Consider the following 72,089-nt stretch of genomic DNA (forward strand, 5'->3'; position numbering starts at 1 on the left):
ATTCTAGTATAATTTCCAGACATGCAACAAAGAGTTACCTTTCCAGACGTGTAATGGAAATATCCTGGGAGTACGCATGATATGCTGATAATGAGAGATACATAGTCTGAACCTCCGTACCTGAGCGTGTGTTTCCCACGCCTCCACGCAGGGCCGGCACTAGGCATGAGCAGTGTGGGCCGCTGCCCAGGGCCTCGTACTCATCCCACCAGCATGGGGCCCGCACCAGTGCAACACACCACCGTTCCTCTTGTACTCCTGCCGATTCAACTGAAAGAAAGGTGTCTCCTTGGGATTGGGCTCATGGGAGGGTGGCCCCCTCCCTGGGCCTCTCAGGGATGGTGTGGGGAGGCCTAGGGGGGAGAGAAACCTCCTCCTGTCCCAGTTGCAAGGAGATGCATTTTGCAGGTTTGTTTTGCAATTAGGCCTCCTGCCGGATGCCCATTCAGCGACACTGCATGAGGCCCTTTGTCCAGCACTTTAGTGCCCCCACCGTTTTAACTTTCAGCCTACAAACAATCCTCACACCTTCACCTGATAGGAGCTGTAAAACAGGTGCTTGTAGGTGGCTGAAAGGAAGAGCTGCGGCACAGGAGGAGTCTCCACAAAGCAGATTTCGGAGCCCTGAATGTGTCACTTATGTAAATTAGAGGGGGCTATTTATTCCCATGGCCCCTAAAATCCTAGAACCGGCCCTGCCTCCATGCCTCCATGTTTCAAAAGCAGGAAGGTTTGCAGGCTGGGGTTAGTGTAGGGCATGCAAGCAACTAGAGAGTGGGAATGCTGGTTGCATTGAGAGCACAATGAGCACAGAAAACATTGACAGCGCTGAGAGAGCCTGGAGGAAGAGGAAGGTGGGGCATTCTGCAGGTTGGAGCATGAAGGGTTCAAGTCATTGCATCAAAGAAAGAGAAGTCATGCTGCAGGAGCTGGAAGCATCTGTCATAAAATCAGCATGCACCTCAGTTCTGTGATTGCTGGTAACTAGCATGAAGAATTGGGGGAGGCGATGTGGCCTGACAGGCAGAGCTGCTGACTCTGGACTTAGGGTATCGGGTTCCAGTACTGGAATTGGCTATCACTCCTATGATTCTAGGTAAATCATTTAATCTGTTTTAAAAGCTTTACAAAAATAATCTGACTTTGTGCAACGTAATCTGGTGCACATGTAAAGTGTTCTAATGCCCTTGGGGTAAGTTCAGCTGTATAAACTGCAAAAAAATGAACAGAACGTGACAGATGATTTAAGACTTGCAACCAATTTAAGATTGAGGAAGAGTGTGAAAACTTTAGTTTGATTTCTTATTTGGGTTAGAATGGTATTAAAGCCCAGGTAGCAATGTTGATCATGGGGATACCTAGTCCCTGAGGAACGCCATTCCATATGGGGTTAAACTGATGTCAGTTTAATTTAATTTCTTTTAAACTTTTCGTTTTGGCACTGTATGTGGAATAAATCATTGATTTAACTTTGTAGCTCTAATAATCAAACAAAACTTTGTTTGAAAAACACATTAGCTTCATTCTCGTACTGGGGTAAGTCCAGGTATGATTCAAAACTCTTCCATCAATGGCAGGCACAGGTAAGAGCGGTGGGGCCGGGGCGAGGTGAGGCGGGGCAGGAGCGAAGTTGACAGACTACGGGATAGGTAAAATAAAATGTAAAAAATAAATAAAACCACTTACCTTGTGCTCGCTGCATCGCTCAGTCGGCGAAGTGGCGAGCGCAGGGTAAGTGGATTTATTTATTTATATATATTTTTTATTTTACCTATCCAGACGTCTGTCGACTCCCCCCCCCCCGCCGCCCTGTCTCATCATTCTTACCTGTGCCGGCCGCGCCCGAACTCTTCTCTTCTGACCTTACACCACTACACAGCCTATAAAAAGTATGATGAACCTGTCTTTCATGTTTGTGATTACTAATAAATGGTTACTTTATAATCTACCTAAATAGCAGGATTTGGGCTTATATTTGCCGCTCAATAATGCTTGCTTTATATTACTCAAGGTTGAGCTGTCCTCATAGTGTACGGATGGGCATATTTTTATCTAAATCGGTATTCTGATTGGGTGAGAGGGAATTTCTCTTTCACTACATTTCATCAAAGTAACTTCAAATCCATATATTCTCCTATGACATTTAATTAATCACCTAATCAATAAAATCTAAACTATAATATGTAGTTTTCTTGACTATACAACACTTGGTCTATCTGTCATCCTTAGGATGGTCTTCCGGCAGACTTTTTACCTCCACCCTCCTAGTCTGCTGAAGTTGCTTTTGTTGGTATTAGGACTTCGTGCACTTTATCACTGCTAACCAGTGCTAAAAGGCTTGTGCTCATTCCTAAAATATGGTAAAATTGGCTTAAACCTAATTGGCATATTTAATTACTTATAATTCCCTAATAAAGTGGTATACCATATACCCAGGGCCTGTATATTAAATGCTGCTAGTGGGCCTAAAACACGTATTGTGGCACCTACTTAAGTAGCCCTAAGCATGGCCCTGTTCTGCCAATGCAGCCTGAATGCAGTTTTAAACTGCCACTTCAACTTAGCAAAATAGCCCCCTTGCCAAGCATTAAGCCCTGCTTTTATTACATATGTCACCCCTAAGGTAGGCCCTAGGTAGCCCATAGGGCGGGTTGAATTGTAATTAACATGTTGGACATGTATGTTTAAGTTTTACATGTTCTGGTAGAGAAAAACTCATAAATTTGTTTTCCACTACTATGGGGCCTACGTCTCCCATGGGATAACATTGGGTTGCCTTATTATATTCAATAAGTGCTAACTTTTGATTTGGGAACAGGTACAGACTTCTTGTTTGGTGTCTGAGAAAATGCAATTTAAAATCCTCATTAATATTAAAGTTGGATGTTAAGTTACAATTGTGAAAATGCAACCTTTAGAAAGTTGGCATTTTGAAAATCGTACAAACAACATGTATGTTAGGGGTACCAATGAAAGCAAAGCAAAATAGGATAGCAAAATTAAACAAGGTAAGGGAGCCCCCAGTGTTCCATTGATGGTGAAGTTGGACCTGACCCTGCATAGTTTTATCACATTTTTTCCTTGATTTTACATCTTCAGTTTACAAACTCCTTATAGGCTACAGAAGCTGATCGTGTGCAGAAGCCCTCACCACTCCCACATGAGGCTTTCTCTTAAGTGGACAGTCCAGGTACAATTTTCCAAATTATTTCCTTTCATGTCATATTCATGATGATGCACGCTAATGAGACATCAAAGATTCTTTCTTCGTTTTCATGATGCAGATTTTACCTGCTTTGACATTTATTAATCCAGACATCTAGACGGAGCACTCTACCCATGCGGCAGTTAATCACAGGTCTTTAGTTCATTTCCTTCTTTATATACAATATATTATTTTATTCATTGTTCTACACACAGCTTTCGATGTTTTAGTGTTCTTCACAGTCCATCTTTCAAACTCAGTGCATGTTCATGTAATTTGTGGAAATCGGCATGACTTTTTATGTGCTCGAAGTGAAGTGCAAAGCATTGGTTATTCACTCTTCATGAATGAATGTTAGTTCAAAATTGTTTCATATATTTAAACTATGGCCACAAACATTTCATTCGTGGAAACACTCTCATTTGAAAATTGACTTTAAGCAAGTTCTTCAGCATGTGCCCTTTTACCTTATGATATTGTATGCATACATGCATGTGATATTTAATTAGTACATGCCTACCCAGATGCAGTGGAGTACTGTGTAGACGCAACAACAAGCATACAGTCAGCAAGTGATAGGAGAAGAAGCTGGTTGTAGACTGTTAATGCATGGTGATCTGATGAAAGACACCTGTCAAAGTTTGGAATTTGTTCGAGTTATATAGATTTGATACATTACCAAATTACTCATTTATATGGCAAATAGAAAATGGAAACCCAAACAATTGCAATATGCAATAGAAATTCGCCATTCTTTATTGCTATCTATGCACCAACCAACTGCTGTGGGCAAGATCGGTAGCTGTGTTCTAAAATATATTGACCTGATTTTTTGAAAATGTTATTGGAATGATTTGAGGATTGCAAGTTTAGATTAAATCCCTTGGGTCAGTCTTTTATGGTAACATGAGAATTCCATTTATTTGCAAACATATTTGCGGAATGTTTGACTTCACTTCCTGCTAAGTACCATACACTAGTTTCTGAGTGATTTGTTGTACACATGCCTTAGTAAAGAAGAGAGCTGTCAGGGTCACTAATGGCGTATAGAAATGTTAAACTGATAATCCAGCTGAAACCTTTTAATAGTACTGGCATCTTGCAAGATGTATCTTGTTATGGTAACTTCAAGCAGGCCTTCGATGGGCGATTCAAAGGTATCCATGTTTTTTAGAACATAATTTAATATTTTAACTTAGATAGAGTCAATAAAGACAGTCAGCAGTGCTGATGATCGAAAGCCATGGGTGCTTCTGATCAGTTACCATTCAATTACTTACATTGTTACATATACATCCGCATATCTCCCCAGGACTGGAACATTTAAATGTGACCATTACGCTTTTTAGACAAAGGAATAGTTTTGTTCTCTTAACAGTATGCCATATGTTTACTGCTCGCTCTTCTCCCTCTCTTCCTACCAGGGGTCCCATGTGTCCCTGGCCCATGAGGTGTGTGGCAATACTGTCAATATAGCATATGAGATTTTTCAGCTAGTGTTTAACCACTTCGCTGCCAACCTTTTCCCACTAGACCACTAAGCCTTTTTTTAACATTTCGGGTAGGTCTAGCTTAAACATCAAATCGTTTTCTACAAAACATATTCTGAGCAAATATGTGACCTTTTTCTCACATATTGAGTATTCTAAAGGTAACCCAGATTAGGGTTATCCCCAGAGTAAACTGACAAAACACACAAAATGTGGCAGGAGATTTTTTGTTTAAAAAACGTGTTGTGAATGAAAGTGTCAGATATTTCCTACAAACAGCATCAACATAGTATTCGTTGTGCCAAGATCATCCACTTACCAGCTTTCAAGAAAGACAAAATTGTAAAAAACTTTTTTTTCACTGCATTATTTTTAATTTTTCCTGTTCGTTAATATTTTCTATTTTTACATTTTTAGCTACTTTTAGTTTGTGGACTAAAGACGCATGAAACCTGTGGGGGAACCCAGAAGCTATCCATTGTTGAAAGGTTGTAAAAATTAATTCTCATTTCAGCAGATCACTAATGGTTATCCCAAAGAAACTAATCACTGAAATTTAAAAGTAGCAGCAGAGGCAAGATGGCGCCTGCACTGCTGGTCGCTTAAGCTCGAGCTCCCGGAACCCTCTCCCCGCATTTGCCTTTTTAAGCTCCCCTGGATTAAAATGCAGTAAACATACTTACAGCCTTCTTGGCTCTGCATGCTTTGGAGGTCCCAGGTGATATCGCGGGTTTGGCCGCTGTGGATCCTTGGACAGGTGTGGCGCTCCTCTGGGTCTCTTCATCTCTGCTGCGTCTACAGCAGGGAAACAGTTATGCTCATGGACAGGTGGTGCCCCCTGCAGTAATGCCTCTGAAATTCTGGTAAGGGAAGCCTCGCATTCCGGTGGATGTAGCTGGAGCTGCAAAACGCAGCTCAATTCAACATTGTAATGGCACGAATGGCAGCACATGAGAATCAGCAAGAGAGAGACGAGAGAGCGCACCAGTAGAGAACATCGGTAAGCGCACTATGCCCTCTGTTTCTCTCAGGGAAAGGGAGAAAACTACATAGGCCCCAACACATCCGTCCCATCAACTATCCTTATGGACCCTTAGATATGGTCGGAAAACCTCTGAATTCCTCTACAGATCATGGAAATGTGGAGGAGGCTACGGACTGCCAGGCTGTAGACTTGCCTGGCAAACCTAATACCCTGAGTAAAGTAGGGAGAAAAGGTGTTTCTAAAAGGGATATGGGAGAGGTGAAGGCTACAGCAGTGCCATCCCTGATATGGTGGACCCCTTGAATAGCCACATAGGATTTGGTGACATTGGTAAAGGTGCTCTGGGTAAGACCACCATAGGGGAGGAGCAGAGATATGATTCCTCTAACATAGGCAACACAGGTGTAAAAGATGACAGCAGCATTCGGAGAATGGCTAAAGAAATTGATTCGGGGGACAACTTCTTCTCTCTCTCTGATCCCTCTGACTCATCAGAAGATGAGACGGAGCCAATCGTACGGCCTCACTCTCGGGGAGGATCCCCGGATAGTGGCCACAGTGAGACAAGCAGCACCTGCCCTGAAGACCTGGGAACTGATACATCAGAAACCAGCCGCGGACAGTTCACAAGAGGCGCGAACCTGGAGAAAGCGGTAAGCTTGTTGGAGGCACTGATGCCATGCTATGGGACTACTCCTTTTCAGCCGAATTTGGGGCAGGTGGCGGGTCTGCATCTAATCAGTCAAGAGAAAACATTTTGGAGAAACCAGAGGATATTTCACTGGCTGTCATCTACCAGATAATGGCCCACAGAGATGAGACACGCACTGAGAGTCAACGGACCCAAGGAGCTTGTCGTAAACTCCAGAACTCTGTTAGACGGATGGCGAAATCTTATTAAGAATTTGCAGAAAGATTTAATGAGGCAGAAGCCAGAGTCTCTAGTCTTGAAGATGAACTAGCAGCTCAAAAGATGGTAACAGAAGCATTGCGCACTTCAAAAGATGACACACAATGGAAGCTGACGGACCTTGAAAATCATCTTCAGCGAAATATTCTGAGAGTTTTGGAGATCCCAGAGGGCATGGAAGGACAGGATGCTTGTAAAATCATCATTGATCTCTTCACTGAGGCTTTTCTGGAACTTTCGCAATGGTATTGGAATCAGGAGATTCAAAGAGCACATCGATTCCCATTTATAAAACGCACAAGACCAGGACAAAAAACTCCTAGACCTAGAGCAATCCTAATCTCAATTAATAACTTCCTGCAGGCCAAGCAGTATATGAACTAGCATGCCCAGATCAAAAGAAAACTGGAAAAGTGTTTGAATTCTTTGTTAGACCTGATTTCTGCCACCAGACAGTCGAAAAAGGATGGCAGTTGTGGCAGCTCATTTCCTCATTTCAAGGCCAGGGGGCTCAAGTCTTCTTGCTTAATTCAGCTAAATTGAAGGTTATACACAATGAGCAAACTTAGTTCTTTACTTCAGAACTGCAGGCCAAAGAAAATTTGCAATCCTTGTAGATGGGGTCTTAGGCTGGGGGTGATTTGATTGTTTAGGATCTCTATGCTGCCTCACAGGTGTTCTTCTCTTTTCTTTTCTTTTTTTTTAGATTAATTCTGTGGAAATCTACGGGGGGCAACCCAGGTAGCAAGAGCTTTTTCATCTCAGAGACCACCAGTCCCAAAGCCTCATTGCAGGGTATAGGGGGGAGGAGTGGGGCTTCGGTGGAAGCCCCATGATGGGAGTTGGTTAGAACGTGTGGGTAAGGGGCACTAAGGGTACTAGGGACATGGGGGAGCACGGGTGGGGTGGGGGTGGTGAGAGGGCAAAAAGTTAAAACAATCCATGACATGTTGAAGATTTAAGAAGATAGGTGTTCACAGTTGGTGTGGGATAGGATGTTTAATTTAGGATTGCGTATCTGTTCTTTCAATGTGTGTCGGTTAAATAATAGTGGGAAGAGACAACGGGTGGGTGCAGAGCTATGAGTGATACAACCAGATTTGGTTTGTCTACAGGAAGCTCACATACCATGGGGCAAACAGAAGATCCTAGCTGAACTAGGCTACAATGTACTTGTATGTACACAGCAATTTGTGACAAACCGAGGGGTAGCTGTGTTAACTAACACAGGATTCATGGATCGGGAAGAGCATCAGCGGACAAACAAGGTCATTGGATTATTATTGAATGTATGATAGGGGCTCTTAAATGTACCGGGTGCTCATTATACGGGTCTAATTTTGATGAAGTATCAGCACTGAAGGGTCTTAATTTAGAACTAGCATCATGGCCGACCCCTTTGATCTTATGTGGCAACTTTAATATACATCTGGGTTGTTGCGATCTGCAGTTAGGCATAAAGAAGTACAAGGGTAGGAAAACCAAAGTGTTTAAACCTCTACAGCATCTTTTGGTTGATTATGGCTTAACCAATGCTTGGGCTGCCTTGCGGGACCCCGACCCAGGTTTTACATTTTACTCCCACCCAGACAACAAGCTAGTGAGGTTAGATTACTTTTTTATCTCAACAGCATTACTTGTAGGAGCTAAAATACAGGTGTTTCCTAGGATTATGGCACATCATGGCACCCTGGTGATCAACCTTCATCTAATTAGTACATTTCCTACTTTGAGATAATTTTCATTTGATAAGAAACTGCTGCTGGATGAAGTTTTTGTCGCATATATGAATAATTGGATTAGGCAGTTTCTGGTAATCAACCGTAACTCAACCACATGTGGCTATGTATGGAATGCCCTAAAGGCTGGGTTTAGGGGGAGGCTTAAAAGTTTTGGGTTGCATAAACCGAGACAATTGAAATTGGTGATACAAGAACTATATGCACAACTCAGAATAGCTGAAGAGAACCTCATGCAGGGAATGCAAGCAAGTGCTGACACCATCTCGCTGCAAACTGAGGTGGCCCATTGTAAGGCTAAAATTAATCTACATTGAAGTAGGGAAATCACCCTTAAATTTAGCCTCAACAAGGGAGAGAGCTATGAGTATGGTGAGGCTACTGGGTGATGCCTGGTGCAAAGGCTTCGATCAAGGGAAGCGGCACAAAGAATGGTCATGACAGATATACAGGACAATCGAGTAGATACTCCCATTGAGATATTGAATGTTTTTCACACTTTCTGCGAGTGATTTTATACTGGAGACAACACTGCTGGGCAGGCAAGCAAGACCAAGCTGCAAAATCTAAGCAGTGAATGACTGGACCAGGAGGAGGTAGCTTTCCTGAACACACCTATCACCATGGAGAAACTTGAGGAAGCCATAAAAATGTTAGCTAACGGTAGAGCTGTGGGGCCAGATAAATTGCCGTTGGAAGTATATAAAACCTTTTTGAAGGAATTAAAAGAACATATGCTGGCCACTTTCCAACAGGCACAGCTGGGGGCTGCACCGTTATCATGAGATTAGGTAAACATTTTTGTTTTTTAACATTATTGTTTTTTTTTTTTAAAAGGATAAGCCGTCAGATACCCCGGGATCTTATCAACCTATATCCCTGTTAAATTGTGATGGGAAAATCTATGCAAAAATGTTGGCGTCCCGGGTTGCCCAGAGCTATCTCTTCATTAGTGTCAATACGGCAACATGGGTTTATACCCGACAGGGGCACAGTCAACAACACAACCCTTTTGGCTGTAGCCAACGCTCAAGGCAACAAGTTTGGCCTGATATTATTAGATGCCGAAAAGGCGTTTGACCGGGTTTCGTAGGACTTTTTATGGGGGGCTCTACGACGGGTGGGTTTTGGCCCTGGTTTTATTAAGGCTGTTCAGGTGTTGTATCGGACCCCTACCGCTAAAATCTGTATGATGGGCCTATGGTCTGAACCGGTACACATTTCTAGAGGCACAAGGCAAGGATGCCCATGCTCACCATTGTTGTTTGCACTATATATCAATCCTTTTTCAACTATGCTGGAGCGGAGTCCTAGGATTAAGCCTGTCATCTGTAGACAAGAACAATTTTGTGTGTTTGCCTAGCCGGATGACATAGCAGTCGTAACATCTGATGCTGCTACAGCTATGCCCGAGATAGAACAACTTGCGTGCAGGTTTTGCTTAGTATCAGGTTATAAACTCAATGTATCTAAAACTCAGATTATCTGTATAAAACAAGAGCATAGTGATGATCGCAGGGTGACTAAAGAGGCAACATATCTGGGTATTAGAATAGGACTTGTCTGAAAGAACTGGTGGAGGTCAACTGGAGCTCTATTCTCACCAGTGTTACAGTAGAGAGATTTGAATATCTGCACTTGTCACTGCTGGGAAGGTGTAACGTTCTTAAAATGAATATTTTGCCCAAAGTATTATACTATTTTAGATCAGTTCCATTAGAGCTTACATGGGGCCAGCTATAACAGCTTCAATCAATATTTGCTAGATTTGTATGGGCCCAAGGGAAACCCTGTAGAGCAATGCGTTTTATGATGCTACCTCAGGAGAAAGGGGGCTGGGCAGTGCCCAATTTTACACTGTACTACTATGTCTGTATCCTGCAAAACATTTAGAACTTATTAACAGGAGAGGATGTCACCAATATCGCTTAAACCCCATCCATCTATCAGATGCAGTTGGGTGCTGAAGCCAAGAACTGTTTATTTGAGATACTGTAATTTAGTTGTTATAAAAAGACTCGGTTTAAGGTTTTAACTACTGCTTTTAAAGTTTGGAAGGTCATAAGGAGGTGTTCTCAGTTTGAAGGGGTCTCGCATTACACACCCACATCTGCATCAGTTTTACTGCTGGCTGTTGGGACAGGACTGTAGATAGATGGAGAAACAAAGGAATCTCACAAACAGGTGATTTTTTGTAATGAAGGTGGCCTTTTATCTTATGCAATATTGGCTAATAAACATTATGTGCCTAAAACAGAACTTTTTAAGTTTTTACAAATTTGCGACTTCTTATGTAGGCAGAGGGGGATAGAGCCGAATCCGCTTGTTGAGGCTATCAGATGTAAATCTTGCATTGGTGTTTTAGACAAGTGGGATAATAGATTGGGGTGTTAAGTTCTCCGTCTGGAGCAATCTATTGACATCACAGGGAGGATTATAATGTCTGCTAATTTACAGGCACAGCATTATACGACATTGTTCAATCTCTATCACACCCCGCTAAAATGTTGAAATGGGATGGGGCTAATGATGGGAAGTGTTTCCGCTGTGGAGCTGAGCTGGCAGATATTTTACATATCTTCTATACATGCGGGCACTTGATTAACTGTCTGGGGCGCATTGAGAAACAAGGGTTGGAATAAACATCGCAGTGTCCATAATATTGTTAGGAATTGAGGATGGTGTGGGGGAGGAGCGGCCTGCTCATAAGTTCTGATATCTGCTCTTTTTAGCCACGGCCATTGCTTGACTTTGTGTAGCCTTCATGTGGCTACAGAAGGAAGCTCGTACTTTTGTGATGTGGTGAGCGAGATTTTATGCTATGTTTAATCTTGAATATAGCCTCTACTCTCTTAAAGAACCACGCAGGCGGAATTTGTGTATACAGATATGGGCCCTTTGATTGAACATATGAAAGATTGAATAAAAATCTCCTGGTGTAAGGTTTTATATACCTGTCTAATACCATGTATTTATTCTGGTTTTATCTTGTGGATGAACTGTTTTTTTTAACATCTGATCTCTTTTGATACGCTGTTGGACTTGACCCTTTTTGAAGGGTCATCCCTAAACCTTTTGCCTTTCTCCTAGCCTTTTTGCTGACATGGTGTTGGTGGTTCTAGGACTCTGGGCACTTTAACACTGCTGTCCAGTGTAAAGTGTGTGCGCTCTCTGGGTTAAATATGGTAAGATTGGTCTACACCTGTTTGGCCTATTTAATTTACCTGTCAGTCCCTTGTAAAGTGGTATCTCATATACCCAGGGCTGGTAAATTAAATGCTGATTGCGCCACCCACCAAAGTAGCCTTTCAAACCTATCTCAGGGCTCTGCCATTGCAGGGCCTGCTCGCGCAGTGTCACCGCTGCTGTGATGTAGCACCTAAAGTGTGTGCCATGTTCATGACCCCCCTTTTACTACATGTCAGTCACCCCTAAGGTAGGCCCTAGCTAGCCCTATGGGCAGGGTGCATTGTAGGTAAAAGATAGGACATGTACCTTAAGTGTGTCACATGTCCTGGTAGTGACGAACAGCCATTTTGATTTCTCACTACTGTGGGGCTGCCCTCCTATAGGAATGCATTGGGGATTCCCTGATAAGTGTTTCAGTGGTAATTCCTGATAGGAGAGGCGCAGCATGGTCAAGTTTGGTAAGTTTGAAATAGTAATAATAAATGCTACGCAATGGTGTGCACAGATTTATTATAACTATTTTAGAAACGCCACTTTTAGAAGTTGGCATTTCTTTGTGCTATGTGTCTGCCTGTCTGATGTGAATTGCATGTCTGGCTCTTGAGTGACAGGGGCTGGGAGGTGTGTGTGGCTCCAGGAGGGGCAGGGTGAGTCAACACTAGGCTGAATGGGACATCTGTGCTGGGAGTAGAGGGAGGAGTAATCCCTGGTCCCTGAAAAATACTGTAAGCAAAGTGCTTCAACACCCCCCAGAACCTGTGCCAGGGGAGACAAAGAAAATGCTAGTATAAGTACTGGGGCTGTGACCCCATGACGGGTGTGCTTGTGCTTACTTGGAAGGGACACTCTGCCAAGAGGAACCACCACGGGACCCAGCTGCTGGCTCCCGGTGGTCTCTGCGTGGTGGCCTGCCTGCGCCCAACTCTGTCTCTCTGCCTTTCCCTGGACCAGGAAGAGACTTTTTGCTGGAGTAAAGGCTGTGCTCCAGGAGAAGAGGAGCACTGTCTGGTTGTCCCTGGATATCTGCCAGCTCTCCAGCGACTCATGAGCACTGTATTTTAGCTGCCCAGGACAAGGAGGGGAGCTGGGGGGCGGTAGCGCTCTGCTATGAGGACTCTGAGGGAATCCTGGCATGTGGGATTCCCCCCTGAGCTCCTCATTGCAGTGGGAGCCCACCCTGCGTGTCTGCATTTTTCTTTTAAAGGCAGGTGACCACCCTGCATATTTGTGCTCACTAAACGGGAGACTACCCCGCTTTATGCCAATTTTAAAAAGCGGGTGCCCACCCCGCTTTTTGGTTTTTAATTGATGGCGGGTGTCCATCCTGCATTTGCCCAATAAATAAATCACCGTTGCGGCCTGGGAGCCTCGCAAGCCTTGTTTCCACCACCATCGCTGAGACTGGACTCAGCGCGAGATGTTGCCTAGCAACGAGGGGCTCGTGGATTGCTGGAAGCCTGCCGGGATCCAGGAAGTACGGAGTGCCCCGGCGATCAGCTGCTGTAGAATTGAGAGCCGGAAGGAGACCGCACACCCAGCTAACTGCTCCAATCAGCTGATGGAGTGCCGCAGTGTTACTGTAAGGGACGGGGAGTGCGGGTCCACGGAGGAGCAGCCTCGGTCTTTAGCCTCCGGTGACAGAAAGGGGCTGGTGGCACCCAGACCAGCGGGAGAAGCTTCCTTCATGTGAAAGCCGATTGGGAGGGGCAGCCCATCGTTTAGACCAAGCCTATAGGCATCGGGGAGAGACAAGCAAGCACGCGGGATTACGAGAGCAGCAGCGACATAACCAAGGTACGAGACATTGAGGGAAAGCATCCTTAGTTACAAAACACAGCATTCTGGGTTACGTGCTGCAATGTGGGGCTGAGTTTGGAGCATTTTGAGTGCTCCCAAGGCACGATGGTGCAAGTACCTATTTTCACAGCTGCCTGTGAGAGCGCCAGCAGCTGCAACGTGGAGGCCAGTTCTTTTAAGTAAAGGAGGGGTGAGTACACCCCATGCCCCAGCACATTTGTGCACTTTGTGGTTGTTGCTGAGGCAGCCAGGGGGCCCTGTAAAATTTCCCCACCCGAGACCCTTGACATTTTTGGGACAAGAGGCATTGGAGCCCCGAGTAAGGCCAGTAGGCCTGGGGTTAGGGTTGGATACCTGGTGAGTGTACTGTGGAGCACGCCTGATTTACGCATAATTGTGTTTCATGCCTAATGCAAATGTCATGTTATGATGTTGAGGCCCAAGGAGAGTGCGTAATGTATTTATGCTGATGAGGTTTGGGCCATATGTGATTTATTGCCTAATGTCATTTTATGGTATTTTAGGATGGTGTCTAATGCTAATGTGATAATGCTTAGGTCATTATGGTACCAGTAGTTACGGGTTGTGTTTTGCATTTACTTACCTGTTCTGATGGTTCTGACCATGGCCCGATTGGCTGGTCCTGTATATAATCCCCTGTGAATATTGCCCGTGCCAGTTGGCAAAGTGTAAATGTGTGAATATGGTTCTAATGTGTTTTTGATAATACAAAGGCTATTCTTGATATAACCTTGTGTGGAGTTTCTTTTGTGGTGTGCCTAGGTTGTTGTTGCTGTGTCTGTTGCGCAAACGCTTTACACATTGCCTCTGAGATAAGCCTGACTGCTCTTGGCAAGCTACCAAGGGGGTGAGCAGGGGTTATCTTCAGTGTGTAACTCCCTTGCCCTGACTAGAGTGGTGGTTTCTGCCTAGCTTAGGCGCAAGCTCTAGCCAACCAGAAATCCTATTTCTAACATACGCCTTTCTAATGAACTCTGTATTGCTCTTTTTTTTGTCATGAATTGAAAATGAAAAAAAAACGAAAAAGAACAAAAGAAAAAAGTAACTTAAAAGTAGCTACATTTAAAAGTAGTGAAAATATGTTTGGAAAAATAGAAATAGAAATGTGCTTTAATAACGTGCCGTTGGAGCACATTGATTTACATTTGAAAGTCACAAATTAAATAAAAAGAAACAAGAAATGTTTTGAGCTCCTTCAATATAAAAATAGTACCCCACGTGTTAGGCTGAACCTATCGTAATGAACAACAACACACCAAAACTGTGACAATGTGAAGCCAATGTAGTGGCACTGCAGTCTTTATATGGACAGTGTTTTGGTCCATTCTCTTTGTGTGCAGCAGGCCCAGCAGAAAATATAGGGAAATCTTTTAATCAGAAGTAATGGAACCCACTATGGTTGTGTATTTGCCATTGGCTGGATGTTCCAGAATGTTTTGGCATATAAATATGAGAACATTTTGTTTTTCCCCTTACTTTGAGGTTTGTAAAGCAATGTGGGTAGGAAATAGAGATAGGAGCCACACAGGTCACACCACCCTAGTTTTCAGAAGCTCCTTGGTTTTGTAGGGTTTCCTTGGTGATGGTAAACCTAGACATAAATACTGTGGGCATCCCCCATGGAAACTGAGATGATTTGGGACATGGTTTTCAATTTGCCAGGCATTCTGGGTTGGAAAACATTGAGATCCACAAAAGCCATGCCATCCTGGATTTTTCTGTGTCTGGGTGCCGGTCAACTTCTAGCACAAAGGCTGAGTTCTTCCCCCTAGAAACCAAGAGGGAATAGGGCATTTTTAGCATGTTTTGACATTTGCTAACCATCTTGGATAATCAATCTCATTGTGTTTCATGTAAATAATGCAATCCTGGATTCCCATATGTCTCCAGATTTTAAAAAGGCATAGGTTTGGTAGGGTTGGCAGAGTTCACAGATGCTGGCTGAATCAAAGATCCAATTCCTCCAGGCATCCCCTGTGGAAACTCAAAGGAAATGAGTTTTCTTAGACTTAGGTTTGATGACTGAAAGTAATTATTGGTAAAGAAAATCATGCTCTAACTCCCTCTCCAATCCCTTTGGGTCTCTAGATTTCAGAAATAGCCGAAGTTGGGTGGAATCCATGGCAACCTACCGATTCCAAAATACCCTGAAAATATCAAACTTTGGTGAATTCAATACAATTTCCTTTCATTTCAGTAGCCAAAAGTTCCAGAATTTGAAAGAAATGGCTAAGGTCCACCATGCAACATTGCCACACTTCCCTTAATACAAAAAAGGTATCCCACATGTGTGGGTGAGGCAGTGATTCAGGACAGGAGAGGACCAACAACGTGATCTTGGAATCACCTCAAAACTAAGTAGCTTTGGAAATTGCTTTATATGGGATGTGGATTCCATATGTGGGTGCAGGGTGGACTGAAATTCAGGAGCACCTACCAGTCCCAGACATTTTTACTTGTGGGAAAGTACAGAGACGTGTGGCTCTCTTAGATCCCACCACATATTTCAACAAAGAATGCTCTATAAACTGCAGAATATGTGTGAAAAAAAATACATGCTCATATGCATGTGACAGAAAACTCCAGAACTCCCAGCCAACAGCATCAGTCTACCATCCTAGATTATTACATTTCTCTCAATAAAATTGAAAGCCCACAGGTCTGGGTAAGCCTACTGTACTGGAGAGGAATAGGTTAAAATGTTGGTTTGTGAAATTGAGATTTTGTCTCAGTGTTGGTCCATTCCTGTCTTTTGGAAATGACTTTCTTTTGGTGGTATTCTTATTTCCTACTTTTTTTTGCTAATTTCATTTTTGTCAGCATTAGTACTATGCAAACTTTACTCCTGCTAACCAGTGGTGAAGTGCTTGTTCTCTCTCTTCCAAGCCTGATAAAATTGGAATACACTTAATTGGCATATTTAATTTACTTATAGGGCCCTAGTAAATGGTACTACATGAACCCAGGGCCCGTAAATTAAATGCTACAAGTGTTCTGCAGGACACATTGTGCCACCCACTGAAGTGGCACTGTAAACATCTCTTAGGGCTGCCACTTCATCCTGTAGTGCAGTTTTAAACTAACATTTTGCTAGGCCTTTTTAATACTTACGTCACCCCTAAGTCAACTCTAACAGCTCATAGTGCAGGATACATAGTATTTATAGAGTAAGACATGTGCAGTTAAGTTTTACGTATCAAGGAAGTGAAAAACTCTGAAAGCTTTTTTTCACAGCAGCAAGGCTATCTCTCCATTAGACTAACCCTGGGTTACCTTATGACATTTAGTAAGTGATAACTTCAGTTTGAGAACAGCTAGAGAAATACTACGTCCACTCATTTGAAATGTAATTTAAAATCCTCTTAAATGGTTATGTATGATTTTGAATTACTATTTTGCAAATGCCACTTTTGGAAGGCTGGCATTTTTTGTGCCCAAACTAAATGTGCCTTTCTGCCAGTGTCCAGGGCCACATGACTGTTAATGGCTCTACTGTGGTGTGATGTGTATTCTTTTAAAACAGAAGACAAAAGGCCATGGGTTTGGGGAGGGTATTACTCTCCTGAGAAAGATGGCCTAGGGGTTGTACCTGATTTAAGGAACACTGAATGTGTACAAGAGGTTATTACAAAAAAGTGTACCTAATCACAAGCAAACACACACACATAACAATTATTACTCTAACTAACGCAAAGTGATTTTCGTTCTCAATGTATTTTTAAATGTATTTTTAAATGTACACAATTATTATTGCAACATAAGACTGACCCAAAAGACAATACATAAACACATTTGGTGAACAATACACATTAACAATCAACATAGACTTGACATCATGGACATATATTTAGACAAAAACATTAAAAGATTGATGATCCGTGGTTCGTAGCATAAAACACCACAATATGTATTATTCAATATTCCAATGGTGGAGTTGCATGGATCAATCAAATAGATAACGTCGACGTTTCGACCCTAGGAATACGTGTGAATTTATACGCATCAAAGTCGGGTCTTCATCAGGACAACGACAACCAGTCAGTCTGTAATTACAGAACATATAATCAAAATCTCAAAGTTATGTGTGTGTTTACGTAATTATTCTACACGGATCATCAATCTTTTAATGTTTTTGTCTAAATATATGTCCATGATGTCAAGTCTATGTTGATTGTTAATGTGATTGTACACTATTGTTCACCAAATGTGTTTATGTATTGTCTTTTGGGTCAGTCTTATGTTGCAATAATAATTGTGTACATTTAAAAATACATTTAAAAATACATTGAGAACGAAAATCACTTTGCGTTAGTTAGAGTAATAATTGTTATGTGTGTGTGTTTGCTTGTGATTAGGTACACTTTTTTGTAATAACCTCTTGTACACATTCAGTGTTCCTTAAATCAAGTTCACCCCCAACAGAACCAATTTTTTCCTTTTCATATACGTACCCAGGTTCTGAGGGTTACTGGGTTACCCCATTAAATCTAATGGCTAGGGGTTGTACCAGCCCTTCAAGAGCTTCAAAGGGTAGTCTGGGGTATTTACCCAGCCGCTTCCGGACTTCAGAAGATGACTACTCTGTTGCTGGGAAATGCAACCTACACCTGGGCCTGCCTGCTCTTTGTTACCATGGACAGATTGGAGCCAAACTAAGGGAAAAGTGAAGAAATGACCAGAACCAGTTTAGGGTTAGACAAATGGGGTGATTTGGGGCATACTTTTCAGTTTGCACAACCTTTTGGGATCTACAAAAGCCATGCCATCCTGGATTTTCCTGGGGCTCTAAGTTTCAGAAAAAAAACAATGTTGGTAAAGTTTCTGGGCGATGGTCAGCCCCTAGCACAATGCTGTCTTCACCCTCCTGGACACCAAGAGGAAATAGAGCCTTTTTAAGCATGTTTTGACATTTGTTAGGCATCCTGTATAATAAAACACGTTGTGTTCCATGTACACAATGCACCCTTGGACTACCAAATGTAACCAGTTTCAAAAAATGCATAGGTTTGGTAAGGTTGGCAGGGTTCCCAGGTGCAAATATTCCAGTCAACACCTGTTGAAACTCAAAGTCGGTAATATTTCTGGATGCAGGTCAACTCCCTAGCACAAATACTGTGTTCATCTCCCTGGAAAACAAAATTTAATTGGGACTTTATGAACTTACTGGCTAATACACTGACTGTCACAGGGTATAAAAATGGTACCCTCAGAACCTCTCATCAGAATACTCATGGATCTGTGAAGACTCAGAAGAAGGACTGCCCTGCTGCTGTAGGAACTCTGGACCAGCTTGCCTTGAACCCAGGACCTCAGACGTGACTCCAATGGTCAGCTGGCTGGCCTCCTTTTGAGCTACCAGGACACAACAAACTTCCAGTGGCCTTTACCTGCAACTGACCAATACCAACTGGATGGGCAGGAACCCTGCTGTTGGCCTCTTTTGGAATGAGTCCTAAGCCCCAAGAGGTTCCCTAGGTCCTGGACCCTTGACTAATATTAGAGTATACTCCAACCCTAAAACTGCAAAAATTGGATCACCAAGTGAAACACAAGAATTTCTGGGCTCTTCTCGCTGAAATGCACTGTCCTGGGTCTCCGCATGAACACAAGCGGACTTCACTGGTGCCAACGAGGGAACTGTATCCAGCTGCCAGCAACACCTTCCAGGATACAGACCATGTACTTTGCCTCCCAGAGCTCTTTGCTTTGACAACAACTGTCCTGCATTTCCTGCCAATGCAAAGTCCTTGTTATCGAGCAGCTGTTCATGCTGACAACAAAAACATCACTAAGACTAGGGCCTAAGACTCCAGCAATCTCCACCAATGAGCCCCTCTCCAGATCCAGCCTGCATCCCGACCGTTGCCGGCCTCATTGACCAGTGCTTCTCCCATGAAACTGGACTAAGTAAGAAGGTAAATTTCCACCTGGATGAACCTGGTCCTGTATCTACCCCTGCTCCATTGCCATCAACCTGGCTGCTTTTGTGCAGAGGGTTAGCACGTGTGTATTGAATTGTGGCTCAACCTGACCCAATTTCTAGCAGTGATGTTGTTAGAGTGACACAAACATTTTGCCTTCACACCTCCTATTTCAGTGAATTTGTTTTTGCTGGCTTTAGGAGCTCTGTACACTTTACCACTCCTTCCAAACATGGTAAATTGACTTACCCCAAATTGACACATTTAATTTACCTTTAAGTTCCTGGTAAATGGTACTACATCCATCCAATATCTGTAAATTAAATAGCAGTAGTGGGGCTGCAGCACTCATTGTGCTACAAACTAAAGTAGCACTTAAAATCTCAGGCCTGTCACTGCAGCCTGTAGGTCAGTTTTATGCTGCCATTTCAACTTGACAAAATAAACCTTTTGGCCAGGCCTAACCCCTACTTTTTAATCCATATATGTCACATCTAAAAAGGCCCGACAAGCTCACAGGGTTAGGTTGTGCATGTCCTGGCAGTACAAAACTCCAAAAACCGATTCTCACTGTGCTGGGGCCTATCTCTCCCATTGACACTGGGTTACCTTATTACATTTAATAAGTGCTAACTATGGATTAGAAGCTGATCAAGATATGCTATGTACTCTCAAATGAATTGTAATTTAACATCCTCTTTATTGTTAAAGTTGGATATTAAGGAGGGGGCGTGGCCAACCGGGCAGCGAGATGGCCGCTCCGTGAGTGAGCTCCGCCGGCTGCACCGTTTCATCCTTCATTTATCCTGTTCCGGACGCGCTCGGCGCCTACACCGAGCACCGGCTGGCGGCGGAAGCCCCGGAGCCACACTGGTCGGAGTTTAGAGACAGCTGAGTGGAAGGCGGCGGCGCCGTAGACCTGGTCGCTCTGCCCGGGTGCGGGTCGGCTCTGCGGTCCGCGACCCTGGGTGCCTGAGGCGGCCTGAGCCGGCTGCTCCGGCTCGGGGATTGCGGGGCCTTACAGGAGAGCCCGGGACGCGACCTCTGGGCCGATGTAGAGGGGAAGACCTGTACTGCGCGGACCGGCGGGCAGTGCCCCGACTGAAGTGGTGCCATTGCGATGTGCCTCTCCTGCTGCTGGGACAGTGTTTAGCGCGCTCGCGCCTGGGCCTTGTCTGAGGGGTCCCGGCCGGCGAGGCCGCCATTTTGTGCAGCTATTTGGCGCTGGGAGCGAGACGGGTTGAGAGGGACGTCTCCCCGTTCTGGCCTGGCATTCAGTGGCTTGAGCACAGCGGGGGATTGCACCGGATCAACGCTTGCAGGTGCATACACCCCCTACATCCATGAGTTGGTGGCCCGCGCGGACTATTGTGGACACCCAGCTGGATATGGCGATATCTGTGTGATTCCGGATCCTTTCCTGGCCGTGGATCCTTGTGATACGGACCTGGCTGGTGACTGACGAGTGGAGTGCGGCTGCCCGTGTGCCACGAGGACGCTGTGCAGAGAAGGTGGCCCCGAGCGGTGCAGATGTGGTGACGGTCCGGAGACAGCGTTACGGCAAGGTACACTACTTGGCGGTCTCCCTGGGGTGTAAAAGCTGGGCGGATTCGGCTGGGCGTGGTCCCGTCGCTGGTGAGATGGGTGCTGGGCGTCTGTGGAGCTCCTGTTGTGGTTCCTGAGTGTAGGAGACCCCCGGCACTGGCAAATCACCGCTGTCCTGACTAATAGAACCTTGAAGCGCGTGCAGCTTTCCTCGTGCTCTGGTTCGGCTGTGCAGGGACTGCGAGGAGTGCAGGTTGTGCCCCTGTGACTTCGGATGCGGCCGCTGTCGCTGCAGGCGGGAGCGTAGCTCCCTGGCATTGGCGTGTGGTTGTGAGACGCCTCCGAAAGTAAACCGCCGCTGGACCGTCGACAGGGGGGGAAAGAATGATGCCAAGCAGCCCAAACTCGTTTTCGAACAGAAGCGTCAGGCCAAGCAGCGGGTGTCGGACATGGACCCGGCGGAGCCATCATCGCAGGGAGCAAGTTCGGACGGGGATCTCCGTGAATTGATGATGGAGGTAAGATCGAGCCTCAAAAGCATAGACGCCAAGCTTGATGGCATGTCCTTGCAACTGGACTCAGTGAAGAAGCAGGTTGATACGCATGAGACCAGGCTGGAGGGCCTGGAAAGCGGGCATGCAGAGTGTTGTGAGTTTCAACAAGCTACCAAAAGCCACCTTACATCTATAGAAAAAGAACTGGACTTCCTCCGGGTCAAGGCGGACGATTTGGAAGCGCGCTCTCGCAGGTCCAACATTCGCATCACGGGCGTCCCGGAGACGACGAACATCGGCAAAATGGAGGTGTACGTGTCTGACCTGCTTCACGAACTCTTTGACCCGGCGCTGTCCCAGGTATTTGCAGTCGAACGGGCACACAGATCGCTGGGGAGAAAGCCACCGGTGGGGGCGCCGCCGCGACCCATCCTGGTTAAGCTCCTCAATTTCCAAGATAGAGACGTCATCTTACGCCTTGCTAGAGAAAGGGGTAAAATCACACACAGCGGTAACAACATCTCCTTTTACCCTGACTTTACCCCCTTGGTGCAGGCCGCCCGTAAAGAATTCCTGCCTGCTAAAAAGTTGCTCATACAAGCTAATGTCCAATATGCTCTGCTGTATCCAGCCAAGTTGAGAGTGTCATACGAAGGTACTACCCATCATTTCACAGATGCTAAGTCGGCGCTCAAATTTGCTAGACACCTGGGGGGTGCAGGGGCGAGAAAGACATCACCAAGGTCGGAGTTGGGTGACAGTCATCTAAGTGAGAATGAGTGATCCTATTGACCTTGAGCAAAGTGCCATTTCCTAATGGGGTGTCTTCCACTGCTGGTACCCTGAATGCTCCCTCCGGCCTGCAGTTGTCCTTGTGGATCTGCGTTGACCTCGAGGTGGACATGGGTGGGCGGCCCCTGCTATTTGTGTGGCCTTGCTGTCATGTGCTCCCATTCCTATGCTTCTCCGGGGTGTGCGCTGTGGGCTGGGCAAGGTGGACATCGCTGGAGCTGTGTCTGGACTGCCATAGTGCAGCCACCCTGTGCGAACGGGGGTGTACGCTTGGAGCACCACGCCCTCATGGGGTGTCTCCCTTTGTTTGGGTGGTTAAGTTGCCGACAGGATCGGCGCTCATTTGGTGGGGGTATATCACAACCTGTTTGGGGGGTTGGTGAGGGCGGCGGGAGGGGGGGGAGTTGGGATGTTTAAAGTTCTTCACGTGTTGGTACAGCGGAAATGTTTTTTCACAGCGGGACGGAGGTAGACTCTTTTCCCAACATAAGATGTGCGCTCTGGCAGCTATACAGCTTGTTATGCACGGGTGGGGCAGATACTGCGTGATGCGGGCAGCGGGATGATGAGTGCTAGGTTACTAACATGGAACATTAGAGGGCTCGGGGATTACAAAAAGGCCAGACTGATGCATGGGTACTTAGCTAGGCATGAGATTGATATCTGCTTTTTACAGGAAACACATATTAATTCAACTACATCACCCAGACTGAAACACTCCAGATGGGCATGGGCGTACTCCGCCATTTACTCTAACTATGCTAGAGGAGTGGCGATCCTCATTCGGAATGGGCTGGACTGGCGGGAGCACCAAACTCTTCTGGACAAGGAGGGGCACTACGTTATCACACATGGCGTACTTCAGGGGAGGGCTCTGGTGTTGGCGGCCATCTATGGCCCTAATGTGGATGACCCCGAGTTCTTCAGGGCGATGTGGGCACAGGTTATGTTGTTGGATTGCTCAACGATTATTATTGGTGGAGATTTCAATGTAGTGCTTTCTGATGGGTTGGATCGCAGAGGTACGGGTGGGCCTACTCACACTAGAGCTCGGCAAGCGCTCTTAGACATCATGGAGGAAGGGTTGCTATCGGATGTGTGGAGAGCCCGGCACCCAACTGATACTGTAGGGACTTGCATCACGAGCCAACATGCTGCTTGGTCTCGCCTAGATTACTGGCTGGTATCGCCGGATGTGGCTTCCTGGGTAGAGGGGGTGGACATTCAAGCCCGGTCGCTTTCCGATCATGCCCCTTGCCTGTTGGAGATGAGGGTGCCGGAGGCCTCCACTCGCGCGTTTTCCTAGCGTTTGCCCCCCCATGCGCTTACAGACACGGCTTTCACTGAGGAGGTCCGGGCGGACATTGTGTCATACTTTGAAACGAATGCTGGGTCAGTGACTACGGAGGCCGTGCTATGGGATGCATTCAAGGTGGTGATCCGTGGTCAGTGCATCTCCAGACAGGCGGGTGTCCTGAAGTCCATCCGAGGAACCCTGAGGAGCTTGGAGGGAGAGTTAAAAGAGTTAGACGTAAGGTTCTGCGCTGACCCTTCACCAGAGCTGGCGGCCCAGACGAAGGCAAAGCTGCTGCAGTATGGCGACGAGGCGCAACGTGAGGTGAAATTTTTAGGACAACGGGCAGAGGCACGTAGATACGGGGAAGGGGACAGACCAAGCAGGACCCTGGCGTGGCTCATTACTCCACGTTTGCAGTCAACTTATATCCACTCCATTACAAATAGTGAGGGGGCGCTTATTCTTGGGCAGGAGGCGGTCCTTAATACGTTCGCAGAGTTTTACTCGTCCCTATATACCTCCAGACAGTCTGCCGCCCCGGCATCCCTAGACGCATTTTTAGATTCAATAGCCCTCGTCTGGTTTAGCGACCACCACCGGCGGTATATGGATGTCCCCTTCACAGTTCGAGATATAGAGCAGGTCATAAAAAGCCTGCCGGCAAACAAGGCCCCTGGCCCGGATGGTTTGACGCCCGCCTTCTATAAGACCTACGCCGCGGAGCTGGCCCCCAGACTCCACTCGGTCTTTGCGGAGGCCTTGGAGACCGGTTCACTTCCCGATTCCATGCGCAAGGCCCTAATAATAACGTTGCTAAAGCCGGACAAGGATTGCCAGCTGTTGGATTCCTACCGCCCCCTCTCCCTCATTAACGTGGACGTAAAAATTCACGCTAAACTCGTCGCGAACAGGCTCCAGCCCTTGTTGCCAATGGTGGCGCTGCCCGATCAGTCTGGGTTTATTCCTGGCCGTGCTACATCGGACAACCTCAGAACGACCTTTCGGCTCGAGTTAGCTTGCTTTTTGAGCACCATGCTACACTACTCGGGTCCGGAACTTCGGTCTTGGCAGTACACTAATGGTTTCTGCCGGACGGTTTTTCCTGCTCGCCACAAGGGCAAGCATTGCTGCCCGGAGTGTGGCTGGCGCCCGCAGAAACATCTTGGCGATGTGCCACAGAAGGCGGCGGTTTGCGCTAAACATCTGGGCCTACTGCTCAACACTCGATCTCTGGGCCGGCACGCTCTGGATGTTTTTGATTTGTTAGAGTCAGAAAAACCCCTGTTCCTAATGCTCACTGAGACGTGGCTCGGCGAGGCGTCCAACCCAGATATTGCCACTGCTATCCCGCCCGAGTATAACATCTTCAGGCAGGATAGGCCGAAGGGGCGTGGAGGTGGTGTGGCATTAATAGTTAACAAAAGGGTCACTTGCACCATCATTCCTTCGGACGCGATCAAGGATTGCGAATCCCTTGCCTTTGCCATTGTCCTTTCACCACACCAATCGGTGAAGGGTCTTCTAGTCTATCGGCCGCCAGGGCCCTTGGGCTCTTTTTTTGAAGAGTTCCAGTCGGTGACCTCTTCTTTGTTACTTACATCAGAACATTGCATTGTCGCCGGGGACTTCAACGTCCATATGGACGTGGAAACGGATCCCGATGCGATGAAAATGTTGGAGGTCACAGCCCCTATGGGCCTGGTTCCTTATCATGTTGGGCCGACCCATGAGAAGGGACATACCCTGGATTTGACCTTCTCTACGATCCCTATAGAGATGTTGGCCCCCACCCAGGTGCTTTGGTCTGACCACAGGCTGGTGAGATTTTATCTCTCAGATGCTGGGAAGCCTGCCGGTGTCCCCCGGCAGACTTCAGGGGGATTCAGGCCACTTCACCGGATTACTCCGGAATTGTTGGCACAGTCCTGCGCTGATCACCCCTGTGCCTTAACCGGGAACTTAGAGGAGGATGTGGAGCGTTTGCAGGTCTGGCTCTCAGAGAGGCTCAATGAGCTTGCTCCTCTGAGGCCCCTCCGCAAACCCGAAAAAGGTGCCTCTGCCCCTTGGTTTACGGAAGCATTGGCGGCCTCTCGTCGGCAATGCAAGGTAGCGGAAAGAGCTTGGCGCGTGAAATACGACGCGACGGCGAAACTCGCCTACAGGTCTCTGGCGAAAGCGTACCATCGGAACATCCTCGCGGAGAAGAAGGCTTATTTTGCTAGAAAAATTGAAGCCGCTTCCAATTCCTGTAGGGAGCATTTCGCCATTGTGCGGGAGTTTACAGCCTCTCGCGCAGCGCCCGCCCAAACCCCCCCTCCTGCGTCCTGGGTCAGGGCGATTGCGGACTTTTTCACCTCCAAGATCCAGCGGATCCAGGACTCCTTCCTTGTGTTGGATCCTGAGGTATCAGGTCGGGCGGAGAATGCCGCTGCTACCCGACTGAACGCCGGTGTGGCCTTGGCAGCTTTCCCTCCTCTCTCGCTGACAGCTTCATTTGACCTGATGGTGGGACTGAAGTCAGGTTCCCCTCGGGATGCCTGCCCCGCAAAATTCCTGGCTAAAATGGCAGCTGTCATTAATCCACTTGTGAACCCCCTGTTGAACTGTTCTCTTGCACAGGGTGTGGTTCCCCAGTCCTGGAAGCAGGCAATGATTATTCCCCTGCTTAAAAAGCCTGGTCTGGATGTGGAGGTGTTAGCGAATTATAGACCTATTTCGCTTCTGCCGGCTTTGGCGAAGGTCATTGAAAAGCACGTGCATAAGGTGCTTGCCGATTACTTGGAGGCCCACGACCTACTGCACCCTACCCAGTCGGGTTTTCGCGCCAATCTTAGCACCGAAACAGCCCTCCTGGAAGTCTCGGAGGCGATAAAGGAGGTGTTGGATTCGGGTGGGAGAGCGATGCTGGTGATGTTAGACCTGTCGGCGGCCTTTGACACCGTCCCTCATGAGGGTCTGCTTGCTAGACTCTCAGAGATTGGTCTTCGAGGGACGGTGCTCCAGTGGTTTCGATCTTTCCTAGCAGGCCGTCGACAATCGGTCTGGGCTTCTGCTTGCTCCGCCGAGATGTCGCCATTGGGTGTCGGAGTTCCTCAGGGCTCTGTCCTGAGCCCAACTCTATTTAATATCTTCATGACCCCTCTGGCGGCCCTGGCGGAGTCTTTCGGGGCCCAGACCATCTCTTACGCTGATGACACCCAGCTCCTTTTTACCTGTGAGAGGGGTGCAGACTTCGATGGAGGTAGGATCCAGGGTTGTCTTGAGGCTGTGTTTCAGTGGTTCCATCATAACAGCCTCAAGTGCAACTCGGATAAATCCGAGGTCCTCTTCTTTGGGTGCAGCTCGGACCCGGATTGGAAAGTGTGGTGGCCTGAGAACATGTTTCCACCAGCAAGTTCGTCCCAGGTAGCGAAAAACCTTGGGATTAAGATCGACAATGGCCTCGCACTACGCTCGCAGGTAATCGGTCTCACAGGGACCTGCTTTGGCTTACTCCGGATGCTCCGCAAGTTCCTTCCCTTGTTATCGGAGGAACACAGGAAGATCACGGTGCAGGCGATGATAGGCTCGAGAATAGACTATTCCAACGTTCTCTATCTCGGCCTGCCAGAATACCTGCTTCAACGATTACAGGTTGTTCAGAATTCGGCAGCACGTGCTATTTTTGGACTATCTCGCCGTGCCAGAGCCTCGGGCCTTTTGGAGGCTCTGCACTGGCTTCCTGTCCGGAAGCGGATAGTTTTTAAATCTCTCACCCTGGCACACAAAGCCTTGCACACATCTGGAGCAAAATATCTTCAGAAAAGGCTGTCCTTTTATCGTCCTGCCAGATCGCTTAGGTCTGAAGCCTTGTTTTTTGCGGTAGTGCCCCGCGTGAAGAGAGCTCGCATCGGTGGCCGCTCCTTTAAATTTTTAGCGCCTCAGCTGTGGAATAAATTGCCTGTGTCCCTGCGCAGCACCACCAACCTGTTGGCCTTTAGGAAGGGGCTTAAAACTTGGCTTTTCACTTCTTAGTTTCAGGGCCTATCAGGTCTCTTCTTTTTCTGTTTCTGTTCATTTTCTCTGTTGTGTTTTGCGATTAGCGTGCAATTTAAAGCGTCGGGACACTCTTTCGAGTAGCCGCACGCTATACAAAAACCTGTATAACATAACATAACATAACATAACGATATTTTCAGTCCTGCATTATCTGCACCCTTCCATTCAGGCGGCGGTCATTTTCTTAGGCGCTACAAAAGCGTTTGATTCGCTCGAATGGCCCTACCTGTTTAGGATCCTGGGCAGAATGGGCTTTAGCCCCCTGTTCATAAACTCGGTCAAGCTGTTATACGCCGCTCCCAGGGCACGAGTGCGGGTGAACGGGTTGATCTCCCAGCCTTTTGACATCTCCCGCGGGACTAGGCAGGGGTGCCCCCTGTCTCCACTACTCTTTGCTATAGCTATGGAGCCTCTTGCGGCACGGGTGCGGCAACACCACACAGCCAGAGGTATTGGTTTTAGTTCTCGCAGCCTGCTGATCTCCCTATATGCAGACGATGTCACGCTCTATGTCGCCAACCCCGCTGAAAACTTAAATCCACTGTTACGGGAGTTTGTGCGCTTCGAGGGTCTGGCGGGGGTGTCTATCAACTGGTCCAAATCGGTTGCATTCCCTTTAACGGATGATACACCTGAGGTGCGGTCGGATTACCCCCTGCGCTGGGAATCGGATTCAGTCAAGTACCTAGGGGTTTGGATCAGCCGCAGCTTAAGTGATTTGTGGACCTTGAATTATGGTAGGGCGGTAGACTGGCTGGAGAGGAAAGTAGAACTTTGGAACAAACTTCCCCTGTCTCTTGTAGCGCGCATAGCACTGGCGAAAATGGTGGTCCTGCCTAAATTTTTGTATTTTTTTGTAAACCTCCCGATACCCTTGACGGCGCACTTTCATGCGCGACTGCGATCGCTATTGCTGTCACTGGTTTGGGCTGGGGGCCAGGCGCGGTCATCTTGGGCGTTACTTACGCTCCCGCTGCGGCAGGGCGGACTGGGGGCCCCGGATATGAAACTGTACTCACTATGTGCGCAGGCTCAATTTCTTCACTTTTGGGTTTTCCCCACTCCTTACCAGCCACATGTTGCGGTGGAATTGGCAATCGCGGCTCCTTTGCCCCTCAGCGTGGCATTGTACGGGACAGCGCCCCGCCCCTCAAAGGATGTTGATACTGTTGCCCTGCTTCGCTGGACGTGGCGAGAGCTGCAGAGGAGGGCAAAACTCCCTCTTCTTTACGCGCCAGCCATTCCCCTGAGGGGCAATCCGATGTTGCCCTGCCTGCTGGACAGTGGGGGGACATCACTATTGGGGGGAAGCCCTTGCGTACCTTTGCCGACGTTTACCCAAACAGCTCCTTCAGAGCTCCCGGGTCTGTGGGGGTTGACCCACCTGAGTCATTTGCTGACCTCTTTACTCGCCATAAGATCAGGGAATCCTGTAAAGCCCTATGGCCACAGTTTCCGGAGGAGCCCCCGCAGCTCCAGGCATTGCAAAATTTGCTCTCAAAAGCATCTTCTAAAAAACTTGTGTCCAGGTTATACAATAGCATGCAGGAACAGGCCCCTGTGGTTGTGCCTCTTTCCCGACACGCATGGAACGCGGAACTAGATGTTCAGTTGTCGGAAGACCAATGGGCTTTCTGCTGCAGACAATTGACGGAACTTTCGCCTAACTACAGGTTGCGCCTGTTGCATTTCAAGTTTTTGCACAGGTATTATCGCACGCCGCGGGCGCTGCACCGCATGGGACTCAGGAAGGACGATACTTGCTGGAGATGCGGTTCCATAAATGCTTCTTTTCTTCATGTGGCATGGAGCTGCCCTCGGCTGAAGGAGTACTGGTCGAGCATTTTTACGGCCATTAATCAAATTTTACATCGCTCTGATACGCCGACTCCGCATCGTGGGCTATTGGGGTATGTTCAGGATACTCCACCAAAGGCTAGGAAATTACATGCGCTCTTGCTCCTTTATGCTAAGAGGCGGGTGGCGGTGCGCTGGGGTCGTAGATCCCTGCCTGAATTCACCGAGTGGGTGAAGGATGTCACATATGGTAATACGCAACTCGAACGCTAATGGGAGGCGATGCCAGCTGCATCCCGGCCCAGAGATATCTGGGAGCCATTTCTGCAGTGGTCGCGAGAGAGAGTGTGCTCCCCCGGTTCCCCGTGCTCTGGGTCTGGCAGTGTATCCGATTATATGGGTTGATTCTGTTGGTGGGGTGGATGGCCTTGCTTGTGCTGTGGGGTTTGGGTCAGCATCGCAGCACGCAGCTGCATTCTGCGGGTGGGGAGATTGGAATTGGGCTCCGCTGTCTGGGGGTGTGGGGTCATGATATGTCTGTTTCGGAGTCTGTGTACTGCCAGGCGCCCACTCGCGCCTCTCACACCGAACGGCAGCCCGCACCATAGGTGTATTTGGTTGTTTTTTCTTTTCTTCTTTCATTTTTCCCCTTTCTTGTTTTTAATTTGCTGTTGTCTGTGAACACTGCCTGTGCGTTGTTTACTTTGCAGGTCTTGCTTCTTCATTGCCAGAGACGTACGTTTTTCCTAATTTGCTACGTTCCCCGTTTGTACCACCGTTTGTTTTGTTCAGGTTGGTTGAAAAAGGGATTTTGAGGTTAAACGAAAATCGTAATTCATTACTATGTTGCTTACAGTGCCTTGATCCTATCTGGTTTTTGTTGCTGATATGTATGTCCATAACTGTACTGTCATTTACTTGCTGATTTGAATAAACAAATTTAAAAAAAAAAGTTGGATATTAAGCCACAATTCTGAAAATTCCCCTTTTAGAAAGCATTTTCTTGTCCCAACGATTTGCACCTTCTGCCAGTATCCTGGGTCACATGACTTGATGGCTCTGATTTGGGGGTTTGTGTAGTCCTCCCAGACAGTGACACTAATAGCACTAGTTTGGGCAGGATGGCCCATCCTCTCAGAATTCCTGAGTGGTGGAGCGGTACCGTGCCCCACCTACACTTTAAAGGGCTATGCCTCCAGCACACACAAAAGAACCTGAAACCAGCCCGGTTGGAGCTTTAACAGGGTAGGGGAAGACATTTCCAGAACCAGAACCAGAGGTAGGGGTAGGACAGGGAGTCCTCCCACATATAAAATCTTGCACCATGTATAGATATTGGGCCACCCAGAAACACTCTTCAGATCGCTTCTGGACCTGTGGAAGACTCAGAAGGAGGACTGCTCTGCAGCTCTGCTGCCGGAAGGACTGTCCTGCTGTCCTGCTGCTGAAAGGACTGCACTGCTGTCCTGAAGACTAAGGAAGGAAGAGTTGACCTGGTCCTTGAACCCAGAACCACCAGAGTGACTCTAAGTTCTAGCTGACTGGCCTTATATATGATTTACAGGGACACATCAGGCTCCAGTGCCCCTTCAACCTACATGCCTGCTGCTGCTGGTCACTGCTGAAGTGAGTCTTAGCCCCCAAGTTGTGCTGTCCAGGTCCTGGACTCTTAGTGCAGTGTTAAAGTGAAATCATTTCTGTAAAATCTTCTCTGACAACCAACCGGAGACCAAGTCCTACCTGCAAGCCAATCCAATGAAGATGCATCGCCAGTGGGATAAACTTCACTGCAGCTCCCAGTATGTTCTACTCCATAGCAGCAAATTCTCTTCCGCGGTACCTCCAAGCAAGAGTAAGCAGCCTCTTGGAGTCCTCTATGGGTAGAGCCTGCAGCCTCACACAGCTGGGTCAATCCAAGCTGCAGAAAAACGTCTAAGTTTGTAGGTCTCGAATGACGAACAGCACCTCATTGACAAAAACAACCTTCTCAGTCTGAGAATCCAGCTTATTCCGGCTTGGAACCTTTCCTGCCCTCGTTGACTGCTTCACAGAAACCCCCTCCAGTGGTTCCCCATCACCAACGACTCATCCTCAGATACAGCTTTGTGCCTTGCTCCACTGAGACCCTATATTCTCAAAAACGTTTTGGGAAATTTCGTTTAAGTACGAAGGTAAGCTGAGACGGGGCCCTATCTACCCATTGTATCTGACCCATGCTCCTTATCAGTCACCCTTAACTTTTAACGTGGACCCAGTCTTACACAACCAGATACCCGCAGTTAATGCTTTGCTTTTTGTGAGATAATTGCAAGGTCGTGGTTAGGGATAGGAATATGGTGCCACTCAGAAAATTGTCACAAGGGTGTATGGGATGTATAGATCGTAATGACGGTGCTGAAGGGTGAGGGGCACCACTGAACCCCCCCGAGAATTGCCAGCCATAGCTAGCAACAATAACAGGAAAATAAATGTTTTCCCCAGCACACGTGAACAGTCATTACAGATAAAACACTGGCATACTGTAAGCCACAATTGAACGCAGTTAAGAACAAATGGATGACTTTGTTATTGTCAACTTCTTCTGACAGCCTGACAGCCGACACGTGTTTCGGCACACTTGGGCAATCTCCCACGACTTTATCAAGGCTGTGTAAACAAACAAAAGCAGACAATGAACAACCTTACAATGTAATTGGTGTACACGAAGTTTGTAACAGATAAGCTACTTGAAATGTACCAAAGCCTGAGAGTAAAAGGCGGAAATGAAATGATAAGATATATTTACAAATGATTTGGGCAAAGTTGCCCACATTGTTATCCAAGAGATGGAAAAGATAGTCCGCAAAGCAAAGTGCGTGATTACACCGTGGCACACGCGATCAATGAATTATTTGTGTGATATAGAGTGCTTGCTGGTATAGCAGATAGACAGTGGTGATTCGAAAGCACCCACCTATATACCCATGCCCGTGATCAGAGTGAAAACAAATTTTATCCGCTAAATAACTCTGTCTTTCTTGTGATAACCTGCAAGTATGTAGAAAACATAGTGAGCATGAGACACTCGAATAGAAAGACTATGGGCCATATGTAGGTACCTAAATACCAGTCGGTAACGGCCGAAAATCCGTAAATATCCCGTTACCAACCGGTATTTAGGCAATTGAGATGTAGGTGGCAGGATTTCAGGATTCGGTAATTTACTGAATCGGAATTTTAAGAAATCGGTAAAATACCGATTCGGTAAATTACCGATTCCTGAAATCCTATGTAGGGGGCACTCAAGTGAGTGCATTTTTTGTTTCTGGATTCGTTATTTACCACCAACTACAAGTTGATGGTAAATGACGAATACCTTTGAAAAAGCAAGTTTGTGCTGTTTGGAAAGTGCCATGTGGCAGACATACATGCCCTTAGGGCATGTATGTGCGCCACATGTGCACACATGCACAATTCAGGGGTGCAACAGGGTGTCAATGTGACACCCTGCCACCCATGATTATGCTCCCCCTATTACCGATTCGGTATTTACCGAATTGGTAATAGTGAATGGCTTCCCATTCATTTCTATGGGCCTCCAGGCCCATAGGAATGAATGAGAAGGGATGCATTATTACCGAATCGGTAATTACCGATTCATAAATACCGAATATTACCGATTCGGTAATAATTACCGAATGTTTACCTACATTCTATTTACCGATTCATAAATACCGATTCGGTAAAATTCGGTATTTATGAATCGGTAAATATAAATTATCTACATATGGCCCTTAGTGTGGGTTTGTGATGTTTGTGATGTTTAAACGTCTAAGTTTGCAGGTAGAAATCTTCGGTCTCGAATGACAAACAGGACCTCATTGACGAAAACAACCTTCTCAGTCTGAGAATCCAGCTTGTCCGGCTTGGAACTTTTCCTGCCCTCGTTGACTGCTTCACAGAAACCCCCTCCAGCGGTTCCCCATCACCAACGACTCATCCTCAGATACAGCTTTGTGCTTTGCTCCACTGAGACCCTATATTCTCAAAAACTTTTGGGAAATTTCTTCTAAGTACGAAGGTAAGCTGAGACGGGGCCCTATCTACACATTGTATCTGACCCATGCTCCTTATCAGTCACCCTTAACTTTTAACTTGGACCCAGTCTTACATAACCAGATACCCGCAGTTAGTGCTTTGCTTTTTGGGAGATATTTTTCAGTAAAAACTTTTTAAAATCATAATTCCGGTTCGACTGATTGGATTTAATTTGTTTTTGTCTCAATGTATTTATTAATATTTGGTGTGGGATTTATTTTTATCAATTTATTTACTGTTTGTGTACTGCATAAATACATTGCATGTTGCCTACAAGATAAGCCTGACTGATTTTCTGCTAAGCTACTAGAGGGTATAGCACAGGTTAAGTTTGTGACTTTTTGTGGTTCACCCTGACAAACATTGTGTTTGTTATTTGAGTAAAGCTCCCACCCTACTCAACTAGTAACACGATGTATTACAAGTGATCCAGTACTTGAGTTTGAAGTGTCACTCAGTAATGTGTGTATTACCAGAAATTCTTTGTTAATCTGACATCAAAGTCAATTTCTTTTCAACTTCTCCTCATTGTTATTTGGCCCTTTTCTTCCTTCTTCCAAATCCAATTCCTGCCTCACATTTTATGTTGCAAAAACGGAAGTAGACACAGAAGCATTGAAGGCTACACTGCAGCAGAGCTGAAAAATGTGTGCAAAGAGAGGGGGCTGAAGTTAGACATAAGCACCAATAAACTGGAGTATCAACAGCCCTCAGATCTGGGGAGGAGGTCTGCCTGCTGCTCTCTACACCACAGGAGCAGGATGATGATAATGATGTAGAAGGAGAGGATGAAGTGGATGAGGAAGGAGAAAATATCCTGGTCATGGTCCCAGAGGAGAGAGGAGGGCCCACTAGAGTTAGGTCCCCTGCTGGATCCAGAGCACCCTATGGGGTCAAAAAGCTCATCTTGGCCTGGGAGGGGGATGAGGGGATGTGGCCTGATACAAGGACAGGCCATCCATCCATCTACCCTGTTAGACGGACCGGGAGGGTCGGCCGAGGACAAGGGGAGAGGCCTCCGGGGAGAGCCGTCTCCAGCGATCGTACAGATAAATAACTTCCCCCCCACAGACAGACACCACACAAGGAGATGAGTTAGCGTTCTTTATAAGCACTTCTTAAGGTACGATGAAAAGGTACAAGGAGGTCTGGACTCAGGGGTCCCCTCGATTCAAGTCTCTCAAGATGGGAAAAGGGGGTAGCGGGACAGTCTGGTTACCAGTCTGGTAGTTGAGGTGGTATGGTGGGTAGCTCACAATCCTCGAGCTTGGTGGTCTAGCTGGTACGGGCCGCGGCAGCGCCAGCAGGTCCCAGTGAAGATGGTCGATACACGGTCCGCGGCAGCACCAGCAGGTCCCAGTGAAGATGGTCGATGTACGGTCCGCGGCAGCGCCAGCAGGTCCCGGTGAAGATGGTTGTTACAACGGGCCGCGGCAGCGCCAGCAGGTCCCGACGAGGATGGATGTTGCAGAAGGCCGCGGCAGCGCCAGCAGGCAGGTCGATAGTTCACAAGATAGGGCTACGGCAGCGCCAGTAGTCCGTCAAGGCTGAGTTCTCTCGGTGTCTCTCGACTCCAGGATACAACTGCCTTCCTGCTCCGGAGCTGCTCCAGTTATAGGGCAGGTGCCCTTTGATGTCCGGACCCTCGCACTTGGAGGTCGGAGGGCCCGGGATGAAGGTGTCCAGACACCCAGCGGGGGGTGGAGCCGGTGCCTGGGGGAGCTGGAGGCGATCGTCACCTGGCGGGGGAGAGTCCTTGGCGCTTCGTTCTCCCATTGACCTGCCAAGTGGTCCGCTCACCTCCTGGGTGGATGGTGGTGCCGGGATGTCGGGGCCGGCCAGGCCCAGGGTTAGGGTCGGGGGGAGGCCATGCGGCCTCGTGGCGCAGGGCCCAAGATGGCGGCTTGACCCGGCCGAGGGAGCCGGTGGTGGCTTGGGCCCGTGATACATGGAGGTCCGAGGCAGGAGTTCCGTCGGGAGACGGGGTGCGGGTGATTCTCGTGGGTCGCGCCTGGGGGGCCGGGGCTTGGGCCCTGTCATGCGGGGAGGGAGCAAGCCCTTCGTGTGGCCTGTCCAACATGCGTCCCCCCCAGCTGAAGGCGGGGAGAGTCACCCATCTCCTTGGGGACTCTCCTCGTCGAGGCGGAAGAAGCGGGACAGGCCATCTGCGTTGGCGTGGTCCTGGCCCGGTCGGTGCTCCACGGTGAAGTCCATTCCCTGCAGGGAGATGGACCAGCGCAATAGTTTTGGGTTTTCCCCCCGCATCTGCATCAGCCACTGCAGGGGTCTATGGTCGGTTTGTACCCGGAAGTGGGTACCGAAGAGATAGGGCCGGAGCTTTTTGAGGGCCCACACCACTGCGAAGGCCTCCCTCTCGATGGTGCTCCAGCGCTGTTCTCGGGCCAGGAGACGTCGGCTGATGAAGGCCACCGGCTGGTCATGACCCTCGGGGTTCACTTGGGAAAGAACCGCTCCGATGCCGTGGTCGGAGGCGTCTGTCTGCACTATGAATTCCCGACTGTAATCGGGGGCCTGGAGCACAGGGGCGGTGCACAGGGCGGCCTTCAGCTTTTCGAAGGCCTCTTGACAATCGGGGGTCCAGTTAATCCGCTTCGGTTGGTTCTTGGACGTGAGACCCGTGAGGGGCCCCACAATGCTGCCGTAGTCCCTCACGAACCGCCGGTAGTAGCCGGTGAGCCCCAAGAAGGCTCGGACTTCGGTCTGGGTGACGGGGGGCTGCCAGGACTGGATGGCAGCAATCTTAAGTTGCAGCGGGGCCACCAGCCCGCTCCCCACCTGGTGCCCCAGGTAGGTCACGGACCCTTGACCAATTTGGCATTTGCCGGCCTTAATCGTGAGGCCGGCCCACTGGAGGGCCTGTAGGACCTTCTGGAGGTGGAGGAGGTGGTCGGACCAGTGGCGGCTGTATACAGCGATATCGTCCAGGTAGGCAGCGCTGAACTCTTCGAGCCCCGCCAAGACCTGGTTCACAAGACGTTGAAATGTAGCAGGGGCGTTCTTCATGCCAAAGGGCATGACCTTGAAGTGGTAGTGGCCATCGGGGGTGGAGAAGGCGGATCGTTCTTGAGCCCGGGGCGTGAGACCGATCTGCCAGTAGCCCGCTGTTAGGTCGAAGATACTGAGGTAGCGGGCGGCCCCCAGCCGGTCGATCAATTCATCCGCTCTGGGGATAGGATGAGCGTCGGTTCGGGTGACAGCGTTCAAGCCCCGGTAGTCGACGCAGAATCTTAGTTCAGGTGTGGTGCCGGGGGCAGCGGCTTTGGGGACCAATACAACCGGGCTGGCCCAGGGACTGTCCCAGGGCTCGATGACCCCGATCGTGAGCATTTTGGCCACTTCCTCTTGTATACAGGCCCGTACCCGATCTGGAACGCGGTAGGCCCGGTGTCGGATAGGGGGACTGTCCCCGGTGTCCACGTCGTGCAAGCACCAAGGGGTGACCCCGGGAGTGAGGGAGAACAGTGAAGCGAACCGCAGCAGGAGGTCCCGGCAGCCCTGGCGTTGCTCTGGGGTGAGGGCATCGGAGAGCCGGACCCCGTCCACGGATCCGTCGTTCTCCTGAGTCTTCAGGAGATCCGGGAGGGGTTCGGAGTCCTCCTCTGCTCCACTGTCTGTAGCCATCAGGAGGCTGAGTTCTGAGCGCACAAAGTGTGGTTTGAGTCTGTTGGCGTGGAGGACCCGAAGGGGGTTCCGGGGGGTCCCCATGTCGATGAGGTAAGTGACGGGGCTTTTGCGCTCGACCACCTTGAAGGGCCCCGTCCACTTATCTTGCAAGGCACATGGTTCGGTGGGGGACATCACCCACACTTGTTGTCCAGGTTCGAACTCGACGGAGGAGGCATTGTGATCATACCATCTCTTCATGTCCTCCTGGCTGGCCTCGAGGTTCGCCTTGGCCATCTCCCTGAAGCGCCGGGTCTGATTACGTAGGGCCAGGAGGTACTTGAAGACGTCTGGAGGGGTCTTTAGGGGGGCCATCTCCCAACCTTCTTTGACTAGGCTGAGGGGCCCTCGCACGGGGTGCCCGTACAGGAGTTCGAAAGGGCTAAAACCGAGGGACTTCTGGGGAACTTCTCGGTAGGCGAAGAGGAGGCACGGGAGTAGTACATCCCACTGGCGACGGAGGGGCTCTTCCAATCCCCCAATCATCCCCTTGAGAGTGCGGTTGAATCGTTCCACTAGTCCGTTCCCTTGGGGGTGATAGGGGGTCGTGAATCGGTAGGTGACCCCGCACTGTTGCCAGAGGGACTTCATGTATTTGGAGATGAAGTTCGTGCCTCGGTCGCTGACGACTTCTCGGGGGAAACCCACCCGGGAGAAGATCCCCATTAGGGCCCGGCCAACCACCGGAGCTGTTACAGTTCGTAGAGGCACCGCCTCGGGGTAGCGGGTGGCGTGATCCACCAGTACCAGGATGAACCTATGTCCTTGTGCCGTGCGGGGGTCCAGGGGCCCCACAATGTCTATTCCTACCCTCTCGAACGGGGTGGTGACCACCGGGAAGGGTTGTAGAGGGGCCTTCAGCTTACGGCCACTCTTCCCGCTGGCCTGGCACGTGGGGCAGGACCGGCAGTGGTTCAGGACGTCGTTCCGCATCTTCGGCCAGAAAAAGTGGGTCACTAGGCGACTGTAAGTTTTGTCTTGGCCCAGGTGTCCAGCCAGGGGGACATCGTGGGCCAGGTTGAGCAGGAAGTCTCTGAAGCGGAGGGGTACCACCAGTACTCGACCGGCCCCTAGCTCTGCGATTCTCTGTTCGCTGTATAGCAGGTCGTTCTCCCAGTAGACCCAGTGAGTTCCGGTGGAGTCCCCTGCGCTCTGGGCGCTGGCTTGTTGGCGGAGTCCCTCGAGGGAGGGGCAGGTCTTTTGCTCCTGGCGGAACTGTTCTTGGGTGGGCCCCCCTTCTTGACGCCACTGAGCCAGGCCGGGGACGTCCTGGGGTTGCGCGTCCCCTTCGGTCGTTGGCTCTGGGGGGTTGGCCTCGTCGTTGTCTTCTACTGGGGCGACCGGGGGCGGAGGTGCTGGCCATTCCGGTTCTTCTGGTCGGGGAACGGCACGGGCGGCCATGGACCGGGTGGTTATGCAGGCCCAGTCCGGAAGGCCCAGCATCCCCAGGTGCTCTCTTCTCCCGACGGTGGCCCACGGGGAACTCTCAAGGTCATTCCCCAGGAGGCAGTCCACGGGGGCATCATCCCGGACCGTCACTTTCAACAGGCCGGAGACCCCTCCCCATTCGAAGGGGACGCAGGCCATTTGACACAGACTTTCGGAATTGTCGGCTGAGCGGACGGGGCAGAGAATGTTCGGCAGGATCTGCTCGGGTTTCACCAGGTGACAGCGGACGGCCGTCACACTGGCGCCCGTGTCACGTAAGGCCTCGGGCCGATGCCCATTAATGGTCACCCACTGACCGTATTTCCTGGTGTTGGCGGGTAGGGGAGCCCGCGGGACTATGTCTTTTCCCCCTAGGCACGCTAGAACCATGGCGGCCGGTTCCCACTCTTGCGGGGCCGGCTCATACTCTTCCTGTTCCTCTGATAGTCGTTCTTCCCCCAGGGCGGCGGCAGCTACCTGGCGGGGCTTGGGTGTTTGGTTCTGCGGGCAGCTCGGGTCATTGGCGTAATGGCCGACTCACTGGCATCGGTGGCACGTGACATTGGCTCGGAACCCTGGACGCATCGGGGGGTTTCCCCGGCCGGCCGGGGGCGGGGTGCTGGCCACGGGTGTTGCCGGGAGGGTGTCTCTCCCTCGCCCCTGGCCTCCTCCTCCTCCCCGAGGATGGTGCTGGCCTTGGTTGCTTCGGTTCTGCTCGTGCGGTCCTCTCCGGCCCACTCGGGTGCTCTCCCATCGGTCAGCTTCAGCGGCGAGCTGCCGGGGGTCGGTCAATTTACTGTCGAGGAGGTGCTGCCTGAGCTCGACGAAGCAGTTGTTCGACAGGTTACCATAAGGTTGAAGAGTTGTTCGTAGGTCGTTACATGGCTCCCCTTGATCCAACCCTCGAAGGCTCGACTGAAATAGTTTACGTACTCCACCCAAGTTGTACCCGGGATCCGGGTGCAATCTCTGAACCTCTGGCGGTACATCTCGGGGGTGAGGCCGTAGCGGGTGAGGAGGGCAGCCTTCATGTGGTCGTAGGACGACATCTGGTGATCTGGGAGTTGCAATAGGGCATCGCGACCTTCGTTGACGAACCTCCCCCATAGTCCAGCTCCCCAATCACTCCGGTCGATCCGGTGGGAGGTCATGGCGATCTCGTAGGCTTTGAACCACTGCTGTATGTCGTCTTCTCGGACATACTCTCGGACAACATCCTTGGGGATGTGGACTTTTTTCTCGGTTGCCCCTGGGGTGTGCGGTCGCTCAGGCACCCCCAGTTCTTTATTCTGTTTCCGAAGTTCTATTTCCGCCAGTTTGCGCTCGTGTTTGAGTGTTATTCGTTTTTCCTCAAGCTCTCTCTGTCTCTGTTTTTCTTCTCGCTCCTCTCGGAGCCGCAGATGCTCTAGATTTAGTTTCTGCTCGGCTAACTTTAGTTCACCGTCCATCTTGAGTCGTGCCATTTCCAACTCGTGTAATCTGGTCCTTTCTCTTTCCTGGATCTCCTCCTGCGAGAGGCCCGTTCCCCGCTCCTCGGGAGCCGTGGCGTTCCCCTCTGGTGCGACACTGTTTTGGTCGGAGGATCCGGTGATCCGGTGATCCCAGTTTCTGCCCACGACTCAAGGGCGCGCTTCAAATCATCTTTGGTACTCAGGCCGGTGGTAGCAATGCCTAGTTCCATGCAAAATTGTTTAAGTTCGCGGTGGCTATATTCTTCCAACTTTTCCATTTGGAACTTTTCATTGGAACCGCTATCTTTGGCTGACATCGTGGTTTTGTCGTGGGGTGAGCTACTCTCTGTACGATTACGCGTTGATTCGGATCGCGCCGCTGGCCACCAATGTTAGACGGACCGGGAGGGTCGGCCGAGGACAAGGGGAGAGGCCTCCGGGGAGAGCCGTCTCCAGCGATCGTACAGATAAATAACTTCCCCCCCACAGACAGACACCACACAAGGAGATGAGTTAGCGTTCTTTATAAGCACTTCTTAAGGTACGATGAAAAGGTACAAGGAGGTCTGGACTCAGGGGTCCCCTCGATTCAAGTCTCTCAAGATGGGAAAAGGGGGTAGCGGGACAGTCTGGTTACCAGTCTGGTAGTTGAGGTGGTATGGTGGGTAGCTCACAATCCTCGAGCTTGGTGGTCTAGCTGGTACGGGCCGCGGCAGCGCCAGCAGGTCCCAGTGAAGATGGTCGATACACGGTCCGCGGCAGCGCCAGCAGGTCCCAGTGAAGATGGTCGATGTACGGTCCGCGGCAGCGCCAGCAGGTCCCGGTGAAGATGGTCGTTACAACGGGCCGCGGCAGCGCCAGCAGGTCCCGACGAGGATGGATGTTGCAGAAGGCCGCGGCAGCGCCAGCAGGCAGGTCGATAGTTCACAAGATAGGGCTACGGCAGCGCCAGTAGTCCGTCAAGGCTGAGTTCTCTCGGTGTCTCTCGACTCCAGGATACAACTGCCTTCCTGCTCCGGAGCTGCTCCAGTTATAGGGCAGGTGCCCTTTGATGTCCGGACCCTCGCACTTGGAGGTCGGAGGGCCCGGGATGAAGGTGTCCAGACACCCAGCGGGGGGTGGAGCCGGTGCCTGGGGGAGCTGGAGGCGATCGTCACCTGGCGGGGGAGAGTCCTTGGCGCTTCGTTCTCCCATTGACCTGCCAAGTGGTCCGCTCACCTCCTGGGTGGATGGTGGTGCCGGGATGTCGGGGCCGGCCAGGCCCAGGGTTAGGGTCGGGGGGAGGCCATGCGGCCTCGTGGCGCAGGGCCCAAGATGGCGGCTTGACCCGGCCGAGGGAGCCGGTGGTGGCTTGGGCCCGTGATACATGGAGGTCCGAGGCAGGAGTTCCGTCGGGAGACGGGGTGCGGGTTGATTCTCGTGGGTCGCGCCTGGGGGGCCAGGGCTTGGGCCCAGTCATGCGGGGAGGGAGCAAGCCCTTCGTGTGGCCTGTCCAACATACCCCAATGGTTGTTATGTACTTACTCACAGGTATTTAGTAGGCTCTCTGCTATGCTTGAGTTTGCAGATTCGAACCTAACACTCAAATCTGTCCTATCCAGTGGGACAGATGAATTGTCTGAGCATTGAGGGTGGGGGTGCAGCCCTATGTCAGAAAGGCCTGGCACTTATTCAGTTTTTTTACATAGGAAAACCATGGCATCCAGTGAGATATTGGCTCTCCTGGGGTGAAGGTATTGGGGCTGAACCTCCTGAGGTGAGACTCCAGAGGTGAAGGAATAAAGTCCAATAACAGGACAGGCCAACCCTTCATTTTTCATATTTTTCCCTGGTGTGTAGTTGGCTTTCTACCACCCTGGGAGGAAGTTTGAGGACACACATTCTAATCTGCTTTCTAGGGGCAGAAACAGCATGGGGTATATGCACAAGAGCGTGTGCTAAACATCACCTAAAAATGCTAACGCAACTTTACACATTGCAGCCTATCGTGGGAAAATAACCCTGTGTCAACATGGAATATACAACACGGTGGTACCATGCGATAGTCCGCCAAAAACACGGCCAATGTCCGCGATACAACTGCCTTGACGGAGATAAAAACACATACCTCAACGCAAAAAAACATGCGATGGGCCAAAGCGCGAGGAGGAAATCAGCGATAAGCAGTGCCAGGCTTGCAATACACACTTGGCAGGCAGGAAAAAGCACAACAAAAGCCTGAAAAAGAAAGACAAACCAAACAGCAAACAACAGCCAAGCACAATGGAGGCAACCCGAGCCAGGATACAACCCCACAAGCCCCATTGGCAACAAAACATTGTACATGGCAGGCCATCTTGGACAAGGTGAATGCAGCCTGAGAGCAGAGGAGGATAATGGAAGAAAACCAGAACATCCGGAATGATGCAAAATGCACAAACAAGAAGAAACACGCCAACAACAAGAAGGCAGCAATGCACACCGGAGGTAGGATTCCAGCGCCACACCAGGAGCTGGATGACATGGAGGAAATGGTGTCCACCACATCAGTCTGGAGATGGTGGCAGAACTCGGGGACCAAAACAACAGACACAACAGCAACAGGGAGAGAAACCAGCAGGGACTGGGGGAATGGGGGGAGATGGGCACATTGGCACAAGTGCACAAATAAGCACAGCACAACTGCAGACAAACCGTGCCCAAGAGTAACAACACCAACCAAGAGCACAAGTCACGCAACTCGGAAATATCACACCACTGAACAAGCACAGAAGTGAAAACCACACTGCCTGAAAGGGAGAAAGGGTGAGCCAAATCAGAGCTGAGAGGACATCTCACACACAATGCAGCACACACACATAGGAAGCAGAGCACCCCAATATCGAACACAATGTGGTACAAACACCAACATTTGCACAACCAAACACAGAACACAAGTGCACCCGCCTGTGGCCGGTAAACGGCCATACGCATCTGGCAAAGCATGCAACAGGGACATGATAATGCACAAGTACAAACCCACAGTCCTGATGGGGTAGGAAGCACGTATGGCAGGGAGCCAGAGAGTCCGTGAAACACACATTGGCATACAAATCAAGACACAACACTGTAGGAGACAAATGAAAGTGCGGAAAATTTATCAACAAGTGCGTGTCAATACGGCCAAGAGAAGTGCCACAATATGCAGGCCAATGTAGCAGCATATATGAATGAGGAATGTAGGAAAGCGCCCATGTCCACCTCGGGGGAGTCCATCACCAACACAAGTCAGTGCCCACCCACGTTGGTTGTCCGCGCCTAGATCATGAGTCCAGGCCAATGCAGCCATGTCCACTGTCGTCTTGGGACATGTGACTAGATTCCCAACATGCAACCAGGCATCGGAACACGTGCAATGGGTCACATCCACTTGTGGCTGCAGGTACCTTTTCACTTGTCCATGAACGCGAGTGCAGCTGCATAGGCCAACATCTCCAATGAGCGATCGTTGTCCACCACATCTGACGTGTCATCGACGTAATCCATCCGCTGACCCGGACAGATATGCTGACTCCAACCACTGGACCCAATGTGCACCAAAGCCCAATCGGGTAGTGGCTCAATGTGCTCACTGCACACGATAGCTCGTGCAATCTCCCAGGTCCAGTTTCCACCCTGTATGCAAAACATCCATGCATGCCATAAACAGGCATCATGGTGACACTCCTGGTCGTGGGCCAACAGGGGGCACACACACACACGTCGTAATCCAGGTCAGCTACCATCACGTTGGAGAGGCAGACATCATTGGACCACTTGAATGTGCACGAGCGACAATGCAACACAGGCTGAATGCAGGTGACGTCCGCAAGGCGGAAGCTCAGCCGGTAACTGATCCGCAGCAATGGCAACAGCAGTGCCCCCAGTCCATGCAGCAGACGTGCACGGTACAGGTCCACGCGACAGGAGTAGAGCATGTGTCCTGGATTGTCTGCCATTGCATCAGTGGCTCTGCTTGAAGCGGCACTAGCTTGCCCTGCACCAGTCATGTGGATGAAATGGCACAGCTCGGTGCGATGAGCAATGTCTGTGTGCAACGGGTTCAGGCCTGGGGTGGGGTGGGAGTACGTGTGAAGGCCATTTCACGCACGCTAACTACAACCAAGGATGTCGGCGTGTGGGATGTGTTGCTCTCATGTCGGGCACTGCGTAGTGTGGGAGTCGCAAGCAAATGCTATCGTATCTGTCAGTGGTGCTGCCCACATGAAAGTTCCTGCTCGGAGCTGCAGATGTGCTACCTCCTGATAGTTCAGACAAAGGACCTTTCATCCCTACAGTAACTTCACCATCTGCATGCATACAGGAGATGTACAGAGGACTTTTGTGGGTGTGGTGGGATGTCTGCGACCCTGGGAATCATGGATGATATGCCCAGCACGTGGCACATGAGTGGCCTTACTGTGAGTTATGTTGGCCACACAGCTGCTCCTCCCTCCCACGAGCCCCCACACTTGTGTGCTCTGCGCGGTTGCATCATGTGCACTCCTAGGGCACACCATTGTAATGCCTGTCCCCACATGTCTAGCGGCATGCCAACAACACCGTGATGCTGGCCTTTGAAGGTGTGTGGCCACATGAGTGTGGGCCAATGGTCCAGACAGGGCAGACAAAGGTGTACAGCCCATGGCTGGCTGTGATCGCACTGCGAATGAGGACAGGCAACTGACTCATGCATCCACAGGACTGATACAGATAACACTTGGCATGCATGTGCAAGACCCCTTGCAGTCTTGCGGGCCCACCCTCCTGGTGCATACCACATTGCAACATCGACTACTGTGGCCCTGGTGGCGACAACACCCCAACACAGAGACACACTTACCACACTCCTGTCCAAGACCAGGTCCGAGCCATGCCCTGCTCCCCCTGCTGAATCAGCACACCCCTGCACTGACCTGACATACGCTGGACCAGCACACGCTGCTTGTGCATTATGGGGAGTGAGTGCAAAGCTACAAGTCCAGGGTCACTGCCAACGCTGAGGTGACATGGTAACGTCCAATGAAGACAGCACACTGTGATGTTGCAGGGCCCGACAATGACCACACAAACACACTTGTTCAGATGGTGTGAATGGCTACGGGCACGTGCGCCCGGCCACATTTATTAGCAGGCACACATACCGAGTGACACCTGTGTTGGATGTGTGTGGGGTGTGTGCACACCAGCCAACAGTGTACATTGTGAAGGACACAACCATTCAACCATAAAGGCCCCATGACTTGTGCTGCACAGAGTTAGTGTCCCCGGATGCACACTGTCCTGCACGGGCCTACCACCATGGACCGCTGACTTGCAGGGCACTGGGGCAGGGTCACGAGTGCAGAGCAGGTTTCCGTAGATGACAAAGGGGCTTGTTGCGGAGTGACTCGGTGGACAGTGGAAGGCGTACCCCCAGGGCATGATGCAGAGGGCATGACCATGCTGAAACAGTCACTATGGTGGAGATGAATGGAACTGACACATGTCGGACACCAAGCCCGGTCCTGCCAGATGAAGCTGCAGAAGACCACCAGGCCATGAACTCAGACGCCACCAAGTTCCAACCAGATGGTGCCCATGACTCATTGCGCACAGAGTTAGTGGCACCAGTGCTGTTTGGGGATGCCACGTGCGATGAGGCATGTCCAATGGTGTGAACTCCTCCACATCTTACCCAAGACACAGTTCCACATGTGTAACCTACTGGACCGCAATGTAGGCCTGAGGCAGCGGTCAGCACAGGCCATTCACCGAGTGTCGCCGGCTTAGGTTGGATGGCCCCACCGGCCTGCCTAGTTCAGGTTCAGTGGCACAACGGGAAACGGACTTGTGGTGAACAGGATTGATAGCACCAGGTCAGTTAGTTGATAGTGTTCGATCACCTCCATGACTCTGATCCGGCTTTCGTCCGGACTGAGCCGCATCTTCCTCTTACTCCTCTCCGTGCGTTCACTGCTGTGGACTCTGCCATTCATGATTTGCGACTATATGCTGGATGTGGGACATACTGGTCCGCAGGGTAGGCCTGAGCCCTCATCCACGTGTCGCCGATTGTGTTGAACAGGGTTAGTGGCACCACGTGTCTCCGGCTTGCGTTGAACAGGGTTAGTGGCACCACGTGTTGCAGGCCTTCGATATGGAATTATGCCTCAGTGATCGAAGGGAGTCTGGTGCTGGGGCTGCTGCCACGGACTTGGGGTCACTGCCATTCAGGACTCAGGACACAGTTCCACATGTGGGACCTACTGGGCCGAAGGGGACACCGGTGGAGTATGTAAATGGGAAAGGAGTAATGTGGGCCAGCGTCGGGGTGGCCAGCAATGGTCTGCAGAGCCTGCTGAGGTCGCGGGACTGGTGCTTGGAACTTGCACCAGCATGTGGTGGGCCCTCTCTGACACACGCCGGTGTAGGCAGCTGAGTGGAGCCTCGTTGGTGCGCTGGGGCAGGCATGACGGGTCTGGGGACCAGCGGCCCGGGGTGCAGCAGGCGCCCCGGGGCACAGGCCCTGATGCGCTCGGCGCAGGACTAATGGTGGGCTGAGAGGCGCCACCCTGTCAGACGCATTATCCATTCAGAATGAGAACCACGACCAGTGCGACAGGTTTTTTGTTCACACCCCTACGCAGGCCTGACCTACGCAGGTCCAACCCACTATGCATGCGCATGCAGGGGCAGACATGATGTGAGACATTTCTGCGTTCTGCCCCACAGCCTGTGGGGACATGGTAGCATCCACTGGCCACTACACTCCATGCACCAGCAGTTGATCTCCCCATGGCCATTTCTGTGGTTTAAACTCTATGGTCTGTCCGGCACCTCCACGCCACACCTGGCATTAGGTAGGTTCACATTCCTTAGTCACATGCCGCTCTCGCACATGCCTGCTCCATGCCTCTCCTCACATCCTGCTATTGTGTGTCTGTGGTGCCATGCCGTGGCTGGGTTGTGGGCATGGCAAGGCAGGATTCCCAATGGAGTCGTGTTGTCATGTCTGGTCTGTTGGCATATTTTGTGTCATATTGAATGTAGTTGTGCTGCGTGCCCATTGGCAGTGTCGTGAGTTGCATGACTGTGGGCTGGAGGTATGTGGTGTGTATATTTTGGACTTACCAATGGGCACTGCATTTCCATGTGTGCCAACCTGGGAGCGCTGGGTGATGATGGACTGTCGGGAGATGTGATTTTCATGCACTCTGCGTGGGGAGTTGGCCACAACATTGTTGAGGAGTCCCGGGCGGTCCACTATTGCCTGCACATTCATGGTATGTGTGTGCTTTCTGTTGTGGTAGTTGTGTGCAGTGTGGGCAGGGGGCACAAGGTGTACATGTGTGCAGTTGATTGTCCCTGACACGTGAGGGAATCCAGCTATGGCGTAGCGGCCTTGCTTGGTTTCCAGCTGCTCCTGCGCAGTGTGGGTGACATTGGGGTGCTGGGGTACCAGGCTGATGTTGGCATCCAGGACAGGTGTGATGACCTTGGATGGGGCTGGCTGTGTGACTCCTCCGACTCTGTCAGTTGTGGGTTGGATGGTACCAGAGGCCGGCATGTGCTGTGCAGCCGGGAGCTTTGTCTGCAGTGGGATATTGGTTGTCCACTAGGTTGGTACCATCAGCAGGTAGGGGATGCGGGTCAGGATGCGGGGGATGGTTGTCCTTTCGGGCCTGTGGTGGGCAATGTCCTCCTCTGGCATTAGGTCTGGGCAGCAGGTGCGTTTCAGGTGGGTCCGCTGTCTTTGTGTAAGCTGCCTCTGTGGTGTTCCCGGGGGGTGGGAGGGCGGGACGGGTCCAGGGGGTGGTGGCGGGCCTGGGGTGGTTGCGGTGGGTGTTGTGGCCCTCATGGGTATCCGCGTTGCATGATCATTGTGTCCATGGCATCTGTGGGTCTTCTGGTGTGGCTCTTGGCTGGGCTCCCTTTTATGCTGCAGGTAGTTGTCCTGCCTAACACCAGCAAAAGGCAGGTGTTAATTCCCTGCTGCTACCGCGGCTTATCACCTGTGTTTCTGTTCGCATCGCAGATCCGGCAGTTCGTTGTGAAAGTGGTGTTGTGGTTTTTTCATGTGTTTTTGCACAAGGACGCCTACTCTGCATCTCATTAGGGTTAGATGGTAGTGTCCACAGTGGAGATAAATTTTGGGGCAGTTATTGCGGGAATACTGGCGTTGTCTGCAGTTTGCACCAGTTTGTGAATGGGGTGTTAAATCTATCTCCTCTTTTGATGCGTTAAGGCGGAGATAAATCAGAGATAAGTCCTTGTGAATATCCCCCTATAAGGGCTCATGAGTAGTGGTGGAAATGACAGCCCATGCTGGGGGCTGGCTCCCCAATAAAATATCCCTAATGAACTAGTGGTTTGCGATTCCTGCTCTGTGATTGCCTTCTTACTGTGTTTCCATGCAGGTGCCATTGTTGAAAAGTAGAGAGTTTTCCCTTTCCAAAGCTACCTCGCTCTGTTGGAATCAGTGCTTGGGAGGCTGAACTGCGCCCCCATGTACTGAACAGAGTGAAAGGAGAAGGAGCTGAAGGTCTCTTTCTGCTTCATTTTCAATTGTCTTTACATCAGCATGCAATGCAAACTGATAATAATTCACAAAGAAAAATAACTCGGGCTAGAGAGAAAGGCTTTCCAGTTTTATATTGAAGGTGTGGTATAAATGTTTCAAACAGGTACATTTCCCTGTTTGGTACAAGGCCTGGGAGTAAATTTAAATACATCTGAGTAATCAGAGTAATTTTGATAATTCCACATTGTTTTTTGATGCAGAATTACCAATACTTATACAATTACAACCGCTTGTGCAATTAAGAGTAATTTTGGAGGGAAATAAGCACAGAAACAATTAATTTAGCGAGCACGAGTGGCTGCTTGCGCTGCTGTTCACGTTGTTTTGCATTTCACACTGTTTTCTTAGAGCAAAATGCATCCTCACGTGCATTTTGGATGTTAGGGTGCATTTTGTGCTAAGAAAATAGTGCAAAATGGCAGGGAAAGGTTGGGGGAAAAATTGCGCTAATCATGGCTGTTGCATTTAGTGCTATTTCTTAGCCAGAAAAAGCATCCTTGGATCTATTTTGGATGCAAGAGGGCATGTTTGTGCTAAGACACTAGCGTGGAATGGCGAATAACTCTTGTTGCATGATTTTGCAGAATCTTGCATAATGTTGAGGTAATTCCACATAAGTACGCTACAGAAAATTACACAAGTTACACCCACCCCTACTTGGTACTCCTTGGTGATTTGGAGTTACTTTCTGCAACCCTACCACCTTTGCTAAACCTCTCCATGTCCTTTCAATGCATGCCACTGTTTCTATACCGCATTTGGGATGCATAGATGGACTAGCCACAACAGTTGCTAGAGGGAATAGGGGCAGTCACATTCTATTCAATGGCAGCATGAAGGACTGACAATGCAAGGTGGTACCAGTAAAAAGCACAGTTTGCCTGTGCTGCCAGGAAGTATAGTTCTATATTCAGGAGCGAAAACATTCATAGGAAAAGTCAGTGTTTCCCATCTCAGCTTAGCCTTCGCTGCCACCAAGATGAGTATGGTTAATAACATGGGCAAACAAAGTATTGTTTAAAAGAATTGAGATGTTGACAAAGATGTGCAATAGCTAAGGCTCTATTTCCACCTTGATGGGGACAGTCCTTCCTACCATGGACAGGGGAGATTTATCCACTTGTCGATTATTTTTCTGAACTTTGATTCACTCAGGTCCTTCATTTCTTCTTAAGGGCTTCTGCAGTGTCATGTGCAGATCCTGTGTGATCCTTTGTGTGATCCTTTGTTTCTGATTGTTGCTTCAAGATTAACATAGCATGAACATTAACAACTGCTATAGGATATTGGAACAAGACTAGTCTCATGACAATTCTTTTGGCTCTAACAAGATAAAGTGACTGTACAATTGGTATGATTAATGTTTATTGAAGTGCATCCATTACTAGAGTAAATCTTGTGTATTTCCTGTAGAAAGTTAGCATGCAGGCGAAATCCATGTAAGTGAAAAAATGAATAAATTTTAACTTGATGTAAGAGCAGAGAGTACCCATAATTTTGGGGTCTTTTAAAAATAAAACAGCCATTAATCAGGGCAGACTTAAAAAAATCCCAGAGAACCTCCATCTAACAAGACCAGCTGTGTGTCTACAAACCAACAACCTCTCCTTCCTCTATATTCACCATATGAGTCAAGTGCAGTCTGGGCATGTTTGGCGCTGCTGATGAGGAACGATACAAGTGTGTTTGATGTTATTCCCTCAGAAGCATTAGGATCTACAAGTTTGTGGTGAGTTGAGCCTAACATCCAGTAATTCACCAGTGTGTCGTTCTGTCTCAGGGGAAATTCAAGAAAACTTGGAGATAACAGAATAAATGGCATCATCTCAGATTTACTTCAGTTTAGCTGGAGACCCGACTCACCTCCAAATCCAGTGCCCGGGTACTGTGTTCTGCTCTGGGCTCTGACATAGCACATAATTTTAGCCACTCTGCATATAATTATTGCAGTATTTTACAGCTACACAACAACTCACCATCAGCATGGTGCTTTCAGAGAGCACACATAAAGGGCTCCTGCATGAGTGTGAACAGCAATGAAAATAATGGACATCCCTGATGGGTTGCTCTGGTAATAGCTCTTTCTATGATAACTGATTGTGTTTCTTCACACAGGCATGGGCATGGTCTAAATCAATGTTATCCTACTGATAATACCTTCGCCCAAGCCTAATTTACTGAGCAGTATATAAATAAAATAATTCTACTCTAAGAAATCAGACACTTTCTCCGCTTCTAAAAACATGGCGACAGCTCTAAGATCTGGGTGGACTTGGTGTATTCAGGGAAAACAGGAACGTTTTCCCATTTTTAAATGTTTCTAAAAGATATTCTGCCCTTATTCAGTAAACGTCTTCTGTGTTATTAGGATCTGTTGATTTGTTCACAGTCATCAGCACTAGCCCTTTTGAAACCCCAGCATTATTAGGGCAATGATTCTGATGCCTCAGATTAATAGACAGGGCATAATTTGCTTATTCTAGGGTAAATGTGCCCCCTTTCACTGATGGTGTCTGCTTAATAATGCCTTGCCATAGAAATAACCCTAGTACAGTGATAGCGCCCAATCAAGCATCTATACATTGAGTTGCAGCACAGTATTTGGAGCATCTGATTTTAGGATATTGTTTGGTTATATACAATGAGCTTGCTAGGATTCCACAAATACATTTCTGGTGTGTATGAATGCACTTACAAGTGTGATTCTCCATCATGTTTGTGGTTAAATCCAATCTTGTAAATTGGGTCCAAGGCATCGTAAGTGGGCTTTCCCAGGCATGGTTTGCCTTTTAAGTTTGGGAAGATCCACAAACATTGATAATTGTTGACATTCCCAAACTGCACCCTAACAGCTTGTACCCTGAAAATGGTTGTTGATTAACTCCAGCCAACAATGATTGTATCTCCCCATTCACAGTGGGAAGCAGAAGTAATCATCCCCACATTTGGACGGAATGTAGAAAAAGGGCTTTCACTGCTGGCAAAAATGTTTTTCCCACAGAAAAAAAAAATGTGCATTCACACAGGGTTCCTCCTGCACTCACACAGGGCCCTTTGGAAATATCACCTGACATTCCCACCAGTGCACAAGAAAGTGTGCAGACACACTTTGATGTAAATATATGGGTGAAGATTTGCTACTTTTTTCTTGAATCTGTTCCATGGTTTACAATTATTTTATTACTTAGGGGCATATCAACAAGGGCTTTATCTCTGCTTTTTTGGCTTTAAAAGCCAAAAAAGAAGAGATAAAACTAGCGCCCTATCAACAACAGGGTGCTAACATGCAAATTTGCATGTTAGCACCCTTTTACTCTACGCTTCCCCTTGCATCTCTAATGAGATGCAAAGGGGGCGTTCCAGAATAAAATATTTGGGGAAATGTCGCTAAGCGACATTTCTCCTATTATCAAGAATGTCGCTAACCCTGTTAGAGACAAAAAAGCAGCGATAACCGCGGTTAACGCTGCTTTTTTACGTCTGATATTTTTCAGACTTAGCCATGATATCCTATGGAAGGAGGATATCATGGCTAAGTTTGCCTGTCCCTATCAACAAGGTAACGTGAGATTATCGCTGGGTTTCCAGCGATAATCTCACGTTAGCCTGTTAGCGTGAGGATTTTTATCGCTATTGAGATAAGCGTTGCTAATAGCACGCTATCTCAGCGATAAAAATTCATGCCGGCGATAATTTTCCTAGCGCTAAGTGCGCTTAGAGATAATTATCGCCGGTTGTTGTTGATATGCCCCCTAGTTGTTTACATTCATGTGTATAGCCATAATCCTGCCTGCTGACCATTTTAAAGAGTAGTAAGTAAAAGAACAATACTCCCGGGGCATTTGTTGAATGGAACAGTTGGGTGTTCTGCAGGCTTCTCAACTTTCAATGCCTGAGATTCAGCAGAAAGTGTAGAAGAGTGAAGAGTCTTAATAATGGAGAGCTGACCTACATGATTTTGAAGGCCAACAATAGGAATTTGTGTTTTCTTCACTTATGTTTTATTATAAATATATATAGTTGCCTGCACTAACTATAACGGGGGAATTTCATTGGTTTTTTACGAGTGAAATGTCCAGCTAACTATAACATGTGTGAAACCTATGGTTTTTTAAGTGAATTTGCAAGGTTTTTTAAATGCTAATTTGTAACTATAACGTGTATGAAACCTATGTTTTTTTCAGTGAATATATATATATATATATATATATATATATATATATATATATATATATACATACATATATATATATATATATATATATATATATATATATATATATATATATATATATATATTATCTACTGGCGGGTTTGGTGTAAATCTGTTCAGTAGATTCTGAGAAAATAGCCTTTAAATCAATATATATATCTGAGCCAGCTTACGGTGCGCTTACCGTACGCGTACGGTGACGTGCGCGAGCGCGATTCTGATTGGCCGTTAGATCTTAGTAAACATTCGAATCGGTCGAAACCAGGAAGCGGCGGCCGCCATTTTCTATCTCGCACTCTGACAGGGGGTTGAAAAACAAAGTGCAAAAACATGTAAAGGGGCTGTTTAGACAGCTCCCAAGCACCTAGCCATGTCGAGGGAGTCCCCAACGATCCCCCAAGTGAAAAAAGGCAATTTTAATTTTTTCGAAAATTTCGCCGATTACGCTTACCGTACGCGTACGGTAATAAATAATAATAATAAAAAAAAATATCCACATTCTCCCCACACCTTGTGCTAATGGTGCCCGCAGGGCACCATTTGTGTATGGCCTATTACTGCAGAACAAAACATATATTTTACCTGTCACAACGATGCTCATCATATGTCCTCCATGTGCGCACGGTGAGCGAAGCGCATCGTGCGTTCATGGCCCATCTAGCGTAACGTGGGCACGCGGTGCGCGAAGCGCACCGCGTGCTCACTGTGCGCGCACGGGGCGCGAAGCGCACCGTGCGCGCATGGAACGAACTGCGTTAAGTGGGCGCGCACGCCACAATGGCGTAAAGTAACTTAGCATTTAAAAAACCGTACAAATTCACTGAAAAAACCATAGGTTTCACACACGTTATAGTTAGGAATTAGCATTTAAAAAACCTTGCAAATTCACTGAAAAAACCATAGGTTTCACACATGTTATAGTTAGCTGGACATTTTACTGATAAAAAACCAATGAAATTCCCCCGTTATAGTTACTGTAGGCAACTATAACTCACGCGACCGTAATCCTCTGCTGATGACATATGTGTCTTTATGAAAAAAAAAATTTGTAATATATGTATAGCTAAAATTTAATGGAAGAAGACATGGGCAAATAAGTGTCTAAATACAGTATTAGCATCAGCAGAGGATTACGGTCGCGTGAGTTATAGTTGCCTACAGTAACTATAACGGGGGAATTTCATTGGTTTTTTATCAGTAAAATGTCCAGCTAACTATAACATGTGTGAAACCTATGGTTTTTTCAGTGAATATATATATATATATATATATATATATATATATATATATATATATCCAGGAATTCCGCTAATGTCGCTTCTGACAACGGATACGGACCACAGTTTCGTGCAGAAAATATGTTTTATTCAAGATCACCTTGCCGCCATGACGCGTTTCAGCCCGACCATGGGCCTTGATCACATGACACGGTAATGTTACAATCCATTGGTTTATATGATACGAACAACAAGCAAACTGATTGGCATATATTAAAACAAATGACATGAATGACAGACTGCTAGCAAGTAGTTGGTAGTTCCGTACTCGTTCCAGGTTAAGACTACGTGTAAAATACAACGAGTAAAATACATGTAATTTGACAGGAAAAAATTAAAAAACCTTAAAACCATTTAAAATGTATATTAAAAGGAAATTTTGGTTTAAATACCATGATTTGGGTTTTTCGGAACATGTTGCTAATCTGAATGGAACTAATGCATGTTAGTTTGTTGCCTTATGCTTGACTATATCTGTAAACCTCAGAAAATAATGTATTAAAGTGCATAGTGCCTGGGGGGATACACAGTATGGTAGTATATAAACACCCTTTGACAATGTGGACAGTATTAATGTCAAATGGACATTTGTTCTGTGTAATTGCGAGTATTATTTGTCATACCCCATTACCCCTAATTGGTGCATAATTTCTTAGTGCAAAATGTATAACCACATATATATATATATATATATATATGTATATATATTATCTACTGGCGGTCGCCAGTAGATAGTTATAGTTAGGACCGAGTTTCCATAGGAAATCTCAAAATTCTATTTTGAATAACTTTGGCGCCGATTGACGAATCTTTGCGAAATTTTCTAAACTAATGGGGCGCTCCGCTCCCCTCCTACCCTGAAAGTCTCGGGGTGATTCGTCAAGCGGGGGCCGAGAAAAAGGGGGGGGTCCCAAAACACGTTTTCCCCATGGATTTTTCCATAGGGACTTTAGTCGCAGCTACAGCCCGAACGGCTGAACAGAATTACGTGAAATTTGGCAGAGAGGTAGGCCTAACGTCCGTTTGGTGCCTTTTGCAGGTTTGGTGTAAATCTGTTCAGTATTTTCTGAGAAAGTAGCATTTAAATCAATATATATATCTATACGCGCGCAGCGTGCGCGCAGGGTGCGCGCACTCGGCCGTCCGCGAGCGCACTTCTGATTGGTTGTTACATCTTAGTAAACATTCGAATCGGTCGAAACCAGGAAGTGTCGGCCGCCATTTTGTCTCTCGCACTGAGAGGGGGGTGAAACACAAAGGAGAAAAACATGTAAAGGGGCCACGCTGGACAGTTCCTGTCCCCCTAGCAGGGGTCAAGGGGTCCCAAGAGGTCCCCCAAAGGCAATTAAATTTTTTTAATTTTTTTCGGTAATTCGCCGAGTGCGCGAAGCATGCGCGCACTATAGAAATGGAAAAATTTCCGCGAGGTTCACGCAGCGTGCGAGCACGGTGTAAATGCTTAAAAATAAACTTGCAATGTCAGTCCCCCCGTGTGCGCACGCTGCGCTCATCGCAGTGTGTGTGCATTGCTTATCAAGCATTAACATTTTATGCCAAAACCCTTAACAACAAAGCGTATCATGTGTCCTCCTTGTGCGGACGGTGCGCGTAGCGCACCGTGCGTACATGGCCCATTAAGCGTAACGTGGGCACGCGGTGCGCGTAGCGCACTGCGTGCCCACCGTGCGTGCACGGTGCGCAAAGTGCACCGTGCGTGCATGGCACTAACTGCGTAAAGTGGGCGCGCGGTGCGCAAAGCGCACCGCGTGCTCACTGTGCGCGCACGGAACAAACTGCGTGAAGTGGGCGCGTGGTGCGCGAAGCGCACCGCGTGCCCACCGTGCGCGCACCGTGCGCGAAGCGCACCGTACGCGCACGGCACGAACAGCGTAAAGTAACTTAGCATTTTAAAAAACGTACAAATACACTGAAAAAACCATAGGTTTTACACACGTTATAGTTAGGAATTAGCCTTTAAAAAACCTTGCAAATTCCCCCGTTATAGTTAGTGCAGGCAACTATAACTCACGCGACCGTAATCCGCAGATATTACATCACTGATGACATATGTGTCTTTCTGAAAAAAAAAATATATATATATGTATAGCTAAAAAAAAAAGGAAAAAGACATGAGTATATAAATGTGTAAATACAGTGATGTAATATCCGACGTCATCAGCAGCGGATTACGGTCGAATGAGTTATAGTTGCCTGCACTAACTATAACGGGGGAATTTCATTGGTTTTCACGAGGAAAATGCCCAGCTAACTATAACATGTGTGAAACCTATGGTTTTTTAAGTGAATGTATATATTTATATATATATATTCACTGAAAAAACCATAGGTTTCATACACGTTATAGTTACAAATTAGCATTTAAAAAACCTTGCAAATTCACTTAAAAAACCATAGGTTTCACACATGTTATAGTTAGCTGGACATTTCACTCGTAAAAAACCAATGAAATTCCCCCGTTATAGTTAGTGCAGGCAACTATAACTCACGCGACCGCAATCCTCTGCTGATGACGTCACATATTACATCACTGTATTTAGACACTTATTTACCCATGTCTTCTTCCATTAATCTTTAGCTATACATATATTACAAATATTTATTTTTCATAAAGACACATATGTCATCAGTGATGTAATATGTGACGTCATCAGCAGAGGATTGCGGTCGCGTGAGTTATAGTTGCCTGCACTAACTATAACGGGGGAATTTCATTGGTTTTTTATGAGTGAAATGTCCAGCTAACTATAACATGTGTGAAACCTATGGTTTTTTAAGTTCGTGGCTATGTCGTACGCGTTTCGCGTGAACCTGCAGGCTTGTTCACCAACAAAGTTTTGTCAAACAATTCCACCATTTATGCTGTGCACGTGACATGGTCATGTGAGGACTACAAAACAAATGTACATGAAACAAGACTCGTAGTTTGCTGCCTGTTGCGAACAAATAGAACGAAATCAGGCTAAATATCACACGAATTATACACAGTGCATTAAATTGTAGACTACATTTGGCAAATCTACAATTACGATTTATATTGTGGCATGACTTTATCAAACACGGTCCTTTTTTTTGGGAAAAGCAACATCCATCAAGTAACACTGATAGTAGTCAAACCGCCCGTGTGGGCATAGAATACCAATTGACCAGTTACTTTAATTCAGCCCCAGTGGGCAAACTGATTGTGTTTTGCTCGTCCTATAACAGAATAACTCACATATTGTAAAAAAATATATATAGTGATTTGAATCAACTTATCGACTCCTTATTGACAAAACAAAAACTAAAATAAAATAATAAATGATAAACTATAATGTTTTAAATTGTTTAAAAACGGAAACTCCAGGAAAGGTAATTTAAGCTCAATAAAGGACCTATAAATGTGTGTACAGGTCTTCTTCAATGTTAAGGCCAATTGGTGCTTTACTGTTTAGTTCTACAATATACCGTGATTCCAGTTTACTTAGATCTTTCTGTCTATCTCCACCCCTCACATTGGGTGGGATCGCATCAATGACAAAGTATGATAAACCCGTCACATCACTTCCATGACAAACTGCAAAATGTCGTGCCACTGGGTATGCTCTATCAACATTTTTGATGGCCCTTAGATGTTGAAGTATTCTCTTGTGGACAGGAAGAATTGTACTGCCCACGTACTGAAGTTTGCATGGGCAGCTCAGCACGTACACAGCAAATTCCGTTTTGCAATTAAACTGCCCTCTGATATTTTTCTCTATTCTCGAGCAGCATGTTGTAAACTTCTTTGTGTTGATGCCATGCTGACATGCTTTACACTTCGAACATCTAATGAAACCATCTTGACGTTTCAACCATGATGTGGGGGGGGCTGCTTCAAAGATTTAGGTGCCATATTACTCACCAACATTTACTTGAATGATTTAGCTCTTCTGAACGTTATTAAGGGTTTATTTGATACTATTTGACCCAGAATGGGGTCATTACGTATCAAATGCCAGTGTTTCAATAAAATACTGCGCACTTGCCCATGTTGTTTATTGAATGAAATCACCAGTCTACACTCATTAGAATCTTGTAGTTGTTTCTGTTTACGTTTGCTGGTTTCAGATGGTTGAAATAGAATTTCTTCTCTTGTTTTTGATTTGACCTTCCGAATTGCACTCTGAATGCACTCATCCCCATACCCTCTGAATTTAAAGCGGGAACGTAAGGTCTGTAATTCTATTTCCCTTATGTTAGCTTCACTACAATTGCGTACTGTTCTTAAACATTCCCCGTAGGGAATGATTCTGATGAGGTTGCTGGGATGGAAACTTGTCGCATGTAGCAACGTGTTACCTGCTGTTGGTTTACGGAATATCTGTGTATGCAAGTGACCATTCTTCACATAAACCGGAAGATCTAAAAAATGTACTTCATTCTTACTCACAGTACTTGTGAACTTCAGATTGTTAATCTGGAGTTTTTTAACAAAATTATTGGCTGATGTTTCCGTTCCCCTCCAGATGATAAATAAATAATCAATGAATCGACTCCAATGGAGGATGTTATTGTCCCATTCCTCCCGGCACCACCGGCGGACCACCTGCTCCTCCCACCAGCCCATATGCAAATTTGCATAGCTGGGGGCGAAGCAGGTGCCCATCGCAGTGCCACAGAGTTGGTGGAACAATTCCCCCTTGAAGAGAAAAAAATTATTCTTAAGGCAACATTCCACCATAGAGCATAACATTTGACTGTGAGCCCATAGAGAAATTGGTCTTGTCCCCAAATAGTGTTTGATGGCATTAAGGCCATCTTGATGTCTTATGCTCGTATAGAGCGTAGTGACATCAATGGTCATTAGCAACATGCCATCTTCCCATGGTACATCATAAATGCTTTTCAGAAAATCGCCTGTATCTTGAATGAATGAAGGCAGTAATTTTACCATTGGACATAAAAATGAGTCCACAAACCTAGAAGTGTTTTCCAAACTACTCCCAATGGCCGAGATGATTGGTCTTCCTGGGGGATTATTTAGATCTTTGTGGACTTTTGGTATAAGATACAAAACTGGAGTTACTGGATTTTTTATCTCTAAATATCGAAATACATGATGTGATAACAAGCCCCCAGCGCGCACTGCGAACCGTGCACGCTCTGTGTGCACTCGGTGCGCTTCGCGCACCGAGCGCCCACGGTTCGCAGTGCGCGCTGGGTGCGCGCACATCGCGATTTAAAAAAAAAAAAGTGGTTTTTTTTCGCTTGGGGGTCCTTCTGTGACCCCCTGACCAAGGCTAGGGGGTCAGGAACTGTCCACTCTGCCCCATTTTAACGTTTTCCATCTTTGATTTTCACCCCCTCAGACTGCGAGGGACAAAATGGCGGCCGACACTTCCTGGTTTCGACCGATTCGAATGTTTACCGACAACTAACAACCAATCAGAATTGCGCTCGCGCTCGGCAGGGTGCGCGCACCCAGCGCGCACGGTGCGCGCGTATAGATATTGATATGCTTTTAAATGCTAATTTCTCTAGAAATACTGAACGTATTTACACCAGACCTGCGAAAGGCACTTCCTTGACCTTATGGCTACCTCTCTGCCAAATTTCAAGTAATTGTGTTCAGCCGTTCGGGCTGTAGCTGTGTCTAAAGGTCCTATAGAAAAATGCATGGGGAAAACGCGTTTTAGGACCCCCCCTTTTTTCTCGGCCCCCGCTTGACGAATCACCCGGAGACTTTCAGGGTAGGAGCTGAACGGAGCGCCCCATTAGTTATGAAATTTTGCGAGGATTCGTCAACCGGCGCCAAAGTTATTCAAAATAGAATTTTGAGATTTCCTATAGAAACACGGTCCTAACTATAACTATCTACTGGCGACCGCCAGTAGATAATATATATATATATAGATAGACGTCGTTTTGCAATCACTTGATAATAATGGGAGCGTGAATATGCATAGAATAACTGCAAAGTTTTGGGTAAAATGATGTTGCAATGAATTATATGTTTGCGATTGAAAAAAATGTTTTCTAATATTACCCACTTGGGTATAATAGCAATATCCGTACAGGTGACATGGATAGACGTTGTTTTGTAATCACTTGATGAAAATGTGAGCTTGAATATGCATAGAGTATTTGCAAAGGTTGCAGTATTATTCAGCACAATGAGGTCAGGATAAAATAATTGATGAATTCTCCTCTGATTGACATTTGCACACAGAGAGATATTTCACGGGTGCTTGATTAGGAGGAAATGGGGCACATTCTGTTCCGTCTTCTCCATGGTAACTGTCAAGAATATCCATGTTCGTAAGCGTGACGGACAACATCACATTATTTGGATTGAAGATTTCGAATTTTAGAAATTTGTAAGAGTCTGGTGCAATTGATTTTTATTGTTTACAGCATCACCCTTATTGTTCTTTCAATAACTTTATTTGTAAGAACATTTACCTGTAAGAGAACACTGCTCGAAGATGGCCGCCGTTATGTTGGAGCTTAACCTTTAGAATGACAGTCCGTTATCTATGTTGGTACGTTATACGTAACGTGTTTAAAAACCACTTGGCAAAATGTTTTGTTTACCCGTGACCAAGGCGAGTGTATCGCTGAAACGCGTAGGGTATTTTCTGGCTGGAAACCGATAAGAAAAGAATAAACGACTATTTCACTGAATGACGGATGGACTCTGTGCGGTGATTATTTCCTGACGGGAGTGCAACGGTACCTGTGAGTACTTGGTGAAAATGTATGGATAATAGTGGGCGTCTTCGGACCCACGGTTGCACCGACGCTAAAGTGTCCCGGGATATCTGAAGAAGTGAAGGGTGATATATATATATATATATATATATATGTATATATATATAGGTAGCTTGGAGCCTGAAAAACTATCAATACACGAGACATATTGTAAGCTGGATTCGTTTCATAGACGACCTCCTTATCATATGGAATGAACAGGAGGAAGCCTTTGAGGACTACTTTGCAATCTTAAATATCAGTACACCAATCTAAGATTCACATATGATCTCAGCAGAGAACGAGTTGTCTTCCTGGATGCGGAAATTTACATACAAAACAATTGTTTGGAAACTACGTTACATCGCAAAAACACTGCAACTAATGCCACCTTGGAAGCAACCAGTTTTCATCAGCCATCATTAATATCCAGCATACCATATGGAGAATTTCTCCGCCTGCGAAGAATTTGCAGTGAGGAGCAAGAATGGCAAAAACACAGTGTCAATACGATCAAAAGATTTGTGCAGAGAAAATACCCCAGGAATACGGTAAACACATGTTGGAGCAGAGCAAACCAGAAAACCAGAGCAGAGTGTTTAATGCCAAAGGACAAAAAATATTGCATTACAGAAGAACCGATAGACTCATTATGAACTACAGCCAAGAATCCAAAGATATTGTACATATCTTGAAGAAAAACTGGAAAATTCTCCAGTTAGATGGAACCATCGGTGATAAAATGGGTAGTCACCCTGTGACAACGTTCAGAAGAGCAAGAAATCTGAAAGATCGTTTGGTACATAGCCACTTCAAAACCAAGAAACCCAAAGAAACATGGCTACATACAACGGGATTCATAAAGTGTCATAATTGCAAAGTTTGTGAGATCGCCAAGCCAACAATGGAAGTCACAATGGCAAATAAAAAAACTTGGCAAAATAAAAATCTAATAACGTGCAAAAGTCAATACACGGTATATGTCATAGAATGCCCTTGCCCACTAAAATACGTGGGATCTACCATCTGCGATCTAAAGAAACGAATACTTGAACATGTACGGGCCACAAAAAACAAAGATAGAAACAACGCAGTAGCCAAGCACATGGAAACACATCACAACGCCAATTGGAAATCTTTGAAATGTTATGGTATTGAATCAGTACCTTTGAATGTGCGTGGTGGCAACAGGGAGAAAATCTTGCGCCAAAAAGAATTACGGCACATTTTGAACTTGAGATCCATGACTCCATTCGGGTTGAATCAGTCAGAAGAATTGTATATACACTTATGAAACAGAAATAACCATGTTGATGAAGGACAGATCCGGCATATACAGACTCAAATTAAGTTTAAAATCATAAATTTAAAGAGTCATAATAAATACAAACAGAAAATTGCAAGGGGCATGCCCACTGGAGGGCTAGAAACATGACGTTCAAAACGCACACCCACCAGGGACCATGAACGTAAGCCCACCAGAGGGCTTTAAACCAATGGACTCGAAAAATCCATAAGAGGGTCATATGACGGAAAAGAAACATTATTTGAAATAATATAATGATGATGAAATTAACATGAATATTTAAAACAAGAGAATGAATCAATTGGTTTAAAAATGACTACATCACCCATAATCCAAAGGGTGAATGGGTGAGAGGCATCAGGAGATGATGTCAGAGAACTTCCTTCAATTTACTTTATTAAAAGAACATTTTTTCAAAAATAATTTCACATGTATTGAGCAAACAACAACCGTGAACAAGGTATATGCTATACCGAAGCGCGTTGGAATTTGTTGGTTCTGCGATTATGAACGATTAAAAATGGAGTAAAAGCTGTTTGGAGTGCGACCTCTTCTTCCTTTTGTGGGAGCGCTGTGGTGGACATTGGCGGTTTGGTTCAACCGCGAGGTAACACACCCTTCGAGTAGCGCTTGAAGCCAGGTACAACTGAACCATCTTGGATTATTTATATATATATATATATATATTCACTTAAAAAACCATAGGTTTCACACATGTTATAGTTAGGTGGATATTTCACTCGTAAAACACCAATGAAATTCCCCCGTTATAGTTCCTTCAGAGAACTATAACTCGTGCGCCCGCAATCCACTGCTGATGACGTCACATATTACATCACTCATGACATGGTCAGTGGCATCACTCTTGACATCACTGATGACATCATCCTTGTGATAGAGTGGCGGTCGCGCGAGTTATAGTTATCTGAAGTAACTATAAGGGGGGAATTTCATTGGTTTTTTACGAGTGAAATATCCACCTAACTATAACATGTGTGAAACCTATGGGTTTTTAAGTGAATTTGCAAGGTTTTTTAAATGCTAATTCCTAACTATAACGTGTGTGAAACCTATGGTTTTTTCAGTGAATTTGTACGTTTTTTTAAATGCTAAGTTATGTATGTATTATTTTTTTTATATATAATTATTTTACAATTAACTACGTATTAATTTTTTTTTTTAATGGTTTTTCACCGTGCGCGCACGGTGCGTGCACCCCCGCGATTTAAACAAAAAAAATTACAACATTTTTCTGCCTTCGAGGTCCTTCAGCGACCCCCTGACAAAGGCTAGGGGGTCAGGAACTCTCTACCCTGCCCCCTTTTCACGTTCGCCACCTTCCTTTTCCACTCTCGCACTTAAAACAAACAAAATGGCGGCCGACACTTCCTGATTTCGACCGATTCGAACGTTGACTGACATGTAACAACCAATCAGAATTACGCTCGCGCACGTTAAGGTGCGCGCACGGTGCGCGGCTATAGATATGTATGTGCTTTTAAGTGCAATTTTCTCAGGAACTACTGAACAGATTGACTCCATATATGCAAAAGTCACTTCCCTGACCTGAGGACTACCTCTCTGCCAAATTTCAAGTCATTCTGTTCAGCCATTCGGGCTGTACCTTCGACTAAAGGTCCTATGGGAAAATGCATGGGTAAAACGCGTTTTGGGACCCCCCTTTTTTCTCGGCCCCCGCTTGACGAATGCCCCGAGACTTTCAGGGTAGGAGCTGAGCGGAGCGCCCCATTAGTTTTGAAAATTTCGCGAAGATTCGTCAACCGGCGCCAAAGTTATTCAAAATAGAATTTTCAGATTTCCTATGGAAGCACGGTCCTAACTATAACTATCTACTGGCGACCGCCAGTAGATAATATATTTTGGTTTAATATTTCAACCTTTCACACTGGAAACCATCATGTGGAATTAGTGTTTTTGTCATTAAGCCCTGCAGTCATATTTTCAATTTCTTTGTCCCCCAACATGTAGGCCCCTGCAGGGGAGTTTTCATTTTTTACGTCAGCACTGTCAGGAGAAAGGGTAGTACCCACAAAGCATGCGACCTACGTTGTAGAAAAGAATTATCCTTTTATCTTTCTACGGAATACTTGTCTCATGCTCCTGTCAGATTACTATATTTATAGACGCAGTAACTTCACTCACTACCCCAGTTACATTGTCTGCATAGTATGTCCACAAAAATGTTTTAATGTGTCCTTAGAAACAGAAAACAGACTGCAGCATGATTGGTGTATGGTGCATATAAATTTTTAGCAAATATTTTTGGGGTTAAAGCAAAGTGACGTTTAACTGAAGGACCTGCCTTGGTCTGTAGGGAAGGTACATAAGGGAACTCTGTTTAAGCAAATATGTCTCACCTTTCAAAGGCAGAACCGGACCAAGTGGCTTTGCAAAGAGTTTCAGCAGATGCTCCTTTGCATCGCCTGAAAGAAAAATATTGCTAGGGCAAAAGATATTGTTAAAGCGAAAGAGCATCAGCCCAAAAAAATAATCACTCCAGTATGTGTATATGTCCTGGTATTATGATGACCACAGTGTTGCCACATATGAGTGCCCATGCATCACCATGCATGCATGTCAATTTATCAAGCGGTAGCAGCCATTTTGTTTTTTGATTTAATTTACCATTCTAATATGGCAGAAGGCCACCTTGAAATGGTAAATTATAAACGTATATGATGTCCACCAACACGTGTTTCTTTTAGAAAAAGGACTGGCTGGCAGCAAACAGCAGCTGCCATGCCCTTCAATAATATATATATATATATATATCTATATATATATTTTTTAAAGGATGAGATGGGCACAAGTTGGAGCAATGGTAGATCTGGTCGATGGAGGGAGGCTGTAGGGGCTAACAAGCAGGGGGAGTCATGGAGAAACGGGGGGGGGGCTTAGCATTCAAAAACAGACAAAACCTGGATCTTCTGATTGACCGGCTAGATTGCCTGGGGATAGGCAGTGTGGTACTGACGCTGTTTAAAACTTTTCTGACAGAGCTAGTGCAAATAGTGACCCTGTAGGAATATATTGCTCAACCGTTTTCCCTTCCTTGTGGTGTTCCCCAGGGGCCATTGTTAAGCCCAACCCTCATCAATATTTATGTACCTTCACTAGCGGCCCTGGTGAAATCTTTTGGGTTGTCGCCAGTATCATACGCAGATGACTCCCAGATCTCTGTGTCTCTATTCAGTAAAGGTCCTGGTCTGAAGGACACTATCCACAACTGTGGGAAGGCGGTAAGCTTACGGATGGGTAATAATTGCATTATGCTTAACTCCTCAAAAACTGAAATCATCCTATTTGGAAATAACACTTATTTCTGGAACCCGTCATGGTGGCCAGAAGAATTAGGTTAGCTCCCAGTACCAGTGGCAAAAGTGAAAAATCTGGGAATACTGATTTATAATAAACTCACCTACAAAGTTCAAGTTAACAAGGTTATTCTATCCTTATATTTGCTACGTGTTATCAGGCAAATAGCTCAGTTTTTATCATCTAATTTGCTGAAGACATTTGCTCCGGCCCTTGTAATGTCTAGAGTAGACTACTGCAATGGTCTGCATCAGAACCTGTCAAGAAAAGCCCTGAAAAAACTTAAAATTCTTCAAAATTCAGTGGTTAGGTTGCTAATGAAAATCCCCAGATTTAATTTGGTCTCTCAAGATCTGGTGAGCCTACACTGGCTCCCTGTTCAAAAGAGAATAGTCTTCTGTATCAGTTACAGATCACTTCAGAGATCTGGCCCTGCCTTCTTAAGAAAGAAACTCAGAAGGTATGTCCCTGAGAGAACTCTTCGATCCAGCTCAGCCAGAAATCTAGTGGTGCCTCCTTATAAACGTTCTTCTTGGGGAGGAAGGAGCTTTGTGGTCTGCACCACACGGAACTGGAACAAGCTTTCCCTAGAAATAAAAACAGTTCCCTCCCTTTTGATTTTTTGTAAGTCTTTAAAAACATGGCTTATTAGGAACTATTGATCACGGTCTTCTCTCTTTCCCTTGTTACCTTAGCGCCAAAACGGCTTTGGGTATCTGTTTGCGCTATATAAAACCTAAATCAAATCAGGGATGGTGAAACAAAGATGATGAGAGGTGGAGCAACATTAACAGCTGGGGGTAAGGAGAAAGAACACAAGGGAAAGAGCAAAACACACGCACCGAAAAAAAGGAAAGTAGTTTTCAGAATATAAGCAGTGGAAGGTAGGAGTACTCCATTCAAAAGGATGGTAAAGGAGAGATACTCCAGGGGAGTGAAAAAACAGAAGAAGTAGAAGGAAAGCCTTTGAATAAGAAGCAAGCAAATAAGAATCATGAAAAAGAAAAACCATTGAACGGAGTGGACTGACCCAAAGCCCACTGCAGTAATTGGTTTAATCCACAATATATTTTTACAACAGACAGCTAAAAGTGGTCTGTCATTGATTCCTAAAAAGTGCCTTGTCGTCCTGCTATCCCTACAGTGCTGGCAGGGGTCAAAAGTAAAAAATTCCTTCTGGAGGTTTGACAAACCCTTCACTACTAAGGGCAAAAAAATAAAAAGTGTCCTGTGTGACCTGCCCCCCACACATCCTCTGTAGGGTTCAAAGAACAATAAAAGGAAATAGCACACATGTCGGAATTTCCAAATTGTTCTCAATGTCAGCCTGCATCATTTGTTAGATCCACTTAAGCCGCTGGTGCTCTCAAATATCACTTAATAGATTCGATGTTCCCACATGTCATTTTAAAAAGAACAAGTCTTTATAATTGTTATAAATTGGCTACGAAATCTCCTTGAGAACAAGAGTATATTTTAATTGTGTTAGAGTATTTGTGCACCAAATTTAGTGCAACAAATGAACTACAAATTTAAAGTTTTAACCCATACCTTGGATGTAGGCCTTTCCAAAATGTATGACACACAAGCAAGGGAACTGCATATATATATACTGATGCAGCAGTTACGAAAACATTGCCACAGACATGTAATGAAGAGAGCAATAAAAGCGACAACACTCTGAAAGACAAGTATAAACAGTTGGAGAAATGTATGCGCCAGGAACAAAGTAAATGGTGGGAAACAAAGTCCTTACAAGGCTACATTGATGTAGGGCGTATACCACGCGGTCTTAGAATTTTTATAGCTCCAAGCTACGAGAACCCGAACCCAAAAATGATGCAAGAATGGGCACAATGTAATCTGGAATCTTCCAGAAATCTAGTTTTGATCCTGATTAAATATGCTGAAATTGACCGTGCTACTCTGTTGGAACAAATTGATAAATTAAATGAAGAAGTTGGAAATTATGAAAAAACGGAGACAAATCAAATGCAAATTGAAAAGTTACGTAAAGAAATGATGACACGTCTGAAAAAGAGGAGGACAAAATAAAAGAAAGAAAAGCCTACAAATTCACAAGAGACAAAAAAGACTATGAATTGGGACAGATTTTCACCTTCTCAAGAAAATACAATACTTTACGACGCACCAAAGCAAACGCAAAAGATGGCCAAAGAAAAGACATAACAACAGGTGATAAATTTGTAGCTCCAACGTATAATTCAGATCTAAGCTCCGCCATAGACAGCAGTTCTGATTCCGAGCTAAGAGACAAAACAGTGGGGGTTTCTGAACCAGTACCTGAGCCAGGAGAGGAGATTAATTTTTTATGCATGGACAGACGGCAAACATTTCGCACAAGAGTTCAACCGACAGAAAATCCAGAAACTACAAACGTAGGCAGAGGCGCAAGGCGCGAATTCGGATCATCAAATCCCACAAGGCGAGCCAGGGGAAGATGGATGAGAAAATAAGATCAGAAAATGAAACTAACCAAACTATCATCAATCTGGCAAATATTGATCTGTCTAAAGCGGAAGAACAAATCCTACGCCTTGGCCTATCTTTCTGTCCAGAAAGTAATTTTAATTACTCAAGAACCAGGATGGATATCTACAGGAGTATAAGAAAATTAAAATTAAAAAAACACTTTTTACTACAAGCAAAAGAAAAAACAAAAACAAAAAATGATAATCCTGAGAATCCTACAATGGTGGGGGAAGCAAGAACGAATCAGACTGCAACCAACCAAGAAACATTGTTATTGGATACTCTAAATGATCTATGGTCCGAAAGTAATATACAAATGGACAATGAAGCAGTGAGGGAGCTCAATATCAACATCAGACCAGTGAGAGCAGAAATCCCATCACCATTTAAACCCAAATCTACATTCATACCGATCAGTCAAAGAGACTCCATAGACGTCTTCAACAAGCACTTAACGGGTGCTATCAAGAAATTACATCATAAGGTACAGAATGAAAAAATCAGATACAATAAAAAATTAACAGACTATAACAAACTTATGTCAAGATTTAACAGTGATCCCTCCATAGTCATACGAAATGCGGACAAGGGGGGTAATATTGTCATCTGGAGCAAAACAGAGTACCTAAAGGAGGCGTTGTCACAACTCAATGACAGTGATTGCTACACAAAAATAAATGGAGCAGACTTAAAAACAATATACCAGCAATATAATACCAAACTACTAAACTGGAGGACCAAAGATCTTATAACCAAAGAAGAATATAATTTCCTAAAAAACGACTACCCAATCACACCATCGATATACTTCATCCCTAAAATTCATAAGGACAGAAACAAACCACCTGGTAGACCAATTATATCGGCCCGTGGGAGTTTGCTAGAACATGCATCACAATATGTGGATTTTTACCTACAAAGCCATGTGCAAGGTCTAAAATCATATGTAAGGGATACAAGTGACTTTTTATATAAGCTCAAAGATGTAAAATGGCAAGAGGACTATCTAATGTTGGCACTAGATGTCACATCGCTCTACACGAGTATTAAACACAAGGATGGACTACTAGCACTTCGATACTATTTAAGTTTAGAGACATTAGAATTAACAGATCATAGCAAAATGTTAATAGATATGGTCGAATTTTGTTTAACAAACAATATCTTTATGTTTAATAACATGCATTACCAACAGTTAACAGGAGTAGCTATGGGAGCCAGCTTCTCCCCCAGCTATGCATGTCTTCACATGGGTTGGTGGGAGGAGCTGGTTCTGGCCATTGAATTCAGGGAAATTATGAAAAACAACATTGTTATCTGGTTGAGATTTATTGATGACCTTTTTATTATATGGAAGGGAACACAACAGGAGGCAAAAAATGTCCGAACTTTAATCAATAAAAACAATCTAAATCTCAAATTCACAGGTATAATTAACAACATATCTGTAAATTTCCTTGATACTAGTATATATATTGACGATAACAAAATTCAAACAAAACTTTATCGCAAAAAAACAGCGGGAAATTCAACACTACACAGCTCTAGTGCCCATCCCCGACACTTGATCAATAGCATCCCCTACGGGGAAATGCTAGGATTAAGACGAATACACAGCGATGAGGTGGTCCTCAAACAAGAACAAGAACAAGCTAAAAGCAGATTCCTCGCTAGGGGCTATTCCCACAATACCATAGAAGGGGCGATTGACAAATCCATGAACAGGGATCGTTTGGACTTAATAAAACCCAAACCAAAGAGACAACAGTCATCAGTAGTAAGCTACACTAATGACAATACCAAAAGTGAATTTCGATTCATTATAGATTATAACAACCAACACAAAGAACTACGTAACATTATAATGAGCAACTGGCCTTTAATTCTAAGCGACCCAGTCCTAGGACAATTCATGCCCAAAAAAGTGTCCATCACATACAAGAGAGGAACATCTATGAGAGATAAACTTGTTTCAACGACTCCTGAAGTAATCGAAACTTGCAGTTGGCTTAAAACCCATTATGGTTTCTACAGATGCAAAACATGCAAGGCATGCCAGCTGGGCATAAACAGAATTTCATATACAACACCCTTTAGTAAGGAGGAAATCAAAATAAAAAAACTACTCACATGCAAGACAGAATATGTAATATATGTTCTAATATGTCCCTGTGGGCTACAATATATTGGCAGCACTAAGCTACAAGCTCACAAACGGATTTTACAGCATATAAGAGCAATTAACAACCACGACAATACATACCCTGTAGCTAGACATTTCCGTGAATATCACAATTCAAAAAGTCAGGATTTAAAATTCTTCCTAATAGACTGTGTACCCCCAAGTAGACGTGGAGGAAACAGGGAGGTTAAGTTGAGAAAATTGGAAACACAATATATTCTGAACCTCGACACGAAGACTCCAGGAGGTCTTAATATCACGGAGGATCTATATACCTGCATATGAATTACTCCTTACACGTCTAGCATGCTTTCTTAACAATTCAATAATATTTTAAGAATTGTATATATATGATTTTTATGAAGAATTTTAGGAAATGATAAATATATCTCTCTTATGTGTATGTGTATTTATATATGTATTTATATATTTATATATTTATTTATTTATATATATGTGTATTTATTTTAGCACTAGTTTGCACCACATGTTTGAGATGTATGCTCAGCTTCAATAAATATCCCAAGTTTGGCCAAACCTACACTAGAAACCATACATTTCAAACGACTATATATACTTGGAACTAATTAGACGGACAAGAAATAACAACTGAAAAAGAATACACAAATAAATGGCAATAGTTATCAACATCAGTATCGCATAAAAAAAGAAATAATATATATTCTTTTGCACAGTTACATTTTAGCACTTGTACTTTGCACAACTAAAGCATTATTTGCACATTGATGAATTCAGGTTCTCATTTTCAACATGCCAGTACCACCTGATATTACGATTATCAATATCAAAGTATGATGATAAGGATCATAGAAATTGCATTTAAGCATGGATTTATCTAGATCATACTGTGTCGTAATATATTAGGACTTTTGAACGTTGAAAAACTGGAAATAATGGCACTATTTCTCCTACATTTACGCATTTATGCAAGGTATTATTATTATGAAATTTATTCGTAAAGCATATAAATGTTTTTATAAAACCTACGGAGGATACCTCTTCTATGTCTATAATCATGTGCAAAGTACCAGACCAATCACCAAGCACAATGTTACTTTAAAAATGCATTAGCCGTAAAAAACGTTACCATGTGAGCAAGACTCGAGGGAGTTGAAACGCGTTATGGCGGCATCGAAATAAACACGTAAATTTGGCACCAAGTCTGTGGTCCGTGTCCGTGTGTTGCTGTGGAAAGCTGAGACGCTGCGGATTCGCTGATATATATATATATATATATATATATATATATATATATATATATATATATATATATATATATATATATTACCTACTGGCGGTCGCCAGTAGGTAGTTATAGTTAGGACCACGTTTCCATAGGAAAACCGCAACATTCTATTTTGAATAACTTTGGCGCCGGTCGACGAATCCTCGCGAATTTTTCAAAATAGGTGGGGCGCTACGCTCCGCTCCTACCCTGAAAGTCTCGGGGGGATTCGTCAAGCGGGGGCTGAGATAAAAGGGGGTCCCAAAACGCGTTTTTCCCATGCATTTTTCCATAGGACCTTTAGACACAGCTACAGCCCGAACGGCTGAACAGAATTACTTGATATTTGGCAGAGAGGTAGTCCTCAGGTCAAGGAAGTGCCTTTTGTAGGTTTGGTGTAAATCTGTTCAGTAGATTCTGAGAAAATAGCCTTTAAATCAATATATATATCTGAGCCAGCTTACGGTGCCCTTACGGTGCGCTTACCGTACGCGTACGGTGACGTGCGCGAGCGTGATTCTGATTGGCTCTTAGATCTTAGTAAACATACGAATCGGTCGAAACCAGGAAGCGGCGGCCGCCATTTTCTCTCTCGCTCTCATAGTTGGGCAGCAAAAATGAAGCCCAAAAATGTCTAAAGGGGCAGTTTCTTCAGATCCTAACCACCCATCAATGATATAGGGGTCCCCAAAAACCCCCCAAGCCCCCCAAATTTTTTTTTTTCTTTTTCGGAAAATCGGCGATTATGCTTACCGTACGCGTACGGTAAAAAATCTTTTTTAAAAAAATTATCCACACTCACCCCACCCCGTGTGCAAATGTTGACTGAAGGGCACCATTAGTGCATGGCCTAATACAGATCTGAAATTAATAAGAATACATTTCTC

The sequence above is a fragment of the Triturus cristatus genome, chromosome 5_1 (genome assembly GCF_964204655.1).
Source record: "Triturus cristatus chromosome 5_1, aTriCri1.1, whole genome shotgun sequence".
Classification (NCBI taxonomy): domain Eukaryota; kingdom Metazoa; phylum Chordata; class Amphibia; order Caudata; family Salamandridae; genus Triturus; species Triturus cristatus.